The sequence below is a fragment of the Tursiops truncatus genome, chromosome 21, assembly GCF_011762595.2.
Source record: "Tursiops truncatus isolate mTurTru1 chromosome 21, mTurTru1.mat.Y, whole genome shotgun sequence".
NCBI lineage: Eukaryota > Metazoa > Chordata > Mammalia > Artiodactyla > Delphinidae > Tursiops > Tursiops truncatus.
In genome coordinates, this window is record NC_047054.1 from 6,275,812 (window position 1) to 6,326,607 (window position 50,796).

General features: G+C 49.3%; 1 protein-coding gene and 1 long non-coding RNA gene across 3 annotated transcripts; both read left to right on the forward strand.

Annotated features, from left to right (window-relative positions):
- Nucleotides 1–10,778: 10,778 nt before the first annotated feature.
- LOC117310057 (uncharacterized) lies at nt 10,779–12,909 on the forward strand. The gene is made up of 3 exons (XR_012329000.1): nt 10,779–10,850; nt 11,966–12,092; nt 12,814–12,909. It is a non-coding gene; the product is annotated as an uncharacterized lncRNA (long non-coding RNA).
- Nucleotides 12,910–19,075: 6,166 nt separating this feature from the next.
- XKR5 (XK related 5) lies at nt 19,076–45,244 on the forward strand. Of its 2 annotated transcripts, XM_033848852.2 has the most exons (7): nt 19,153–19,368; nt 21,230–21,413; nt 28,404–28,588; nt 29,351–29,560; nt 31,980–32,149; nt 36,363–36,474; nt 40,023–45,244. In XM_033848852.2, exons 1-7 carry the CDS (start codon nt 19,311–19,313, stop codon nt 41,150–41,152), a joined length of 2,049 nt encoding a protein of 682 aa, XP_033704743.1. In that variant the 5' UTR covers nt 19,153–19,310; the 3' UTR covers nt 41,153–45,244. The 2 variants fall into 2 exon arrangements, with proteins under 2 accessions (XP_073654843.1, XP_033704743.1); XM_073798742.1 differs by lacking the exon at nt 29,351–29,560 and having other exon boundaries at nt 19,076–19,368.
- The last annotated feature ends 5,552 nt before the right edge of the window (nt 45,245–50,796 follow it).

Here is a 50,796-nt window from a genome sequence, read left to right on the forward strand (position 1 = left end):
CACTGCGCAACCAGGGAAGTCCCAAAGTGTCTTTATTTTTATAATTTTATTTTTTAAATTGCATTAACAGTGGGTGTCAATATTAGATGTTTCATTTGTACAGCATTACATTTCAAATTTTGTAAACCTTAACACAGGCTCACCACCAAAATTTTCCTCTCCCACTGTCACTACACGTTTGACCACCTTTACCATTGTGCCTTGGCCCTGACATTTCCTCCCTGCTATCCACTGCTCTGTTCTGTGAATCTATATGTTTGTTTTTGTCATTTGGCTTGTTCACCAATTTGTTGGTTTATTTCCTTTTTGTTTGTTCTTACTATCCTACGCATGAGTGAAGTCCTTTGGTATTCACCTTCAGCCTCTGACTTTCTTCTTTAGCATCATAACAATAAGTTCTATCCATGTTCTGGAAAATAACAAGATTTCAACATTTTTTATGGCTGAATAGATTTCCACAGAATATACATACTATTGTATCCTTATCCCTTTTTCCATTGATTGGGAACTATGTCAAGGAGCATATATCTTTTGTGTTCTTCTAGGAGTTTTACAATTTCAGGTCTTATCTTCAAATCTTTCATCGATTTTGAGTTGAGTTTTAAGTATGGTGTCACATAATGATCTAGATCATTTAACATCAGTAGCAGTTTTGAGAACAGAGGCTGAAAAAATATATCCTTCTGAATGCTCTTATTACGTGAAGATTCCAATTCTAAGGAATTTAGCATCCTAGCATTCTGATTGATGTGGGGCACTGGATGAGCAGTTATGAAAACTTGGTGGGATTGTCTGTAGGCATTGAGCCTAAAAAGTTATTCATTCATCCTCAGTTGAAACATGTATTTCACATTTTATTAACTAGGTAAAAGTGAGACACTGAGGGTGAGGGATTCAGAAAACAGTTCAGACCCTGCGTTGTGCCCCGTCTAAGCTAGCAGAGAAAATAATTGTGTTACGTGAGTTTGTATTTGAGAACTGCCTTCTCTGATGTCAGATGGGAGAACCCAATTCTCAAGGAGTTATCAAACTTATGTTTGGTTTTCAAATGCCTGGGCGTCAATATTAAATGTGGCCTTTCCATAGCATAAGTATTTCTGTACGTGTGGGGAAATCTTTTCTCACTCTTATTTATTAGACTGTGATACATGTAACCAAAGTCTCTAACTTTAGTCTTTCAAGGATGCAAATCCAAATTCACAGTTCTGCCTAAAACTTCTAACAAGTCAGGGTCCTCATCTGTGGGTAGGTATCTGGAGAGAATGGAGAAATGTCTGGGCAGGGAAGTCAAAGTATCAGGAACCTGGATTTCCTTAGTGGTCGTGAGCTTTCATGACCCCATTTGTGTGGAGGGGGCAGGGATGACTTCTATGAAATGACAGTTTTCTCTTTCTTTATACAGAGGAAATCCAGAAAGTAAGATTGGCGAGAAGCCCCAAGGAGCGGGGAACATGGCCGGTCGCTGCAGACAGCTGGGTCCCTGCAAACTCTCTGAAGCCCAGCAAGTGAGGAAGCAAAACCTGGGTGCAGGGAGGCAGGTGGCTCCCCCGCCAAGGGACGAAGACCCCAGGGTAAGTGGAGGCATGGACTCCGGAAACAGGGTTTGGGCCTGGAATACCTGGGTCCATAACTCCCTTGCCCAGCCCCAACCGAAGACAGCTGCCTTGGGACCTCATCCCCAGGGAGACCGGGCCGTTCAGAGACGGGGGCCACCTGACCCCTCCTTAGTGTGATGTCTGGCCTGCTTTTATCCAAGTCCTTCGATCGGGGTCTTGCTGTGCACACTCAGAGCACCAGCCCTTCCTCCTCTGATGCTCCCTGGCGAAGGCTTCGGGAAGCAGCACAGTATCATAAATACCCTGGCAGCTAAGGGGCCGCGTGCTTCTGTCCTTTCTCCAGAACCAGTGCTCATCCCTCTCCATCTGTCCTTGTGTTCGCTTTGCACATGCACCTGTGGGTTCCGCTGACTCACTGACCTTGTTCCCCTCCACCCACAGGTGAAGTGTAGGGACTGCGGAGCCTTTGGGCACAAAGCGAGGAGCCTCAGGTGCCCCATGAAGCGCTGGCATGGGGCCCTGGCCCCCCAGCCCTTGGGCTCCAAACTTGGCAAGGAGAACCTGGAACCACAGAAGCTGCAGGACCTGCAGACCCCTGGGACCCCTAACATGGCCGAGAGAGAGAAGGGTGAAAGGCAAAGGTGAGCAGTGGGGTGGGTGGTACCCGAGTTTCGGGCTGAAATCGCTGGAGACGGTTCGTCTCCTTCTCTACCCTGGGTGCCGAGCCATCTCTAGAAATGACAGGGAAAATGTGGGGACAGGAGCCATGTCCCGAGGGGGCCACACTCAGGAGCTCAGAATATGCCTTGCAGTCACTGAGGGGTGCGGAGAACACAGGCAGTTTTGCACCTGACAGGCCCCAAGGCCATAGAGACAAATAGACAGGACTTCCTGGGAAACCCAGGAGGGAACCCTGGAGTCGGGGGAAGGATATGAGCGGGGGAGGAGTCTTCACAGAGCACAGGGATTCAGGTCCGGTGTCACCCCCAGACTTGGAAAGGGGCTGGGCCACAGCACCGTTGGTCCTAATTGTGACAAGGAAATTGGGTTTCTGCCCCTTAACGTGGTTTGTTTTGCAGGAAAGAAGAGCAGCAGAGGAAGCTACTCCAGAGATTTCCCAGGAAACCCCAAGGGTGGCGACAGCAGTACTGGAAGGAGGGGACAGAATCCTGCCACTACCTGAGGGTCAGTCTCCTGGTTCACGCTCTTTCTTCTTCTGGGGTAACACAATTGGCCTCAATCCCCTTCTGTGGGAGGGAGCGGGTCCCATTCTTTTCCAACCAATGTGATCACTTAGAGTACTTTTCAGATGCCATTTTCCTCGGTTTCTTTGATTTTGCATCCTTACTTGCATGGCTGGCAAGAATATGCTGTTTGGTAAATGGAAGTGATTTTATCAGCAGCATTCTGTAAGCAGAATCCTTTAAGTTAGAACACGAATCTGTAAATTGTGATTCATCCTCCCAAACTGGCCATCAACACTTATTTTGCCATCAAAGTGTCTGCAAAACACCAAGCTGTGCGCAGCCCTCGGAAGGGGGTACACAAAAAGCTTGTTCCCACTTACTTAACAAGAGACATTGTTAAACTCTTTCTATTTGCCTATCTGATGTATAAATGTCTCAAGGTGATATTGTAACTTTCTTTTTCATGAGCACCACTGAGGTTGAGTATCTCATCACATACAATTAATTCCTATGAGATGGTTTTTGGTTAATTTTCATTTTTCCTGGATGGAGAGAAGATGCTCATGTCTGGCCTTTCTGTTTGGTCTACTCCTACAGCATCCAAACATGCCCACGCTCACCCAGGCATCCAAGAGGAAACCCCTCCGGGACCCAGATCTCCCCAGTAGGTCCCCTGTCAGGAGAGATGACAGGAAATGCACCCACCCTGCAGTGTCTCTCATCAGCAGAAGTTTGGTCCAGGACTCCAAAAGCAGCACCAAGGCCCCAGGCAAGAGGTCTGTCCAGATCCCCATCCAGACATGTCTGAACCCCCCAAAGAAACCTAGACTCAGCCCCATCCAGCCTCCCCAGAAGAGCACTCTGACAGCAGACCTGGGGGCTTCCCAGAATCTCCCTCCTCCACCCAGTACAACCGGACCCACAGGGACCCCCCAAGTCAGCAGGAAGACACCTGCCCAGGGGCAAAGCCTTGCCCTCAAACCTCCACTGGACAGATCTCGCCCCAATAGTGTCCAAGCCTGCACCAGACACCATCCTCCACCCATCAGCCATGTTCCAGGCCAGCCTCTCAGGATGCTCTTCGTGAGAGTAGACGAAGGCCGGTGGAGCTGCAGGTACGTGACGCCTCCCCCCTTGCCTCGTCCTGAGCAGTCAGCCCCTCCTCCCGCTGGCAGGAAGCCTGAGCGACACTGGGCCCCTGGCCCCCGGAGTGTCCTCTACGATGACCTTCAGGTGTCTTCTTCCTCTGAAGACAGCGACTGGGAGGGACACGCCAATGGCAGCTAAGGCTTGTCCTCCAGCCCCAGGTGCCCTGGAGGTGACTGTGCACCTGACGAGGGGGAGTCACGAAGAGCAGCTGCTCCTGGAGAAGCAGCGATTCCGCACCCCTGCTGGGCGAACGGTGCTGGAAACCCAGACAAGCCCCAGCGACACACACGTGCACGCACTGCACCTTCTCCTGATGGAACTAGAGCTGTCTGTCAAATGGTGCTTATCACGCTGGAATGGCAAGTTGTTTGTCAGTCTGAGTCTATTTTAAGTACCTGAGGCAAATTCCAGGAGTAACTTTTAACTATTGTGTAAATAGGAAGCTGTGGTAGTAATCTGCATTTGGTGCAAATGTCTGAACTTTTGGAACCTGGCTAAAGGGCCCAACGCTGTGCTTTGCAGAAGGTCAGCAGTGCCCTGTCCTGAGATGAGACTCGTGGACTCTGTGGAGTCGTTCACTGTAAATCACGGTGGGGACAGTCCCCCGGCTCTGCTTCTTATGTTTCATTAAATGTTACTATAAAGCTTTGTTTTCAAATTTTCTTTCAATTTTAATAAAGTTCTACCGTATAAGACATGCTGTACGTGGTTTTTATCTCTAAGCCTTGAAGATCATCTTAACGTCTATTTTTACTCAAGATAGATTTTGTGGAGACTTCCCTGGTAAGCCAGTGGTTAAGACTCCCTGCTTCCAATGCACGGGGCGCGGGTTCGAGCCCTGGTCAGGGAAGTAAGATCCCACATGCCATGCGGCCAAAAAACAACAACAGAAAAGAAAAAGTAAGATGGATTTTGTAACTGAGGAAAAAGGGAGCTTGGGAGGACCTAAGGCTTAAAAATACAGGATCTCCGGCCCTCCCAGATCCACGGGTCTACATATGCACATTAACAATGCACCGTGTCAGTCCCCTGCGTGGACGATGTGATAACGTGTAGGCTGCCTTATTCTCACACTGGGCCACACTGGACTCAGTTGGTGAATCTTAATAGGTGCATAAGCCTGAATCCTACTTCAAAAGGTACGAGTTCATGTTGTCTGTTTTGAGGCCCGGGCATTGGGATTACAGCTGCTCTGGAGGCCCGGGCATTGGGATTACAGCTGCTCTGTTCTCTAACAGGAAGACACCTGAGCAGGTCCAAGAAAATTCACCGAGCTGTGTAGAGAGGGCTTCCCAGGAAGAGCAAACCATGTTCCACACAGAACAACTGTTTGGGGAGAGCATCTTCACTCCATAGAAGCCTGTACGTCAAGGGCAGCTGCTGGTTGAAGGCACAAGGTTGTTAAAATATCGGGAAAGCAGAGCCGGCACACTCGGGGCCGTGCCCACACCTACGGGAACTTCTGGAATGACCTTTCTCTTTGTGACCCGGGTCTGACCTTATTCCTTATATTCCCTTATCTCATGACCTCATCCTGTCCCAGCACTTCCTTACAGATTCTCACAAAACAAAACACCACTGATCCTTACTTCTGGCATTTCAAAGCGTCTGAATAGGCCCTGACACATGTTCTATTTTATGGAATCCTCTGAACATCACAGGATTAAAGAAGAGGAGTCTGTCATCGTAGCCATCTGGGATTGGAATTGTTAGGGATGGGCTCGATTTTCTTGGACCTGCAAATACAGGGGACAGGGCTTCAGGACACAGGATGGGTTTAGTGAGACAGCATTGATCTGGGGCTCAATAGAAACACGTGCTGTCACTTTTGAGGTGGTGGCGTACCTTCCATCTACCCAGGTGATGCCACACAGCTCATTAACCGTACTCGACCCCAAATATTCCGACAGAGTAAGCAAAAAGAGGTTCAACAGTCTCCTACTTTCAAAATAAAAATAGTCTTTCAAATAGTCCAGGGAAGAAAGATAATGAAAAATGTGAAATGACAATATATTTAGAAAAAGTGAAAAAGTATGAGTTACATCCAGATTTTTAAAAAGGTATTTGAATTTATAACTTATCTCAAGATCTGTGAAATAGAACACGTGACAAATAAAGAATGATAAAGAATGTATACAGGTGATATTGTATAGATATTAGATATGCACAGTAGCACGTGTTCTTTTCAAGGAATTCCTAAGCCCTCCAGTCTCACTGACCATGTCCTGGCCCCGTGAGGTCCCCGGAGCTGAGCCCTGTGTGGAGTCTCTGCCTCCTGAGGGAATGGACAAAAGACATGGAAAATACGTTCTGAAGTCTTTAGTGTGAAACAGTGCATTCCTTCCAGGCCGAGAAGGAGTTTCCCATTAGCTTCCATCTAAACAAAGGCCTCTAATTGCTGGAAGCAGCACAGTCCTGGAGCCAGAATTTCCCAGATCCAAGTATAGATGGGTTTGTTTCTCCCCAAGGCCTCCGTCCATGTCGAGCCGAGGGGAGCTGACTTGCTGTCCTCACATGGCCTTTCCTCTTGCTCAGACCCCTGGTCTCTTCTCCTATTTCTAAGAAGTCCACGCACTGCAACGAAGAGTAGCCCCCGCTCACCAGAACTAGAGGAAGCCCGCACACAGCAACAAAGACCAAATGCAGCCAAAAATAAATAAATTTAAAAGAAAAGAGGTATTGATACAAACTGCCATGTATAAAATAAGTAAGTAAGCTACAAGGATATATGGTACAACACAGGGAATCCAAATTATATTTTATAATAACTTTAAGTGGAGTATAATCTATAAAAAATACTGTATCACTATGTTGTATATCTGAAACGAATATAATATTGTACATTAACTATACTTTAAAAGTTAAATGAAAATAAAATAAAGTGTATTTGATTTAAATTATAACATACATTCTGACGTGGCAGGAAAGAATAGGAAAGAGCACAAATCTAGAAATAAATTCCTGAGCTGAGAGGAAAGGCAATTCCTTTCCTTTTTTTTTTTTTTAATGTATTTACTATTATTTTATTTTATTTTTTTAACATCTTTATTTCTTTCCTTTTATACAGGAGATGGCATGAGTAATGAATGACAGTAGAGAGTTCTTTAAATCTTATGGTGGAAAGTACCTACATCCAAAAATATCTATTTCATTTAGGAAATAGGTTATATATAATCTGAGGGATGTAGGAGAAAAGGATGAGTGCTTGGAGATTGAGGGGTAATGGAGAAGGTTTGAAATACCCTTTTTTTTTTTTTGCGGTACGCGGGCCTCTCACTGTTGCGGCCTCTCCCATTGCGGAGCACAGGCTCCGGACGCTCAGGCTCAGTGGCCATGGCTCATGGGCCCAGCCGCTCCGCGGCATGGGGGATCCCCCCGGACCGGGGCACGAACCCGTGTCCCGTGCATCGGCAGGCGGACTCTCAACCACCGCACCACCAGGGAAGCCCTGAAATACTCTTTAAAAAAAAAAAAATTGAAGTATAGTTGATTTACCTTAATATACTAGCTTCAGGTGAAATATTCTTTAATGTGTACGGGAGACGGAATTGAAATGCACGAGATAATAGGATTGCCAGGCATTGTATGAGATACAAGCAAAATGTCCTCAGATACAATGAAATACTCACCACATCCCCTGGTTTAATTTTTTCCATTTGGGAACCAGGAATTTTAAACTTAAACAGCCATCTCCACACCCGTAAGATTGCCACTCAAATGTATAAATCAATTGTGAATGACATGGAAGAAAAATTATCTACAATAGTTTACTATGTAGGAACTTTTGTATGGATTTCCCCACTAACCAAGAACTAAAGTATAAGATTGTCTTCCCATTTTCTTTGCATAGTTAATAGATTCTTAACATGTTCTTGAAAATACTACGTGGCCAGTGCTTTAAGAGTCATGTTCTGCATCCCAGCAATGTATCTTCTTTTGTCACCTCATTATTTATATTTCACGTTTTCACAGTTCCTCATCTTGCATTTCACTTTTAATTCCAGATTTCTCCCAGGGAATCCCAGCTTCATTTCCACAGAATCCCCATGTGTCTGATATCCTGTTATTCTGAAGATACATAATGGTTCCCAGTATAGAGAATGCACTCAACAGTGTTTACGGTTGAAGAAGGGAATGAATGGATCTTCTCACTATCCCTGGACATGACCTTACATCTTTGCTCTCCAACACTGTGTGAGGATTACAATTTCCGATTAGTCTGGAAAATCCAATCAAATTGAACAGGGTGTGGCTCACAGACTGAAACCTATTAGGGTCGGTAACCTTCTGAGAGGGTGGATCCTGGAATGTAGCCCAGATTGGGTTATAAACTGTTATCCAGGTTTAAAGGAAAGTCAGACAGGCAAAGGGATGCATTTTTCCAGAGAAGAAAAAGCTGGACAGTTTGGGGCTTTGGAGGAAGAGAAATTGGCTGCTTGCTCTGGTACTTGCCTCAGAACCCATTTGGCTTCACCAGCTCCTCCAGTTTGGGGTTTTGGTGAGTCCTCCAGACCGTGAGATGTGCCTTGGCTTCATTCCATGAAAATGTTGTAAGTCCTATCTGTCTTTACACTTTTGCCCTATCAAAGCAGCCTCTTATGGTCTCTGAATCGTATTGTGTCAACATGTATTTTGCCACCATCATTTCCTACTCTTGACTGTACATGTCCCTTTTTTCAACTCTAACACTGTTGTCTTGAATCTATTTAGTTATTTTATCTGCCTAACCTAAGATTGTAGCCTTGTGCTCTCCCAATACAGTGACGACCAGCTGCATGTGGCTAGAACATTCAAATTAATGAAATTAAATAGCTAAACTTCACATCCTTGGTAACGCCAGTCAGATTTCAAGTGTTCTGTTACCACGTGTGTGTGGTAGTTTCTGTATCATACATTGCATATGTAGAGCATGTTCTTCGTCTTGGAAAGTTCTATTGACTGTTGATCTACACTTTTTTTTTTTTTTTTTTGCGGCACGCGGGCCTCTCACTGTTGTGGCCTCTCCCGTTGCAGAACACAGGCTCCGGACGCACAGGCTCAGCGGCCATGCCTCACGGGCCCAGCCGCTCCGCGGCATGTGGGATCTTCCCGGACCGGGGCACGAACCCGTATCCCCTGCATCGGCAGGCGACTCTCAACCACTGCGCCACCAGGGAAGCCCCACATCTGCTGTTTCTATTAATTTGTTTCTAAATACCTCATTTTCTGCCTCTGTGAATTATTTTTCTTTTATGGGTTTCATCAAGTGATTTTCTTCATTTCTTACGTGTCTTGTGATAGATTTTTATGTTGAAATAATTATCTCAAGGTAAAATAAATCTCTTGAGATATTTATTTTAATTCTTCCCCCAAATTAATACATATTAACCCACTTTGATTCCTCTGACTTGTAATCTGGACGTAGCCAGGGTTGCCTAGGTTCCGTCTTCTTTCTACTTGTAAGGCGGCTCTCTTGCATATGCCTGGGGTTTCCCTGGATATAGGGATTTACATATTCCTATTATCAAGAGAAGAAAAATTCTAACTGTAAAAAAAGACATTTCGTTTCACCTTCAAATTTGCCTTGAAGGCAGAACCAAAGGTAATCCGTGGCCAACTCTTGATTGGTTTTCCTAGGAAGCCCCTCCCACCTTGGATTTCCCAGGTGCTCTGGAAAATCCAAACACTAAACTTTTTCTTGAGTGTGTTTTGGGCATTGAGAATTGTCCTGGACACTTGATTCCAATCCACAATAAACAGATGCCGGCATTAACCCAAGGCTTCTCTTTATTTCTGATAGAAAATGATCACTGCGCTTTCACTTTGATTGTGGCGGGAGTTCAGGAGAGAAGGAACTTGAGAGCAAATACCTTTAGAAGATACTTCTGTTTCAAGATAGACAGGATGTAATGAGGGGATTGATTGTGCATCATACAGGGAGGTTTCCCCCAAAACTGGGCGATAAAAATGAAGACATAAATAACAGGGAGCTTCTTCTGATGGTTAATGTTAGCGGTCATATTACAGGTAAAACCTAGGTGATCTTTGTTACCCTAAAGGAATTTGAACACAGGACACAGACTGAACAAAATTAAATGACAGCTGATCCTTCTAGATGTGTAACTCTGTCATATATTAAAGTTTTTGGAACCTCTGCATGTCATTGGTAAATAAACCAATTTTCTGCTAAACCTTAGCCATTCCATATTTCTGAGCATCCTTGACACAGAGGGTTGAGAGAGTCCACGACAGGAACACTGACTCGTGTACACCTGCTTCCTTCTGGAGCAGCGGATGTTAAGGACGAGACCGGAAGCGTGGGTGCCACGGTCCCTCCAAGTGGAATAAGCCCTTGGTTTAACTGCATCCTGAAATAAGTCCTCAGCTGATTAATATCCACGTAGATGGGGGACAGAACTAAAAGTCAGGGTTGAGGGAGAGCTGGAAGGCAGTGAGGTTCCAGCGGGCTGCCAGGGGTGTTGGAGGACCACTGTGGGTGCATAAGGGAAAAGAATGATCTGGGGATTTCCAGTGTTTCCTACAGGAGGAAACCAAACTGTACTCCGGCATGAGTCAGGGTTCCCGAGGGTTTGAATCAAGGAGGACACTGAATGCTTCTGGATGCCCTAGGCTGCTGAACACACAAAGTCAATGCTTAGCACATTCTTATTTGCAAGCTCTCTGAACTTTGACTTTCTGTCTTAGCAACCACAGCTCTAGCTTCTTACATGGGATCTGGGAGAGAAGAGACTGCACCATATTCTTAGGATGCACCACTGGTTTCTGTTTGCTGGGCTGGGGTCACAGCCAGGTGGAGGTGGGGGGCTCCATTTCAGGTGGGTTTGGAAGTTGTGCACAGGACTGGAGTCTCATGGCTTCTTCTCCATCCTCAGATTTGCGTGTTCAGTGCTTGGATTGGCTGTGAGTGAAATCCTGAGAAAGACTCCTGGCGACTGAGTTGTTGACAATGGAGCCTCTGGTGAGTAGCGACGCCTTCTCTTGAAGCTACACCCCAAGTGCCATTAGCAATCGTTCCCTCATTCACACCTTCCACCTCTTAGTAATTCAACTTTTATTCATATCCGATAACTGGGAGGAATGCGTAGGGAGGAGTATTTTCTTAACTGTGCTGCACAGAAAGGAGAAACAGTACAGTAGGTAGAATAAAATTAGGTTGTCTCATAGATTTTTGAAAAATTGGAGAAAACAAAACCAATCACTAGGCTTCTTTCATCCCTCAGCATGGAGATGAGATTAGATTACAAGAGAAACAGTGATAACTAAGGTCAAGGTCCCTGAAAATCTTGAGTGGGAGTCCTCATGCCACAGCGATGGTCAGGCTAGGTCTGTCCTTCACTCCAGCCACCCGAGTCCCCGGCTTATTCTGCTGAACCATCCGACCTCAAAGTTTGTTATGAACACCTGCGTCCTGTAGTGTTAAGAGAGAGAACACCTCCTGGTACCAAGTTCTGTATGAACCTTGCTCAGTTCTGAGGAATGTTAGGCATTTCTTCATGATCCTCTGACAATTGCATGATTAGTAGAATAGTGTTTTGTGTTTAGCATAGGTTTGCTAGAATGGAAACACTTCATACAATTATATATTTGATGATTTCAACACTCATAACAAGTAATGAAAGAATCAAAGATTCCTCTAGAGACATAATTTAAACCAATAGTCATGTTTTCAAAGTAGCCCATCATGGTTATTGTTTGTCTTGTCATGAATCTGTAGAATTCCTTGAAATTAATAAGGAAGAGAGATTGAGTTATGAATATGCAAGTGAATATTTTATTATCAACTGTCTGGAAGTCCTAATTTCCAGGTTATTGAAAAACTTCTACAATGTATTATAACACACTTCAAGTGATATTTCTGTGAAATAAAGCTTCATGATGTCACAGTGTTTAGGTGTCCGTGAATGTACCTGAAAGGCAGACACCAGCTCAGCGCTGGCAGAGAACCGAGGGGAACCCCACACAGAGCGTGATCCTTTATCCACCCAGATCCCATCACCTCCTCATCTCAACCCTCCCACCCTGGACAGTGGTAGGGACCGCTCTGTCTAAACCAGAACATCCCCGATGTTATAGGAATCAGTGACGTTTGAAGATGTAGCGATCAACTTCACCCAGGAAGAGTGGGCCCTGCTGGACACATCCCAGAAAACCCTGTTCAGAAACGTGATGCTGGAAAATATCACCCACCTGGTCTCCGTAGGTGAGTCTGTCAACACGGATGTACGTGCACGTGTGTTCACTGCATTCATTCACTCACCGAACAAGCATTTAGATCAGCTTCCCCGTGTCCCACTCCAAGTCCTTCTTGCTTCTTTGATAGTCCTCATAACTACTTAAAACGAAGACGTTTCTTTTCACGGCACTTTTCATTACTACACTGGAAAGTAATCTTGGCCACATTTCATATCTCTGTGGCTACTCAGTGTTTACACTCAGAACAGAACTGGGGATTCAATGGATATTTTAATGCATAAGTAAATGGATCAAATATTTTAAAAATGATTCTTCTGTTCTAGTCATTCCATGAAAGCTTGAGACCAGAGTCGTGTATATGACATAATTTTGATGATTCCTGTAAGGCGTATCCTTACTGGCTCCTGTTTGAAAGTAATATTCAGCCCACTGTAGAGTCTTTTAATCTTTCCCATTTGGAAAACACTGAGGATTCTGTAATCTCTCTTTGAACTTGTGCACAGGCATCAGCCGCTAGAGGGCCTCACTGTGTTTGCTGCTGCTCTGGATTTCCTCCTGGTCTGCTGAAGGACCTTCACTGTTCTGTCTGTTGAAGATGTTGTTGCCTGCACTGACCTTCAATTATCTCTTTATTTTCCTCTTTCCCTTACCCTGGACTTGAGCACAGCAAAGGGTAATTAGCCCAGACTCAAAATCCAACGCTTTTTTTTCTTTTTCAAATCAAACAGGGTATCAGATCAGCAAATCAGATGTGATTTCCCAGCTCGAACAAGGAAAAGAGCTGTGGAGTGAAGCAACAGGATGCCTCCAAGGCCAGAGTCCAGGTAAGAATCAGGGGCCTGTGCTTCACTGAAAAAGAGTTTCAGTCAGTTTGTTAAGTCCTTGGAAACACCAAATGAAAGTTTTATGATGTGAGCGATACATTCTAAACTGGAAATGAGGACACTGGGCTGAAATTCTTCATGTTGTTATCACTCTTTGCATCTAGCAATGAAAATTCACATTACTTCCTGCCATTTCTATTCTTTAAGGGAAAGGGTGCTTGTGGACTCACTGCAGTTAAACTTTCACATAGTGATTCTTGTCCTGATCGCCCCATTTAATGTGTTTTCCATCATTTGCTGACCCAATGTCTCTCCACAACATTACATTTTTATATTTTAATCCTGTTTTTCTCTAATAGACAATGACTTTTAAAGTATTTCTACTACCTTGAGTATTTCTTTATTATACATTGTTTCTCCAACTAAGTGCCAACTTTTGAAAGATACTCACATGGACCTTGGTGTTTGTTTACATTTTTATTTCCCTAATTGCATTTTAAAATTTATATTTTTTCCATTTCTTTAGGCAGTGAAAGTCCGCTTATACAACAAGAAATTATATTCATGCAACAAGTGTACAGGAAGCACATCTCTCACACCATGTCAGTGGTAAGTTTCATGGGTGGAACACCAGTCATCCAAATGAAGGACCTGGCAGTGAGATAAGTTGGCAATTGAGCAAAATTGCCTGTATGTAATTAAGTGGAGATTGAGCTCTTTCTGGGAATATTTTTGGATAGGCTGAAGTCAGTTGAAAAATTAATATGAGCACAAAACCACACATGAGACCTAAGAAAAAGTCAGTTGCACAAATATTGCTCATCTCCTAGTCTTTAGAACAAACTGAAGTCTTCAAAATTAATCTGATATCTGGGTTGGGAAACTGTAAAAGAGAATGTTTGTGCCTGAAGAGGAGTAACACAACATGTGTATGCAACTGACACAGGAAACATTTTAACAAGAGACTATAACTGACTGATCCTATAGGGTGTAAATGTAGAAGAATGAGTGTCTGCGTAGACGTGGGCAACCAGAAACAGCCTCCTATCTTTTTCCCAAAGCAGGTTTCTCACACACAAGGGGATCCTGTTGGATGGACTGATTTGAGTGATGAATTTACTCCTAGATCTTCACCTCAACTTTCACCAATTCCCTTAAGAAGGAAAAGTAATGTCAGCAAACAGCATGGAAAATCACTTAGTCAAGGGTCATTCCTTGACAAACAGGATCACATTCACACTAGAGCTAAATCGTATGAATGTCCTCTATGTGGGAAAGTCTTTAGTAGATGCTCTACACTCATAAGACACAAGATGATTCACACTGGAGAGAAACCATTCAAATGCAATCTGTGTGGGAAAGTCTTCAATCAAAGTTCCTCCTTGAAACAACATGAGAAAACTCATACAGGAGAGAAGTGCTATGAATGTCATCAGTGTGGTAAAGCCTTTCTTCAAAGCTCTGGCCTTAGTTCGCACAAGAAAATCCACACTGGAGAGAAACCACACGTATGTCTTGAGTGTGGGAAGGCCTTCAGTCACAGTTCAGGGCTTAGTTCGCACAAGAGAATCCACACTGGAGAGAAACCACATGTATGCCTTCTGTGTGGGAAGGCCTTCAGTGAACATGCTAAACTGAGAGAACATGAGAGAACCCACACTGGAGAGAGGCCCTATGAATGTCAGTGGTGTGGGAAATGCTTCAGTCGAGGCTCTTCCCTGAGACGACATGAGGGAACTCAGCACTGGAGAGAAAGTCAGGAGGGCCCTCAGTAGACGTCCTGACCTGAGACGACATGGCGTCATACATGTGAGGAATGTGGATGGAACACCAGCATAGTTTTAGCATTTAACCACACCAAAGTTCACACCCAGTAAAGACACTCTGTCTGTAATCAATATGGACACTCGTTCAGGCACCACACTCCTTAGTCCAGACAGGCATCACCTGTGGACGTGGATCCATATGTGCCCTGTCTCTGTGGCAAAGCCTTTAGTCATTGGCCTGACCTCAGGTAACTTAGCAGAACTCACTCTGTAAATACAATATGGGTATTTTTAGCAACAGCTCCCAACTCTAAAGACCCTAGAGGACTTGAGCAGGGGATAACCAACCCCTAGTTCTTTTTTGGTAATTATTCTTCAACACGAGCCAACTCCAGGTGGAGAACCACTAAGACTGTAATGACTGTTAATAAACATTCAGCTGATCACCAGGCTTGATGTGCACGAGAAACTCAGTGAAAAAAATAAACACTAAAACAAGAACAAAGATGTGAACTCTTGAGAAATACCCAATTATGTTGAGCAACACCAAAGCATACTTATAAATAATTCATCCTGGAGAAGTGAATCAATGTAAAGTCATGAGAAATTCTTCATAGAGCAACCTCTCTGGACCACGTGTGCTCAGACTGTACAACACACCCTCAGTGTCGTGAAGGAAGGGAAGTCTTCAGTGATCACTTATTTCTTAGTCAACATTAAATTCTCACACTGAGGATGTAGCAATCCTAAAAATCAAAGTGGAGCTACAGCTAGATTTCGTATCAGAAAAAACTGACTCTCTGAGTGGGAGGGGGAGCCTCTAACAGAATCCTTTAACACACATTCAGGCAAATTGTGATTTGCGGAAATACCTCTTCATGAAAATGTGGCATAAAATGGAGAGTGAAGTGATCTAGCAATATAGAATGTAGAGTTTGGAAGAAATTAAAATTTGTGTATAGAATAATAGTTGCAAATATTCAAACAATGAAGTCTGTGGCTAAAGGAGCTAAGTGTTGGTGTCTGGTTTTCTATATGCCCCTGTAAACACAGGGATTCAGGTCTGCACCCTCGGAAAGTGGGCGGAGACTAAGCCCCACTCTCTGAGTGTCCCCTTTCTCCATAGCTCTTTCCACACAACTCAGCTCCACTCATTCCAGCATCCTCCTAACCCCATCTACCCTTTCAGGCCCTGGTGGTGACACAGCTCTGATCATCAGCTCCACTGGTCATGTTTCCCAGAATGTCACGACCCTGGTCAGGCAAGGTTATGGGAGAGTCTCAAAGACACCTAGTCCTACACTTTTTGAGTTCCCTCAACATATTTCTGCAGATGGAAACCACCGGGGGCTAAAGAGACAGGCAACTCTGCCCTCCCAGACCTTAAAAATCTCTTGTTATTTTGTCCCAAAACCTCTGAATTGAGCTAAGTGGCTGAAGAGTTCCTTCCATAATCATACTATCTTTTTCAGCTGATTCCTGAATTACGCACCCAGCAGTCTCACTAAAGAGGAACACATACCCCTGCATAAGCTCATGGAATAAATCTCCAGGAATGAAACTATCAGCGACAACACATTCCAGTTTTTAAAATAATTAGTGCAATATACTTTTCGCTAAGAAAAAATGAATGTTCTCACAAAGCGGATCTCCCTACTTTGTCTGCAGGACTTGGAGTGTTATCCTTTGACACACATCAATATCGAACCTAAATCTCGAGGGAAATTCTTCCAGGATATCCACTGGGATGACTGTGTTCTCGTAGCACAAAGTAGCACAATTCCCAAACCACAGGCCTGAGGGTGAGGATGTTAAGGGGTGAGGCCTGTGCAGGTGCTGGGACCCCCAGGAGTGATGATGTGCACACTCCCTTCCCAGAGGAGTGCACGTCCCACTGGGATTTAGCTACGCTGACCTATACCTGTGCCTGTGCTCGGCATTCCTAGCTAGACAAGGGATTTCAGAGCTGTTCCCCTACAATGGTGACCACAGGGGGGCAGCATCTCACAAGGAGGTGTGTTTGGGGGCACCTTGGCAGCTTGTCTGAGTGGCAGAGGGGCATGGAGTCGGGAAGAAACCTCTCTGAAGCTTAGTCACTGGGGGGAACTCAGGGCTCTCTTGGTCGGGCTGACCCAGGCTTCTTCACAGGCTCGGGTGCTGAGAGTGACAGGCCCACGGAGACAAAGTGAGAGGCAGAGGCAGAGAAACTCCTGCAACTGCAGGGCCACTGGGCTCGGCTTAGAACTCTTACCACATAAGTTCTCCCACATTCTGTTGCTCAGAGCAAATGGCAGGCTGGCCACATTCTGGGGGTGAAGAGAAAGGTCCAGCCCTTAATGAGAGAAGTGGCAAAGTCACACGGCAGAGCCGTGGGCCCGAGAAGGTGGAAGGAATCTGTGGGGATTTGTTTCAATTGAGCTCAGAAGGCTTAGCTATGGGGTCAGGTATTTACACTTTAGTGATACATGATTCTCTAGTTTCCAAGATTTCTGCAGATTCCTCCCCCTCACACCACATCAGGATCTCTTTCATCCCATGGCTCTGATGCAGAGTGGGAACCACTATTTTCTGAGCTGAGGCTATTCTCCTGGGACAGTATAAACCCCTTTCTCCATGAAGTTTTCTATTTTCTACCTTTCCTTCCAAAAACCCTCCCATAGGTTCGAGGCAGAAGACATCGACTGTAGCTCCTATTCAAACTGCTGCTGTCCCAGGAGAAAGACCCTCCTCCTAAACTTTAAATCACTGGGTTCTTTTTTAACATATGAAAATGGGATACATGTTTATTCTTCAAAGATACCTAGGGGGCTTCCCTGGTGGCACAGTGGTTGAGAGTCCACCTGCCGATCCAGGGGACATGGGTTCGTGCCCCGGTCCGGGAAGATCCCACATGCCGCGGAGCGGCTAGGCCCGTGAGCCATGGCCGCTGAGCCTGCGCGTCCGGAGCCTGTGCTCCGCAACGAGAGAGGCCACAACAGTGAGAGGCCTGCGTACCAAAAAAAAAAAAAAAAAACCCCAAAACCTAAGAATTCAGGAAACATTTTTTTCTAAAACTTGAAACTTTGAGCAAAGTATGGAATACCACAACGATTCCCCCTTTACTCTCAATCGCAATTTCTGTACGTGACTTCAATTTTCTATTCCTTTACTAGTGGAGGAGGGTCCTTCTCCCAGTGGGTCCACATTATGACGTACTCCCTTTGCAGGACAACCAGGAGAAGAGGGTCTGGGGACTGGAAGTCAGTAAAAATGGAGGCTGTAGTACACCCGAGGGAGTGGGCCTCTTAACAATGAGGTATGAACCTGAAGGTATGGAAACCCAGAACTTAAACCTGCTCCATTGTATTGATGTAGAGGGAAGAGACTCAAAAGGTTTACAGGGGGTTTGATCATCTGTATCACAGAACTGAGACTCTGAAATGGGGAGAGACATAGAAGATCAGAATTCAAAGTTCTGACCAGAAAACCAGAAATGCGTTGAAAAGTGAGTGGAAAATTGGTCGTGGGGAGGGAGGGAAGGAAGCCTCTTAGGATAAATCAACATTACCTTCAATGAAATAAAGCATTTTGTAAGAATCACATCGAAAATGCAGGGAAGAGCCAAAGATGTCTGACTTTGAGGTTTTACTTTGGTAAATGGAAAATAATCATGAGTTTTGTAGCTTCACTTGATTTATAGGGTCACCCAACTCTATATATTTTCCTTCAAGATGTAAGTTCTTCAACTGTGGCTCTTTCTCCTGCAGGGCTTTTGTAGGGAAGGAGGGGGTACTCCATCTCATTAAACTAGTGGGATCAGCGCAGCAAGATGGTTTGGACGTGGCAAATCCTTGATGGAGGTGGAAAACTCCCCCCAAATCAAAAGGAGGAATAGTTTGGATAACTGTCTGCTTTAAAAGTTAAAGATCCCAACTTCATCTCAGCATCACCATGACTAAATACCACTTCTCCTTTACACCACAGTTAGATAGATGGATGGATGGATGGATAGATAGATAGATGTATGTTCTGGAAGAAGGTTTTCCAGTGGGCAGGTTTACTTCTTGTGCATGGGAATCTTGATTAACCCTGAAGCCCAGGTGGAAAAAAAACCTTTTGTGAGGACAGAGATTGGGATGGAGTTGAGAGTGAGATACAGGAGAAGATATCAGTTTACATGCTCTCTAAGATTTTGAAAAGACTAATGAACGGCTCTAACTCAACTCCTTCCATAGACCTACATGTGCTCTCTGCCTAGTGGTTGACCAGACTGCCTTTCAGCGGCTCCGGAGGCGGTGGCCAATTTAACTTCCTGCTGACCACCGACCTGCGGTCCTAAGGTTCACATAGTACTTTTCCAGGGCCCGTTATAAGGTTGGGGGACAGCAGAGGAACTGCTTTTGCGCACATCTAGAGGCCGGGTGTAATCGGTACTTTCCCTGCTTAGGAAGCAGACAACTCTGCCCCCCTCCCTGCCTCCCTCCGACCCGTCTAGCTACTCGGGAAAACCCAGGACGAGACACTCTGCTCCTAAAGGCTCAGCCGAAATGCATCCTGTAGTCGGGTCTCCGGCCGGAACCCTCCCCGATTCGGGGCGGCCGGAGGGGAAGGGGCGGGGGCCCGGGACGCAGGCCAGCGGCGCGGCGGGCGCAGAGGATGCACGCGGGGGTCCTGGGCCTCTCCGCCCTGCTGCTGGCGGCCGAGCAGAGCGCGCGTGAGTGCCGGGCAGGCCACGCTCACCCCTCCGACCCATCCTGACGCCCGGGGACCCACACGCCACCCCGGCCACGGCGGCGGCCTCTCCCCGCCTGCGCCCAGCACTGCGCGCCGGTGCACGCACGGTGGCACCCCACCCGCCCCGTCCCTGGTAGATCCCTGCGAATGCACGACCCTCCCGGGGATGCGTGATTGCCCCCGAGGATGAATGCCGCACCCCCTCCGCCCCCTCCCCCTTGCATGCGTGGTCCCCGTGTATCTGAGGCCCCTCCGCGGCGGGTGCACGATCCTCCCCCCTCCCCCTCCAGCGGGTGCATGATCCTCTGCAGGAGTCGCGGCACACGTGGCCCCCCCTTCCCTCCAGAAAGGCCTCCAGGACTCGGCAAAGTGCCGCAGGTGCCCGAGGCGCTGCACGCGGGCCTGGGGGCGCCCTGCTCTCCCCACTATCCGGCCGGCCTGGGGGTCTGGGCGGCGGGGGAAACCGCTTGGGGCCAGGTTGTGGTGGGACTGGGCTCGGCTTCCGCGGAGCTCTGGAGGGAGGACCGTCTACAGCTGGACCGGAGGCGGCGGGCGCGGGACGCGGTGGTCGCGTCGGGAGCGCGGTCCGCCGGGCGAGGCGGGGCCGGAGGGCGGGGCGGTTCAGCGCCTTTCCAGTTTGAACTTGTAACTCCTTCGGTGCCGGAGCGGAGGCCTCCGCCCGCTGCCGCCCGGCTCCCTGCAGCCGCTTCTTCCTCGCGGGGCCCCCGCAGATGGGGGGAGGGGTGGGGGGAGTGGAATTAACGGCGCTTCAGCATCCAGATCCCCCAGCGTTCCTCGCCACTCCCCAGCTCGCAGGCACTTGGGGACCCCGGCGGGCTCTGGCTCTGCACTTTTTCCTGGGAGGGAGTTGCCCCCGCGCCGCGTCGGCGGGTCCCTTGTTTGAACCGCGGTCCACGAAGGCCCCCGGGGTCGTCCCCGCCATGAGGTTTCAGAGGCGCCCAGAGGAGGTCCCACGTTGAGATCGGCTCCAGAGCTCCGGGTTCCAGCGCCGCCACTGAGCAGGGCTAAGATGAGACAGGACCCCGGGTCTCAGCACCCACCCCAGGTGGCCCCGCGGACGTGGGGTCCTCCTTCCCTCCCAGCTAGGAACGCCTGGGCCTCAGCGTTCCTCAGACTGGGCAGGGCGGTGACTCCCCCAGAGGCTTCTGGCGCCTGGGGCTCCTGGTTTGCCTTGTGTGCCGGGTGGTTAGCGCAAGAGACAGAGCCTGGGCACCAAGGAATGGCTTCTCGGGGAACCTGCAGGGTTCCCGTCTGTACCTGGGCAGCGCTCTCTTACCGCTGCAGTTCACAGCTTTACGTGCCCATAAATCCATGTTAAACTCTAACACTGGGGAACCCAAGCAATAGTCCTGTGAAACAATAACTGTGAGTCCCGAGCGCCTGCTAGTACGGGACAGAGGTAAGCACCCGCGTCTATTGTCATTCGTCAGGGAGGGCGGATCCTAACCTAGATTTATCAAGCTCTTTCCATTCCCTGACCCTATCCTACAACCCTCGAAACTAAAATAAATGAAGCCGCCCCCAGAAAGGACGTTTTACATTTTTGAGCCCTTACTAAGTACCAGGTGTTTGTGGGGTTTTTTGCACGCTGTCCTATGCGATCCAACAGTTCCTTTGTACAGCTATGGTGTCTGGCCTTTGGGATCCTCTGGGAAGCTCTGGCGCTTTCATTCGACCTCATTCCGGTCTAGACTGCCCGCGGGCTCTGCCCACTCCAGGCTAGGTGTAGCAGGCAGCACTGCTGGCTGTAGGGACACAGCGTTTGCTGGTCCCTCCCTCCTGCCTTCCACTAACCCTCTGGTCCTTCCTCTGGTCCCCAGGCCTCTGCACCGTGGTTTACTACTTCACCACAGGCCGGCTCCTCTGGGGGTGGCTGGGCCTCTCTGTGCTACTACCTGGCTTCCTGGTCCAGGGCCTGAGCTACCTCTGGTTCCGAGAAGATGGACATCAAAGTCGCTGCTCGTTGGTGGTGCTACACCTCCTCCAGCTTGGCGTGTGGAAGCGGTAAGGCAGCCCCTTTCAACCCTGAAGCGTGATTTCACACGTGCGATAGGAGGGTTCTGCGCGTACGTATTCCATCCTTAGGGTCACAAAAGTGCAGGCTTGGGAGAACGTTGGAAGCCACCTCTTTGAACGTTTGCTCTGATATTGGTCCCCTCACCGAGCCTGAACTTCCTTGAGCATCCTCAAGGGGCTCCTACCAGAAGGAGCCGTGACCCTTCAAAAGCTTTTTCTTGACTTGGGCCAAATCCTATGTGCTCGTGTTTAATTCAGTTGGTCTCGCCTTTAGAGCCATGGAAAGTGACTCAGTTAGGGCCGGTCCATGTAAACACCTACTCCCTCACTCCAGGAGGGTGACACAGATTTAAGCAGACTCTGCAGTGGGGTCGGCCTGGTAACATTTGCATTAAGCTTTTATTGCGAGAAGAAGCCATCTGGGTGCCAGGGCCACATTTTTCCGTAAAAAGGCATCCTGGGCAGGCCTAGCGCTCAGCAGGCTCGGCTGTGGCCCACAAGTGCAGCAGGTAAGGTGTTGTTTTCCCTGGGATACCTGGATTCCTGGAGGGTCAGGGGAGATGCGGCAGTGAGCTTACACTGGGGCAAATTTCAGCTCTCAGCAGCCTCGTAATCCCAGAGTTGCCAGGAATTTTAAAAGGGAGAAAATTGGGAGATCAGATCGGTGACGGCCTCCGGCTCAAGAGCACATGAACTTGTAGACGCTGAGGATAGAAAGGCTATCAGGAGTCACGGCCAAGTCTCAGATCTCGGGCTGCGCTGCTGGCTGTCCTGGGTGGTTTATGCCTTCAAGCCATGCCCAAGGCTTTCTTTGGAGGCGCTGAAGTGAGTTTTCTGATTTCCCAGCTGCGTCTGAGGAGGGAATGAATCTCAGCTTGGAGGCAGAGGGTACTTCTGATAAAGACATCACCCAACCACCCGAATTTCTCTGGGCCCCTCGGAGCTGGAACCCTACATCTCTAAAGGCAGCAGAAGCATTCTCAGCTACAGCAGTTTTGCCTAAAGCTGAGCCTTTGTGTTCAAGCCATGTGGTTCCTCTGAAACGATAGGACTCTGACCAGTGGGAAGAGAGCAGAGCTGGCTTTCCTGTTGGACTCAGGGAGGATCGGAGCCTGTACTGGGCGCTACCCACATGTGCTGACCCTTCTGTCTGCCCAACTTGGTATGAAAACCATTAAGGGCTCCGGTCCTTCCAGGGACCACGTGGTACGTTATAGTCATCAAGTTTGCGACCTCAAGGACAGAGCACCTATTGAAAAAAAATGAATCAACTCTCCCCTAAGCAAACATGTCATAGCTCAAAAGAAGATTGAAGTCAGGGCCAGTCACTTGAGAGAAGCCTCCTGAATAACTGTCAGATAGATCTGTCTTCTGGGGCTCCGGGGGGACCCTTGGTCCCATTTGATCCAGTGCCTTCTTCAGAGATGGGGCAGCGTCAGGCTCACATGTATCCACTTCCATGCTGGTGTCCAATACTGACCCCCGCTCATCTTCCCCAAGTTTCTCAGATGATGCCATGAATACTAAATATATTTTTTTAAAAAACTAAAATGGGTAAATGAAGAGAGACAGGAAAATTAGAAATTAGGAAAAACAACTAGTCATCTATATCTCTTCTTATTTAAAAAAAAGAAGTTAGTGGGACTTCCCTGGCAGTCCAGTGTTTCACACTGCGCTCCCACTGCAGGGGACACAGGTTCGATCCCTGGTCAGGGAACTAAGATTCCGTATGCTGCTCTGTGCGGCCAAAAAAAAAAAAAAAGTTAAGGTGACTAAAAATATATATGTATAATTTAAAAGGACAAAAAAAAGGCATGAAAAAAGAAAAGAAGTGAGAAGAGTCAGGAAACGGAAGGGGATGTTGGAAATGAAGGTAACGCCAGAAAATGCACAATTACCCTTGCTCACGGTGAACCGCAGATTTGTCTCTCAGTTTTGTAACAAGCGCAAGAAGCTACGTGGTTTTGCAATGCTTCTGCGATAGAAAATAAACCAAACAAATGGAAATCTACTTCCTTAGAAGAAAACTTCGAAAGTTAAAGTAGAAGACAAGAAATCTATTCCCTATCCTGCAACCAGCTCATTGGGCTTTCGCAAAGGAGACACTGGGTAATGCAGTGTCTTTCAGCACATCCACACGGAACTTCGCAAGACCGATTCCCAGTCAGGGCCAGCAAAGAAGCCGCTCAGAAAACTGCAGTTCAGCGAAAGCACCTGTAGGAGGAGCCAAAACAGTTCTGTTTGCACAGCCCTATACAAACAGCATTTAGAAAGGGGTCGTAACGCAATGCAGAAGAATCTACTGACAACAAAAAACCAATTAAACGCAAACCTCATGAAGTGGCTTGTAAAAAAGGCAAGGACTTAAAACATAAACGTAGGGCTTCCCGGGTGGCGCAGTGGTTGAGAATCCGCCTGCCAATGCAGGGGACAGGGGTTTGAGCCCTGGTCCGGGAAGATCCCACATGCTGTGGTGCAACTAAGCCCGTGCGCCACAACTACTGAGCCTGCGCTCTCAAGCCCGCGAGCTACAACTACTGAGCCCACATGCCTAGAGCCCGTGCTCCGCAACAAGAGAAGCCACTGCAATGAGAAGCCCGTGCACCGCAAGGAAGAGCAGCCCCCGCTTGCAGCAACTAGAGAAAGCCCCTGGGCAGCAACAAAGACCCAACACAGCCAGAAATAAATAAATTTAAAAACAAAAAAACAAAAAAAACACAGGGCTTCCCTGGTGGCGCAGTGGTTGAGAATCTGCCTGCTAATGCAGGGGACACGGGTTCAAGCCCTGGTCTGGGAGGATCCCACGTGCCGCGGAGCAACTAGGCCCGTGAGCCACAACTGCTGAGCCTGCGCGTCTGGAGCCTGTGCTCCGCAACGGGAGAGGCCGCGATGGTGAGAGGCCCGCGCACCGCGATTAGGAGTGGCCCCCCGCTTGCCACAACTGGAGAAAGACCTCGCGCAGAAACGAAGACCCAACACAGCAAAAATAAATTAATTAATTAAATGGGTACTGGAATGATTGCATAATCTAAGTTCCAGATAACAAAAACAAACAAAAAAAGTTCTATTCAACATCAATCTGTTTAAAAAAAAACCCCAGTAAACAAGTGTTGGCAAGGATGTGGAGAAACTGGAGCTTTTGCACACTGACGGTGGAAATGTAAAATGGTGCAGCCACTGTGGAAAACAGAATGGTAGTTCCTCACAAAATTAAACATAGAAGTACCAGATAATCCTGCGATTCCACTTCTGGGTATATATCCAAACAAGTTGAAAGCAGGGTCTGGAAGAGATCTTTGTACACCCATGTTCCTGGCAGCATTATTCCCAGTAGCCAAAACATGAAACAAACCACATGTCTATTAACAGATGATGGATAAGCAAAATGTGGTCTGTACATACAATGGAAAAAAGGAATGAAATTCTGTAATATGCTACAACGTGGATGACTCTGGAGGACATGATGCAGTAAGCCACGCAAAAGACAAATACATAATTCCACTTACATGCGGCACCTAGAGTAGTCAGGTTCATAGAGACAGAAAGTAGGGTGGGGGTGCCAGGGGCCGGGGGAGGAGGGAACGGGGACTTATTGTTTAATGGGGACAGAGGTTCAGTTTTACAAGATGAAAAGAGTTACAGAGGACGATGGTGGTGACGGTTGCACACCATTATGAATTATTGCAAATTGTCAATAATCTATTCAATTATGAAATTTAAATTATTAACGTCACTGAACTGTACTCATGAAACGGTAAAGATGGTACGTTTTATGTTATGTGCATTTTACCGCAATTTTAAAAAGTTGAAAAAAATGTCCAGTCCTAGCGGAAACCTCCACCGTTCACTGCCTCAGCTTTCACGTCCCCATAAAGTGTTAAGATGGAGAGGAGCATCACTAATTCTTCACCTTGTGGGGCTACGATAGACTATGCCGGGAGAAGCGGATACGTTTGGTTTTTTATTTAAGCTGTTCAGTGGAGCTTGCTGAGAGACATCATTCCAAAGACCAAGTTAGTTTAATTAAACGTGTTAACAAACGTCAATTTTTAGTGCATGTTGTCCTTAGTGCAACGAGAAATCTTAGACCATCATCAACACAGCTCAGTATGCTCGGTATTTATTCGTTCATGTTTACTAACCTTGTGTGACCCAAGGGACTGGACACACGTGATTAAGGCACAGTCTGAGGCCAAATTGTGAACAAAGCTGGAACAGTGAATTAGAAGAAGAGAGAGATGTTCACAGGATGCTGGGAGCCCCACGGTTTGCCACGGTGCATCTCTGGACCAGAGACGTCTTCATCACCCGAAACTCGTTAAAAACGCAAATTCTCGAGCTTCACCGGGACCCACATGGCATCACGGCAAACGCCTCATAATTCTCCAAACGCGTCTGTTTAATCAGAAATTCTAGGCCTGGGGCCGGGCAACCTGTCTTTCAACAGCCCACCTGGTGACTCTGATGGTGCTCACGTCTGGAACCGCTGTCCGGACACAGGAGCCGTTGTGGGAGGGCTGAAGAATGAGGTGGACTTGGAAGCACGTGGGAAGGGGAGGCACTTCGGACCCAGGCAACAGCAAAGCTGCTGCAGAAGGAAGTGCTGGAAGTGGTGGTTTTGGAAAACTAGAAGTCTGTTGTGCTGTGAGTGCGGGGTAAGGATTTTCTGGACGAGAGCAATGTGGACGGAGACAGACTGGGCTGGACCATGAAGGAGCTTGTCCACCAGGTAAGGGGTTTGAGAGCCACTGGAAGGGTTTAAGTAAAGGAGTAACCTGGTCAGATAAGGCCCTTAGAGACTGCACAGGAAAGGAACTGAGAAGGGAGAGTCCAAGGGCCAGGCAGGCAGCCAGAAATCCGGGCAGGAGCTGGTGAGTACCTGGAAGGAGGGCATCCATTCCCACCTCCGCCCTCCTCCTCCCACTCACCGCCCCATACCTCCGCTTTCACCTGGGCCCCCCGAAGCCCCCTAACCAGTGATCTCAGCCTGAGTCCCTCCCCCTGCAGCAGGTTCCAGAAACGCGATTCCGAAAACCAGGTGAATCACATTCCCACCGGTTCTCCATTTCCCACTGGTCCAGGAGGGACACCCAACTCCTCAGCTGGGCCAGAAGAGGTCTCTGCTGCCCCAGGATGGACCGCCGTTTCAGTGGCCCTTCTCCTGCCCCCCCCCCCCCACGGCGCCACCGTGCTCCCTCAGGCTTTGTCCCTGTCCTGAGTATGCCCGTCCCTCCTTTCCCTGAATATGTTTTCCTTTCTCCCCGGGACCCCTTCCGTCCCTCTCGTTTTCACACATCTTTCTTCCTGCTTAAAACTTTTCGCGTGTGTATGGCTTGCTTTCCACAACTGAATCGTGGGCTTCCGGAGAAGGTCTTCAATTTCGTTTGCACCCTCTGCAGTCTCCAGCAGGTGGGAGCAGCCCAATAAGGATGGACATGGAATGAATGGAGGCGGCTGGGAGGGTAGGAAGGGAGATTGGCACGTCCCCAGAATGGAGGATTCAGGACTGAAAGGGAAGCTACCGTATTCAGCTTCATATGCTTTTTTTTTTTTTAAATAAATTTATTTATTTTTGGTTGCGTTGGGTCTTCGTTGGTGCGCGCAGGCTTTCTCTAGTTGCAGCGAGCGGGGGCTGCTCTTCGTTGCGGTGCACGGGCTTCTCACTGCGGCGGCTTCTCTTGTTGCAGAGCACGGGCTCTAGGCGCACGGGCTTCAGTAGTTGTGGCTCGCGGGCTCAGTAGTTGTGGCTTGTGGGATCTAGAGCTCAGGCTCAGTAGTTGTGACACACGGGCTTAGCTGCTCCGCGGCATATGGGATCCTCCAGGACCAGGGCTCGCACCCGTGTCCCCTGCCTTGGCAGGCGGATTCTTGACCACTGCGCCACCAGGGAAGCCCCATATGCTTTTTCTTAACATTATATCTGGGTCAGAGATCACGGCTTCAAAGACTCAGTAAGAAATCAGTTCACTCCAGGATCCAAATCATGAAAGAGGAAAGCTGTCTTTCTTAAGTGTCTTTCCTGGGCCCTGTGTACCCTGAACAAAGCCATTTCAAAGAGGACCCCCTTCTGCTCTGGCCGTAGAAATGTTGGCCGGAGATCAGAGGTGGGGGCGTTCGGGATAACTTGAAAGGCGCACTCAGCTCTCTTTCAGGAGTCGGTAAATTAAAACGATTCCCAGTTTTTCTGAACTTGGACAGGACAGAAGTTCGCAATTGCACGTGGACTTGGCAGGCACGCCAGCCCCTGCTGCAGGCAGGTGTAGGGATCACCGTGTTCCTGCTTCTGGGCGCGTGAGTGGGAAACTGCTGTGAAAACCCGAAGTCCCCAGAGCCCACACGTGCCTGGGGAACGGTGTCGTTTTTATACGTGCGCGACCCTCCTGGGGGCGCGGGACAGCGACCCATGGTACCTCCAGACGGCTTTCGTAAGATGGAAGCATCAGAAAGGTTTCTAGGGTGGGTTTGGGGGAAGTAGAATGAAACAGGCGCACTTCCTCCTTTTTCTTCTCTTGCACTGACTCCCTTTCCTGGACGTGTGTCCCTGCAGCCAGGGCAGCCCGTCCTTGCACACCCCACGATGGTGCCCTGCCCTTCCCGCTGTCCAGCGGAGGTGGATTAATTCCCATCCCGAGAGGCCCTGGGGCCGGGGAGGTAGTTCAGGGTTAGCGCTAAACTTTGCGGGGCTCAGAGAGAGCCCGCAGCAAACCTGTGTGGTCCAGGCTCCCGGCCTAGCACCCCTTCCACGTGTGGCCAGAGTGTGTTCCGCTGGCCGGGCCTTGCTGGGCAAGGTCACCTGCTGCAGCACTTGGGTCAGACGTGCTACCTTCACTCTGGAGTCAGAGCTCAGGGACTTGGGGTGTAGATGTGATCAGTTAACCCCTGGAAAGCTATCGGTCTCTACGCGATAAACCAGAGAAGGGGGTTCCTGTTTAAGCTATCACGGTGTGGTTCTGAGTCCTGGGCTCTCCTCTTCCTCAGGCACTGGGACGCCGTGGCCCCTGTTCTCCGAAACGAAGGGGAGGCCCCCGCCTCGGACCAGCTGCGGATGCAGGAGGCCGACCTGTCGGCCCTGCGCCTCCTGGAAGCCCTGCTGCAGGTCGGGCCCCACCTGCTGCTTCAAACATACGTCTTTCTCGCCTCGGACTTCACTGGTATCGTGCCGGGTGAGTGTCTCCTGCCACTGACCTCAGACTGTCCGACTTCTCAAGGCGGACAGAAGGAAACCCCTTATTTAGCAAAACCTGGCAACCTAAGATCTCCTGTTTGGGAGAATTAGGGCAGCCCAAGGGAATGGTTAATACTGGTTTTTGTTTGGGGCGATGAGTTCCCGGGGGTCAGCTTCCTTCACGGGGCTCAGTCCATGGGACAGAAATAGTCAGATGACCCTGAAAGCACCTTGGGAAGGTGCAGCGTGCTGCCTCTTGTGAAATCAGGGTGTCTGTTTCCCCCGGGACTAACTCTGCAGTCTGAGCCTCACACCTCGAGAGCCATGGAATCAGAGCAACTCGGGCCCCAGCAAACGTGCATCCTCTGCTGGCTCTCACTCCAGGGTGCAGGCTGGAACCATTGGATGTCCTGGTCTCATTTCTCTGATTAAACCTCCTTTATATGGATTGAATGGCAAAGTGCGTTTGGGATGAAATAGCACGTTCAGAGCCGTTAGGATCTGCTTCGTCATAAACCAGAGGTGCTTGAGGAGCAGTGACTGGGATGCTTTTCTTAAAGGGTGAACACGGAGAGCCCAGCCCACCTGAGGGGACAAGCGCCCATGTGTTAAGCAGAGGAAAGCTCTCCCGCACGCCCTCATTTCTTCAGAGAAAGACGTGCGTGTTCGCACGGAGGGGACGATGCCCTCTGAGAAGTCAGATTTTGTTAAGGGTTAACGTCCTGTAAATACTAGGCTGTCCTGTGCGCTTCGCTTCCAGGGATGAGTGCGCTGTGCTCCTGGTCTGTGCTGTCCTGGGCCCTGGTGTGCTATGCTCGTGCCATGGGCGCCATGAAGCCGGGTCACCTCTCCATGCCGTGGACGGCCCTCGGCTGCCAGCTGCTCTGGAGGATGGGCATGGTGGGAGCCCGCGTTCTGAGTCTGGTTCTGTTCTTCCAAGTTTACCGCGTCTGGGTTCTGGTTGTTGCAGGTGAGCTGAGCATACGTTCCGACTATCTATTGGGGCCTGACAAACCACCCCGAACTTAATGCCTTACAAGAACCATTCATGGGGCTTCCCTGGTGGCGCAGTGGTTGGGAGTCCGCCTGCCGATGCAGGGGACGCGGGTTCGTGCCCCGGTCCGGGAAGATCCCGCATGCCGCGGAGCGGCTGGGCCCGTGAGCTGTGGCCGCTGAGCCTGCGCGTCCGGAGCCTGTGCTCAGCAATGGGAGAGGCCACAACAGTGAGAGGCCCGCGTACCGCAAAAAAAAAAAAAAAAAAAAAAAAAAATATATATATATATAACCATCACGTTTGTTTTAGAAATTGTTGTGCATTTTTTGTTACCAGTCTAAAGATGGGTTTTCTAACATAAGAATGTGATAGTTCCTTGTATTTATTGAGCACTTATATTGAGCACAATATAACTCATTTATTATAATTATTAAATGTTTTTAAATTATAAAATATTTGCTAAAATTACAGATGATAATGTAGCAGACCACCATGTAGTTTTCACCTAAAACCAAAGTAGACTTGACTTTCTTATTCAACCTTTTACTTAATCGTACTTTGCACGTGTCTATAAAAACAAATCAATAGGGCTTCCCTGGTGGCGCAGTGGTTGAGAGTCCACCTGCCGATGCAGGGGACACGGGTTCGTGCCCCGGTCCGGGAAGATCCCGCATGCCGCGGAGCGGCTGGGCCCGTGAGCCATGGCCGCTGAGCCTGCGTGTCCGGAGCCTGTGCTCCGCAATGGAAGAGGCCACAACAGTGAGAGGCCCGCGTACCACAAAAAAAAAAAGAACCATTCATGATCAACAGCCCCGGTTCTGAGGGCTGACTGGGCTCCGCCGGGGGTTCTTGCCCGGGGCCACTGGGCTGGCTGTACAGACGTCTGGCATCCAGGGCTCCTCCACCCTTTCTCTTCGGCAAAGTCATCTGGATTCGGACATGTCAGCTGAGCATTCCAAGAGAAAGGGGGTGGAATGGCCCAGAACTGGATCAGCATGGCTTCTGCTGTATTCTGCCTGGCAAAGCGGTCTCGGCCAGCCCAAGTTCAAGAATGTGGAGGAATAGATTCAGCCCACGAGTGTCCAGGGAGAGGAGGAATGCATGCAGGGTCTCTTTGGAGAAACGCGCCCGCAGCTCAGAGAGCCCAGCGCTCACAGGACCAGCCAGCCCCAGAGCGCAGCTCTAGCTGCTGTGAGGGCTCCACATTCTGTATCATGGGCTGAAAATCCTCAGTAAAACTGACACTTAAACAGGAGGGAGGCACAGGGTCCCACGTGCCCTGACGCAATACAGAAACGTGCAGTACATACTGTGCTGTTACTCATAGCCTCCCAAAGCCCTCCATGTTATTCAAATGCTGAGTTTTAGCCGTCTTCTCTGTTTCAAACAGGACATCTCCACTGAATTCAAAGCCCCCCTCAGCCCTCAGTCTAGCCGCACCTGGTTTGACCAGTGATGACAGGGAGTCTGCCTGATGATGCAGGATGCCTGCAGGGGGCCTGTGTGTCCCTGCCCAGAGAGGAATCTCTTCCGGTCATCAGGGAACACCCTCTACAAGAAGGAACAAGAAGCACTGAGAGATATTTAGACTTGAGCCTAGAACAAGCACGGATACATTTATTGGCAGAAAGCAGAAATCTATGAAAGAAATTGTGTTCCTAAAGAGACATTAGCTTTTTTTTTTTTTTTTTTGCATTACGCGGGCCTCTCACTCTTGCAGCCTCTCCCGTTGTGGAGCACAGGCTCCGGACGCGCAGGCTCAGCGGCCATGGCTCACGGGCCCAGCCGCTCCACGGCATGTGGGATCTTCCCGGAGCGGGGCACAAACCCATGTCCCCTGCATCAGCAGGCGGACTCTCAACCACTGCGCCACCAGGGAAGCCCGACATTAGCTTTTTTTAATTCGTTTTTTAAAAAATGTTCAGTTCAAACTCCAGTATGACATTATTCCTCCTAAACTATAGGAACAAAAAGCACGGCTGGACCGCATAGAGATCTTTCCTTTGGATGTGGAGGGTTTTAGCCCTTCGAGCAGGGATTAAAAAACAGTGAGCAATCAGTTTTGTCACTGGCTCTTTAAACACTTTCTGGAACTAAAAAGGCCTAAGTACGCAATATTTAGTGAGTGTTACCGAAGCTAGTTTTTGTTTGCTCATCCCCAAATTAGGTCAGCTACCCCTTATGAGGATCAAAATAAAAAGTGTGGGTTTTCTGTGGCCCTTGAATCTCTTCTGGGTTTTCATTTGTTTTCTTGGGTGCCGAGTCAGATGCAGTCAGAACAGAGAGGAGGGCTACAGGCCCTGGTTTCCGAGTTCCTGCCCTACCCCCGCCCCGTCTCCTCCCTCAGCCCCACCCCCACCCCCAGGACCCTGACTTCCGAGGCCGCTCTCTGCAGGTGCCCACTGGCTGGTGATGACGTTCTGGCTCGTGGCTCAGCAGAGTGACATCGTGGACAGCACCTGCCGCTGGAGGCTGTTCAACCTGCTCACGGGTGCCGTGTACATCCTCTGCTACCTCAACTTCTGGGACAGCCCTTCCCGAAGCCGGATGGCCACGTTCTACACGGCAAGTGGTGATGACGATTTTGTTTAATCCCAGCGTTTACTGTATACGCAGAACGTGTGCGTGCATGCGTGTGTGTGTGTGCGCTTGAGCACACGTATCTATTAAGAAGGCATAGCTTAATTTTAGGAAAAAATCTAAAGGGCATTATAGTCTTGAACAGAGATGATGGGCTCTGAAAATAGCAACCTGACGTCCAGTCGTTTCCACGTAGTTACCGCGGCAAGGATTGTGGCGCCTTTGGCGATGTTTTTCAGCCGCTCTCTACGTCAGCCCATCTGATAAATACAATCACAGTTCTATTCTGTGTCATATACGCGATGCCCTTGTTAATCAGCTCAATCACTGAGTTACAGCTGTGGTCCTAGATAGTGTGAAAAGCACAAAGATGACGTAATGCCTGTCTGCAGGCCGCTTCTGGTCCCATGGAGGAGATAAGCTTCTACCCAAACAAGTTTTAAAAAGAGGCAGAATGTGGACAAATGCTGGCAGAGAAAGCAGCGTCTGAATCTCACAGGAGTGTCACTTCCCACTGGGATGACCGGGGACACTTTTGATGAGAAGGGGGAAGTTGAACTGCATTGCAAATGGCAAAGGAGAGAGGACCAGCCAGGGCTTCGGAGCACAGGCTCTGGAATCAGACGGGCTTACGTGGGACCCTGGCTGTACCATTAATTGTCACCAAATGACATGGCCAAGAATTTAAACTCTCTGGACCTATTTTTTCATCAGCACATCAGGACATAGCCACCCACCTCTCGGTGTCCCTGTGACAGTGATGTAAGACCTACCTGCTTTTCAGGGTCCCTGGGAAGATTAAATAATAAACAACTTGGGCTGAAATAACCAGCAAATAGTGGCTGTTACTAATACAAAAAGTTGAAGAGACTTTCAGGGGTGCAGGCGCTCCAGGATGGAGGGGGGAACAAAGAGAAGAGCCTGGAGGCGCAGCTCCTGTCTAGCAGCAGGTGGGCGGCGTTGGTCACCTCCTGGTTTTAGGAGAGCGCCGTAGAGCTTGGTGACCCCATAGACCACGGGGCCCACAGACCAAAGGGGACCTGTGATGTTGAACGAGTCACAGAGCCCCACCAAGCCTCAGTTTCCACATCTGGAAACCGGGAGTAACAAGGCCCATCTCACTGCGGGGGGTGAGGGCTGAGTGTGTGGCAGGGCCCCGCCCCCATGCACCGTGAATAAACCTGAGGGTCACTTTTCCATCGTCCGTTCACCGGAGTAGCGTGTTCACGTGCCGATGCCCATGGGCGCCCTGAGAAGCAGTACTACGTAAGGAGACGTTTCACAGTTGCTGCTTTTCTTTCTTTGTTTTTGTCACGTTCACACCCTTGTGCCAGGAGTTCTGGGGGCTGTTACATAAGGAAGGGAAACAAATGCTTAATTCTTTGCAGCTGTCCTAGTCACCGGACCACTGAGTTCAGAGTGATTGAATAGGAAAAGACAGAACTTAGACGCTACAGAAGTTTCAAGTGTGGAGTGGCAAAGACGCAGAAGCAAAATGAAGGCCACGGGGTGCGGGGAGGCCATAGGAAAGCCAGTGTGGACGGTACCGAGTTAAACACACCCGGACGCCAGTTGACGGCGATGAAAACAGATTCTATTAAGTCAGTCGCAACAAGGAAAGGGGTCCAGCGTGGACTGACGCTGACCTCAATTTGTGCAGAGGTGACTGCATATTTTAAAGGGAGAATGGCGTGGGACAGCGTGGGCTCCAGCAGAGTCGGGGAGTGAAGGGGTGTGGTCAGTGCGACCTCACCATCTGGGGTGTTAGTTGGCACTTTCGGGATGAGAAACACACTTCCCGTCTCTGTCGTGAAGAGTGTTCACACACCTTAGAGCAGGGAGCTCACAGGCTGGGAGAGTCGTCTCCTGGGATGTGTGGGTTTCAGAGAGATGGTCCTCAGGTCCTGGAGAAGACAGCTCTGGGTGGTAAAAGACGTACATTTCAAAGGGACAGAGAAAGGATTTATAATCGCAGACTTTCTGAGGTAACGCCCCCTAAGAGGAGGTTCAGGGCCCATCTGCCTGTGACCAGATGTTGGCTGGAATGAACGGTAAGTTCTCCTGGCAGCCCTGAGCTTTCTTAAGCAGGGACTTAACTGCAGCTGGGGTCATCATGCTAGGGGGGCAGCCTTGAGCTGTTAGAAACTATGGTAGTGTTGCTTCGGGTCTCTTAATGTGCAGAGGTGGGCAAAATCCTTTCCGCTACGAGTCTGCAATTTTTATAGGCCAAGGCTGAGGCCTCGTCCAGAAGAGGGCTTAGCGGAGCCTGTCTGAGTCGTTTGGTCAAGAAGAGGGTCTTTGTCAGTGGAAAGTCATTGCATTTGTCAGCGTCCTCCAGACAAACAGGACCAATGGGATGTGTATGGATGGGTAAGAGCAGATTTGTCATAGGAATTCGCTCATGCAGTTATGGAAGCTGAGAAGTCCCACGGTCTGCCATCCACAAGCTGGAGAACCAGGGAAGCCCGTGGTAATTTAGTCCAAGTCCAGAAGACCAAGAACCAGGAGGTCGGTGTCCAAGGACAGGAGAAGATGGATGTCTCAGCTCAAGAAGAGAAGGAGAATTCCCTCTTCCTCTCTTTTGTTCTATTCGGACCCTCAACAGATTGGACGGAGCCCACCTGCATGGGTGAAGGTGATGTTTACTCAGACTACTGATTCAAATGCTAATCTTTTCCCATCCTCACGGACACACCCAGAAGTAATGTGTTACCAGCATCTGAGCATCCCTTGACCCCGTCAAGTAGACACATAACATCAACAGTCACAGTCCTTTAGGGGCAGCCTGTAGGGAGGTGACCCCGGACCGGAGAGTCAGGACACACTGTCAAGAGGACGGCTGCGTCGTCAAGGAGTGGACACTCGACGCTGGTGGAGGTGGGGCTGTTTCCAGGTGTGTTAGGGAGGATGACAAGGCCTGATGTGCAGGTGAAACGGGTCACCCCGACAATGGTGGGGAAGAGAGACTGCAGTAGAACCCTGACAGGAAGTAGCAAGTTAAGAACTGTGAAATGGCAGTAAGGACGGGAAAAAGGAGATGGATTTTTTTTTCCACAGTCTGCACTACCAGTTTTTTTGTTTTGTTTTGTTTTGACATATACAAACTTAAGAGGGCCAGACAGCTGATGAGATGTGGTTGATTTGAGGAGAGAGAGTACCTCCAAGTTCTGCAGGCTGGGCTGCTGGGCAGTGCCGTTTAGAACCGAAATAACACCTGCTGGACCCTTGAAACACAGCTGCCCAGAGCCTAAGGCACGGGGAGGTGGGTATTCTTAGGATTTTTAAGCAGCCCCTAATATCATTTTTTATTCTCTCCTTATCTGACCTTTCTAGAGTTAAAATGATGCCAGTGAATGGCTATGCCGAACCTTGGAAGACTTTTAGCATAATAGTATGACAATTCAGGGTTTTAAAAAAATGTCTCCTACACAGTGTTTAAATACATCATCTTTGAATTACATCCCGTTTATTTACTTATTTTAAGAACTATACTTTGTATTATATTGATATATTTTATATTAAAATATTTTTATATTAATTTATATTTAAAATCATTAGCTTTGGAAACCTTAGCTAATAAGCCCGCCTGGACGGGAGGTACGGAGAGCCTTCTGTAAGAGCTGCCCTTATTTCAGTTCCAGGAGGAAGGTTCCCTGTTCAGCCAGCAAGAGTACCTCCCCTGCTGCCACCTGGTGGCCAGGGGCCAGATTTACCTTTAAAGAGGTAAATATTCGAAAAAAAAATTCTGAAGTTGTTACGAAAGTGTGTTGAGTATGGCTTACTGGAATTCAGTGTCACTGTGAGCTCTGCAGATACTTTTAATTATTGCATGGTAAAGCCAACAGGTGCATACAGTTAATTTAACATGAGAATGTGGAGCATATAACGTAGGAAATAAAAGTCGCTCTCAGCCCCACCTGACCCACCGGAGGGACTCCCCCGAGCCTCGTGAGCTGTGCCCTTACATTTCCTGTGCGTTTATGATTCTGCAGACATTTTAATGAGCTGCACTGAGAACAGGGAGAACACCCCGTTGCTAGAGAGGCTCACTCGACCCTGACCCTGCTTCCAGGAGGGCCCCGTGGGCACGAGGACAGAGCCCCCAACCCTGAAGGGAGCTGCGGCGGATCGCAGGACGGGAGCGTCCCGAGGCCGCCTGCACCGACCAAGCGTGCTGACTCCCCTTCTGGTGCCCTAGGTCATGCTGCTTGAGAACACCATCCTCGTGCTGCTGGCCACGGATTTTCTCCAGGGAGCGTCGCGGACCAGCCTGTGGACGGTAGCCGGAGTCTTGTCTGGATTTCTGATCGGTAAGACCCCACGTCTCCTTCCTAGCCCCTCCCTCCCTACCCCAACTTGCTTCTTTACAATAAGCTCCCTCCAAGGGTAGGAAACGGTGCTCAGAAGCAGCTGGATGGAGACCAGGGAAGCTCCCTGCCCTGCGGGCGGCAAGGCCGCTCCCATAGGAGCACGAGAAAGAGGATCGGCCTCCGTCTGCCTTGCTTGGCTGTGCTCAGAGGAACTGCTGGTGAGGCAGGGGCTGCCTCGGGGGTGGGACCCTCTCTGGCGCGCTGGCAGGGGTCAAGGACGTAAGCTCCCGCTCTTTTCCCAGCATCGAGGCACTGGGTGCGCAGGGGGCAGAGCAGGGGCCTTCCTGGCTCCACACACATGCGGTGTCTCGACGAGAACCCTAGGAGAGGGGCTGAGCTCCCCCCAGCCTGGGGTGAGGCAAAGGCGAGGTTAAGCGATGCCGCGAGGTCAGGCGGTCTGGGAGTGGCAGAGCCACAGGGCCTGGCGGTTTAAGGTGATCGGCTACGTCTCGTGATGAGGGAACGGCTCCAAGGTCCACGCTGTGCCCACCACGCTAACCCGGCTTAGCAGATCGGGTGTGAGCTCCTCTCCTGCACTTGGAAAATAACAGAAGACGCACCCCTGCTGTCGGCCTCCTCCCCGCACTCCTGCCCCAGCACGCGCTGGCCCGGCGATGGCGGCGCCCTCATTCTGCAGCCTTTGCCAGAGCTTCCAGGACAACACCCGAATGTCCCACGCGGGTCCTTGCGCGTCTGAAACACGGTCCAGGGCAGAGGCTTCTCCTGCTGTTCGCAACAACTCGGGGCCTGAGCTCCCGCGCACCCCATGGCCTTGCCTCTGGCCACCCACGTCCCGGGGGGAGCGCGTGGGAGTCGGGGCACCGCCGGGCAGCCCTGACCTCTGACGCAGGAGGATGGGTGGCGGGGAGTAGGGTCCTTTTACCTGGCCAGCAGCCGGGGCTTGGACTGGCCCGTCGGGGTAGCACTGACCAGGGAGAGGAAACGCCCCGGAGCTTCCAGCGTTTGGAGACATGAAGATGACTCTTCCAGGGACGGAGCAGATTCATAAACGTGGCCATAAAACAGGTATTCGAGGGCCACGAACCAGCGGTGGCCTTTAAGCTCGACCCCCTCCGTTGTCAGGAACCAAGGCTCGTTAGAGATGCCGGTGGCCAAGTCAGCCCTTCTTTTTCAAATTAAACTTTTACCTTTGAGATGATTGAAGTTTTCAGAAATAATACAGAGATCTCCACATCAATAAATGTTTTTTAAAAAACATTTTAAAGAGTGTAAAGTGAGAAATGACGCAAGGACGGCTAATGTGGCTGGAGATGCATGAAAGTAATTCACCGAGAAGATAACTTGAGAGTCGGATCTAGGAGGATGGATGGAAGGTATTATGGTAAGGAACAGGGAAAATTTTCAAAATTGTGCATGAAAGAGAGAGTTTGAAAGAGAGAGTAAAGAATAGAAGGAAGGAAGGAAAGAAGGAAAAAGGAAGGGTAGCAGGGAGGGAGGGAGGGAGGGGAAAGAGAACGCAGAGAGATCCCTGCATCCCTCCCCCGTACCCCAGTGGTGGCTTCCCGCAAAACTACAGCAGAACATCAGAACCAGGATGTTGACGTGACACATTCAAGATGCAGAGAGAACTCTTCTGTGGCCATAAGGACCCTTCTGTTACTCTTTTAAAACCATATCCACTTCCTCTTATCTCCACCTCCTCTGTAACCCCCGGCGACCGCTAACTTATCCTCCATTTCTATGATTTGGTCACTGCAACGATGTTATGCAGCTGGAATTGTACAATGTGTGGCTTTGGGCATTGGTTTGGTTCACGGAGCGCCATTCCCCGGCAGTTCTTCTGAGCCCTCGTGTGTATCAATATCCCTTCCTTTGTTGCTGAGGACTGGTCCGTGGTTTGGATGAAGCTCAGTGTGCCAACCACCTGCCTATCGTAGGACAGCTGGTTGGTCCTTTTTAAAATAATAATATCTATGCCAGGCGCCAGGGTGCAGGGAAGTGCCCGGGGTGCCCAGGCATGAAGCGGCCGGGCTCTCTCACACGGCAGCTCCCAGCACTGCTCGAGCCATCCTTCCTGGGGGCGTGGGCACCGTGACACTTGGGATGAAGGGACGGTGAAGCTGGGCAACCCAACCACTCATTCGGATTTTCCAGTTCTCACTGAGTCCTGTGAGCACAGCGGGGGCGGACGTAAAAAGGTCCCCCCCGCCCGCCCAATCTGCTTCACGCTCCAGTTGGAAAAGAGATGTCAGACACCATTCCTAAAATGTGTGGGGCTCCTGGGGCAGCCTGAACTGACTCCCCTGTGGTGCTGGAGGGAGTCCTTAGTGGGAACATGGGGCATGAATTATAGTCAGCGGAGCACAGGCTATAAAGAAGCAACTCTGGCTGCCATCTTGAGCTCCCTTGATAAGCATTTATTGAGTACCTACTGCATGCCAGCCTGGGGCTGCAACCAGGAACCCGGTGAAACACGCTGCCTCAGGGAGAGTCTACCTTCGCTGAACACATGTACCTGGGACTTGCAGGATGGGGGGGAAGGGGGTCAGCTCCCATTTCTTGGCCTCGGGTGGCTCACTGTAGAAGGAGAGTGACAATACCTCCCTCACGCTGGCTGTGAGAACTTGGAACAACGTATAGAAACGGCCGGAGCCGTGCCCCCTGCAGAAACAACACTCGGTCACATCCCATAGGAATTCTGTCTCCATTCCCCCAAAGGTACCCTGAGAGGATGCAAGGGGGCGTCTCTTAGGCTCCTTCTAGCTCCATCCTTGCTGCGATTTCCTGGCCCCTCCGATGCTCTCCCCCCTCCTTCCCCGCCTATGTCAGGTTTCACGCTGTTTATACCGAGCGCCCTGAAACCAGGCGCCTGGTCCAGTACAACAGGAAGCTGGAAATAACGTGGGAGGATTACTGGAAAGCTCTGTTAAATGAATTATTGCCGTAGCCAACACTTCTGATCAAAATAAATGAACCTGACAACAATGTGATTAAGATGTTTATGCACAAAGGAAGTATTGTTGCTGTTCATGGAAATTCCTTGATACGAGGTTTTTGATGCGTATGTTTAACCTCTGCTTGGGTCTTGTTTTTGACATGATTCCTTACCTCCCCCTCCCCTCGCTTTGGAATCCATCAACCGGTGAGTAGGTGGTTGAATTCTGAGTATCTGACCCAGTTTTCTGAGAGTAAAATGATCATTTCTACCAAACCTCTCTCTGTCTCTCTCTCTCACACACACGTCTAGAGGACTCGGTTGGAGTATCCCTCAAGGACGAAGCCATAGAATCCACAGGACGTAGACTTTGTTCTTAGATTTTCAGGTGTAGACACAGTTGCAGCTTATGGGAGCTGGAGAAGACTTAAATTCCCCCCAAATATCCAGTTCTGGTGCTCCAACGAGTCCTGTTTTGGATCCCAAGTTGTATGACTCCACTCAAAATTGCAGAACCTGGAATTCTACAAACCACAGCGAGGACGCAGGACTTCAAAGAAGATAACCTTGTGCTCTTTTTCTTCTTTTTCAGGCAGCGTCTCGCTGGTCATTTATTACAGCCTGCTCCATCCTAAATCCACAGACATCTGGCAGGGCTTTGTAAGGAAGTCCTGTGGCGTTGCAGGGGGTGATAAAGCAGAGGGAAACTCTCCTCCCCGGGCCTCGGGGCCAGCTGGGGAGGGGCCGGAGAGCCTGGGGACCTGCCAAGAGGAAAGTGATGTGCTAACAAGCCTGGGGAAGCCCCCCAGCCCACAGTGGGGTCCCCCACAGGCTGGGATGGAAAGCCAGATGGCTGGGGAGGCCTCTTTCCTCAGCCATCACCACTGGCTATTGGTGAAACTTGCCCTGAAAACGGGAAATGTGTCAAAGATCAACGCACTCTTTGGAGAAGACAATCCTGGCTTCTTTTGTTCCCCTCCATGGGGGTTGAGCCAACACTGCAACCAGGAGAGGAAGCCCCCATCCTCCCAGCAAGAGCCCCCATTGTCACCCCACAAACCCCTAACCTCAGAGGAAGGCTCTGAGCTTCGAGTTGTCCTCAGAGCAGAGGCTGACGAAACTTCAAATTACGTCTCTTTTGCCAGCGATGATCGTGACAAAACTCCTGCCCAGAAGCCGTCAGCTGTGCAGCAGGAGGGCAGCCCGAAGGAGGGAGACGGGGCTGCTTCTGGGGTGCAGGGGAGGGGTGCAGGGGGGTGGCTGGGTGGAGGGGAAGGACAGGAGAGCTCCACACTCTACTTCAGTGCCACCACTGAAGGGGCCATGTCCTCACACCAAGACGGTGGGAGGGCAACTCTGACGATGTCCGTCTCTGGGAGGAGATTGGGGGAGGGCAGCCCTGCCCGGCCTGCCTCACCTCTGCCGGCCACCAAGCCCTTTCCCGCCACCATGGCCAACATCAGCCCGATCTTAGGCACCGGCCCAGGTAGAAGCTTCCATCCTAGTGGCAGAGCCCTGGGTGGCTCAGGGCACGGGGGTCAGCAGGAATCCACGAGGGACCAGAACCATCCTGCCACTGCTGGCACACAGATGCCATGGCCGAAGGTGAGCCCGAGGCCCGCTGTGGAGCCCTGCCTCACGTCCACCCCCAAGTCTGAGTCCACCCACAGGGACAGCCCCTGGAGGGAAAGGCTGAAGACTGAGACAAGTTTCTTCATCTGACAACAGTCACCGTGAGATAAAGCAACAGACCAGCTAATCAAGCTGGTCATTGGCGTCGGGATAGGTGGAATCCCACTTCTGACACCTACACCCTTGCGTACATCACATCCCCTCTGGACTTCTGTCCACACAGCTAGAGAATGAGAGAACCAGATTAGATTAGATAAGATCCCCTGCAAACACCACATGCCACACATATACACAGGAGTCATTCTCTAACACAGTGTAGAAGGTGGTAGAGATAAAGCTTCCAATCAAAATTGACTGCTGGGCTTCCCTGGTGGCGCAGTGGTTGAGAGTCCGCCTGCTGATGCAGGGGATACGGGTTCGTGCCCCGGTCTGGGAAGATCCCACATGCCGTGGAGCGGCTGGGTCTGTGAGCCATGGCCGCTGGGCCTGCGCATCTGGAGCCTGTTGCTCCACAGCGGGAGAGGCCACAGCAGTGAGAGGCCCGCGTACCGCAAAAAAAAAAAAACGGGAAAAAAAAATTTTGACTGCTTCCATTTACAAACTCTATGGTCCTTTTGTGTCTCCCACTGTGGTTCCTAGGAAACTCAAAGGTAAAACCCAGAGTCCTATTTTGTTCTGGGTTTTCATGATACACCAAGCTCCTGACACTGGTTATTAATCCAGTTTTTTAAAATGTATTTTAACTGCATTATTTTATGAAATTCCTTGGTAAACTTCAGGACATCTCAGGCCTCTGCCCAGTGGAAGGAGAGCCAGAGAAAAACCAGAGCTGGACAGAGTTAGAGTGGTGAAAACAGATTTTCTTCAGGAGCTACTGCAATAGAGAAAGAGACCTCAGTATAAAACCGGCACAACTCTGAACTCATCGTGGACAAGTGGGGGTTTATAGCCAAGGAGCAGGTGGAGCTCAGTGGATGGAAATTACTAAGAAGAAGCATCGGGGTAAAGGGGGAGTCTGGCTAAACTGACCTAACAGATTCTCTCTGAAGGCAGGCCAGGGAGGTCAGACATCACCTGCGGGCTGGAAAGGGGTGAGGAACCTAATCAGATAGGGAAGGTAATCAGATGTGGAGGGTGAGGGTTTCTGGTTAAAACTGACTTAACAGGATTCCTGCTAAAGTTGGACAATGCAGGGAAGAACGTGGAAGTAGACTTGGTTGAAAAGTTCAAAGGAGCCTGAGCAGGGTTTGGTCAAGGAGAGACTCTGTCAGGAGGAATGGAGAACGGCATCGGTGGCTCTGACCAGGGCAGGAGAAGAGCCTTGTCTGACCAGGACGTCTGGCCTTTCCCCTCCACGCCAAAGGCTCACCAGGAACTGCATGCTCACTGCAACCTTGAGAAAATGCTTATGGGATGAAGCATGTACATTACTCCTTGTCTGAATCTCCATGGCCGGGACCCTCGGAGCACAAGGGTGACATTTGGAGATGACAGTGCCAGTGACCACTGGGAACCCACTGAACTTGAACCAGTTGGGTTTATGACATCACAGCGAGGGAGAATGCACCCACGGGGCATCTCAGGACGAGGCTGTGAGGAAGGACCGAGGACGGGGACAGTGGGGGGTGAAGTTGGAGAGGACCTCGGGCAGCCGGGGCTCGCTGTGGATTGGGTGCAATTCTGTGCTGAGCCTCACAATCGTTCTCACCTGCAGAGAGGGCGGCCCAGAGCGAGAAGGAAGCCCTATTTGCTAACAGCAGCCATTGCCCCTTTGGGTAAAGCGGGTGTGGGATGCGAGGTGACCTTGCTTTTGTCTCTATCACCATCTCCATGTGGCCTCTTCTGAGGATATTCTGCGAGAGCCTCTGTGTCCAACAGAACACACGGCCTGGCTGGGAGCATCGGATGAGTTCCCAGATGTCAGGGGCTGCTCTCTTCTCCCTCAATATTAGTAGTAGCTGAATAGCTGTCTGTTAGGCTAAGTGTCATTATGTCAGATCCATCCTATTGATGTTACTGCTTCAGTAAGTGGCCTTCACCCAGAACTTCAAAAGTGTCTGCTACCCCCATGGTACTTACTCTAAGGGCGTTTATCTTATATTTGCTGTCACACCTGCTTTTCTTAATTTTTTTTTACGGCTACCTCACTCCCTTCTTCTCCCATGAAGCTACATAGGAGGCAACGAAAGGACTCTAGTATCCTTCAGTGCTACAGACTGTCTGCACGTCACCTGCAGGCCATTGACACAAAAGAGGGAAAGCCGGCTGGCCAGCACGTGCAGGACATTAGGGTCGGTTTCCATGAACGTTTCTATCATGATTTTTCGCCCCTTGCGGCAGCCCATTTTCTTCAGCCGTTTGCCTGGCGAGGCCCGGCTGACGGACAGCTCACAGCAAACTCTCAGTGAAGACGCGTAAGTGGAATTGCAATTCTAGATGTTTCTGAATGACTAGGGGTTTTACCCCTCATAAGCAGAGCATCTTAATAACCGTTTGGGGAGTGGGTCTTTGTGAGACAATTGCACGTGCCTCCCTTTTTAGCAGAGGTCTCTGAGATCTCAGCACCTGCGCGCCTCTGTGTCCCGCTCACAGGGTGATTGACAGTGACAAGGAGACTGTTGGCAGCATCGTGGGTGGAGTTCCAGGAACCAAGGAGGGGTTGCAGGGCACCTCAGCTTGCTGTCGCTGCCCCTCAGGGCAAGAGAGGGGGGCTGCCACCAGATCCAGGGGGGACCTGTAGCCGCAGTGGGGTCCTGGGTCTGCTGTGCTGTGGGTGAGGACCGACGCCAACCCGCAGTGACCGGGCAGGAGGAGGCCCAAGGGACGAAGGCCCCGTCCCCACTCTCCACTGGCACTGCCAGAGCCGGCCCCACCGGGCAGGCAGCGGACTCGGACTCTCCGTGTAGTCTCTAAAAGTGGGCGCCCCTAGCCCGGCGGCGAGGGAGGCCAGCCTTGGGGGGGACCGACCATAACCGCCCGGTTGTCCACAGCAATGCCCTCGGCTTCTTTCACCAGCTGTAGAGCACCTGCCTTTAAACCCAGCACCCCCGAGCTGTGACGTGGCCATTTTAAATGTGCGTCTGCTTTTCGCCGTTTTCCTCACTCCTCATGCAAAAGAAAATAAAACAATTTATTTTTCTATGTCTAGTTTACTTAGACTCTGGATCGCTGGTTCATATCTTTCTGTGGCCTTTGCAGGCACAGTGACAAAGTTCATTGCAAGTTCTTCTGTTAATAAGTAGGGAAAGCAAGAGAAAAATGTGGAACTGTGTGTGGTGACGGGGGGTATGACTGTGGTGGCCAGCTGGCACTATGTACAAATAGCGAATCGTGATGTTGTGCACCTGAAGCGAATATAACGTTATAGGTCAGTTATACCTCAATAAAAAAAACAGAAGCAGGTAAATAAGAATGGAAGCTTTACATCTCCTGCCACCTCTGACATTAGAAGAGACCCTAGAGTGAAGACAGCTTTGAAGACCTGACACACACGGGCTGGTCCGAGGGGAAGAGAATCAGATGTGATGTAATGAGGCAACACCTTCTTTAAAAGCAGGTGTATTCGTCAGCTTCGGATGCAAAGCAAACAGCATAACATCTCAGTGGCATAAAACAACAAGCACTTATCTGTCACTGAGGTCTGTGGGTCATCTATGGGTCCCCCCTTCAGGCTGCAGGTCAAGGTCACGTGTGCTCCACATCCTGGGGTTGAGGGGCAGTGGGCACTCCAGCCAGGAACTCCCAGAGGGGCAGGGCCTCCACAGGCCACACGGCCAAACCCAAGTTCTGTGGGGCGAGGGTTGAGTAGCCATCTCCCCAGTAGGTCAAAATCCTCCCTACACTCCTGTCCCGTTTCTCCATCTCACGGTCCTGGACCTCATAGCTACAGAATCTGTAACAGCAGAAAGAGTTAACACACACCTACCAAAGGCTCTGAAATGATAAATCCAGAAACAGCTTCTATTCATAGAAGTCTTGGCACTTATAACTCCAAAGATGGATTTAATATTCGTGCCCTGAGACATCTGTTTTTACAAGTCCAAAAAGAGCTTTGACGCACACTTCCCCTCACCCCTGTGCAGAAGTGTCTAAAGTTTGGGGGTTTTGTGTTGGCCATTTTTGCCTTAGTTTTGATTCCATACTCATTCCTTTCTTCCTACCGCAGTCAGCCTACCAGTTCCTGAAAGTCGGAGGTTTCCACTCTGATGGCCATCAGAGTGACCAAAGAGAAGATCTTGAAAGCCACCCTCTGGGGCAGGGCACTGTCACCCCAGCTCACATCTTGGCCCCTGCGCTCCTCTCTTGCATCCTTTTTGTCTTCCGGCAGAGAGAAGGGTGTTTGCCAAGCAGTTGAGGGCCTGCAGTCGAGGGCCACCAAGAACTGCCTTGTTCTGTTCACGCCTCAAGAGACCTGAGGATAGACTAGTGTAAGAAATTGCTAGACAGAGCAGCAGTGTCTTTGGTTTTTCATATTATATTCTGCTACGCCAAGCGTGAGATTTCTACATTCCTTCTGAGACTGCCCTGAATCAGTTCTCAAGCTAAAGGCTGATGACACTGAAGTTTTTTCTTTTTTTTATGGTTTATACTTTTGTTTTTTAAAACATCTTTATTGGAGTCTAATTGCTTTGCAAGGGTGTGTTAGTTTCTGCTGTATAACAAAGTGAATCAGCTATACGTATACATATATCCCCATATCCCCTCCCTCTTGCATCTCCCTCCCACCCTCCCAATCCCACCCCTCTAGGTGGTTAAGTTCTTTTAAGCACCAAGAAAGGACTTTACTTTAAAACTCAGTCTGGTTGTTCTCTTTAAAATAGACTATAGGGACTTCCCTGGTTGTCCAGTAGTTAAAACTCCACCCTTCTGCTGCAGGGGGTGCGGGCTCGTTCCTTGGTTGGAGGACGAAGGTCCCACATGCTGCGCGGCGCGGCTAAAGAATAAAAAAGTTAAAAAATAAAATAGGCTGTTAACTTTTCTGTCCTCCAGAGTTTGATTCAATTTTCCATACTTTTTAAGATGACCAACCATCCTTGTTTCCCTAAGACAGGGAGTTTCCTGGGATATGAGATTTTAGGGCTAAAACCCGATAGTCCCAGGCTGATCAGGATGTCTGGTCACCCTGATACCTGTTCACCCTAGTCACTTTTTCTATTTTATGTAGCCACTCAGAGAGCAGAGAAAACATTCCCTGGTTAAAAATCTGGGCAACAATGCAAGTTTGCCGAAATAAGGTCCTCCAGCACTAAACCCCTAACCCACACCCCCATCAATCTTGCAAAAATCAATTTGACTACTGTCCCCCTTGCTCATCATGACTACCAAAGCCAACATAATGGTCAACTTTAATCTCTACCAATGCCAGGAGACGTCCTGCTCTGAGGTCAAAGCTCTAATCCAGATTTTAATTTAACATCTCTCAAGAAGGAAATCTCCAGTGGAAAAATACTATGGAAAAATCCATTGACTTTGACCACTTCATTATGGCAAGACTATACTTACAACACTGCCCATCGGGGTTTCCATCATAAATGGGGTCTAAATCTTGGTGGAACGCAAAGCATTCTAGCTGGAGCAAACCGTGGACAGGTTTCCAGCCCATTGGGGATTTTTCTGATTTGTTTACAAATTGGCTGGGGATGGGGGAAGGGAGAGAGAGGAAGAGAATAAGCAACATGGATTTGTGTTTTTAGTGTGTCCTTTCAGCTGAAACTAGGCGAACAGAGACCAACAAGGAAATAACCACCCAGTGTCAACTGAGGAGGTCATCCAGATCTGAAAATTCTGGATTTCAAGGTGACATTTTGTCTTTAGTTCACCTTAAAAGATGGAGCATTCAATAAGAGAATAGAGATTTGCTTTTTTTTTTTCTTATACCTGAAGTTTGGTCAGTCACTGAAGAGACGGGCTTTGGCTGACTGTGCCTTTGAGGGAAGCATTGAGCTGGGGAGATGGCGGTGGGGGCATGAGACCTGGCTCTCTTTCCAGCTAACTCTCTGACTGTACGGAAATCAATTCATCATTCTGAGGCTTAGGTTCCTCTTCTGTAAATCGGGGATACTGTCTGTTGGTCTGGCTAACTTACAGAGTTCTTGTGTATGGCCTCAAAGCCAATGGGAGATGAACTCTCTTACCCAAGGGACAGGGTCCTTCTGTTTGCTTGTCCCATTTCCCAAGCCGAGTGTCCCAGCCACCCTCCAGAGAGAGTGGAGCCTGAGTCACCCTGTGAGGGTGGAGGTCCTCTGTCCCTCAGACCGTGGAAGAAGGGAGACACCATCACCCCTGGGATACTGTGTTACCCCAGAGCCAATGCATCCCGGATCCTGATGGAGGCTTAAACTTGTTTTTACTAAAAAGTTTTGCAGTACTTGCTCCAAAGCCATAAACTCATCTCGGGGCATCTTGCCACGGTTTTGTGACCTTGCAAGGCACAAGGGGCAAAACTTTCCTCCACAGAGTCCTGCTGGTTGGGGGCCGAGACCCTTCTCAGGCCTTGTAGGCTCATAGGGTTATCGTCAGGACCAATGATAAAATGGCCCTTAGGAAACGACTAACAAACAAAACAGGAATTCCCAAAATGTTAGGTCCCAGCCTTCCCCTCTTATAACCCCAGAACTTCTAGGAATACTGGAGGGAAAGAGATTGATTCTGGCTTCCAATCCTCTGTTTGCTTTAAATCACAGCCATGGCAAAGTGAATGATAAAGTTTTCCTTAGATATTCAGACCCTACCTTCCTTTCTCAAACGTCTGAAGAATTTGGAGGTCAATATTTTTTTTCCCAGCAGTCAGGAAGCAATGTGATTAATCTGAGTAACGGAGTGAGGTGGACAGAGGTCCAAGTTGCATTTTGTAAGGTTATAAAAACTTTCAGGATTTGGGTCATTTATTTTACATAACTATCAGCTAAAAGGCTTAATTTGGCTTAGTTTTGACTTGGGTTTGAAATAAATGGCCAACTGCCTTCTTCTCTCACTTAATTCATGACAAGGCTTAGCCATAATTCTAAGTTGCAAGCAGCCCGTTCTATGCAGAGATCAACATCCCATGACATGTTAATGCATTAAGCGGCCATAGATCTTACTGACTTTTGCAACGAACGCGTGCTGTGCCGGGCTGTTTCAATAGGTGTATGTTATGAATTTAAGCATACTGTACCTCCATGTTCTGTTTTAAGAGTGAACGCTCTTGTAATCTCACATGATCCTCAACGCTGGGTAGAAGGGGCAGCGGACAGAGGACATGTTAACTGCAGCTGCAGGCTGGCTCCCCGCACCTGCAGGGCAGCGTGGGCTCAGTAGGTGGCGCCCTTGCCCCTCCATCAGCCCGCATCCTGGCCTGGAGACCCTGTTCTGTTTAATGCTCCATCTTTCATCCCTTAAGGATAAGTTTAGTTGGTTGATTTTATAATCCATTGCTTTCAGTCAGGCACACAAACGCCCCGCCTGGATGGTACCAGCAGCTCTGAAAGGCTATGCGGGACCTTTGCATTTCCCAGCCGGCTGAGGCCCTGCCCTTGTAAGTTGTAGGCCTGAGGGTTTATTGAGATAATTGAGTGTTAAGGGCAGAGCCATTCCCCATAGAAGGAGTACAATAAATGTGCATTGTCAATAGCAAGTGGTCTTAACTTAGAAGTCAGCACTTACGAAATGACTTATTCACGGAGTTCATTCATGGGACAGACGTACACAATTCCCCACCCGCATTTCATATAACAGGGCCAAAGGGGTGGTTTTTTTATCATGGGGACCCATGAGTCAGGCTCCCATTGCTACGGTCATTAAGGAAAAAGAAGTCATTTCTGTGTCTCTTCAGGGACAGTGAGTTCTGTGGCGTGCCATCGGTTCTGTGGTGTCCCCAGCTCCCAGGTTCAGGCTGAATCCCATGGACCTAGAAAGGACCTTTCATTTCTATGCAGTGAAAAGTATGCTTTTCTCAGGCAATGGAATACTGTTCAGCACTAAAAAGAAATGAGCTATCAAGTCATGAAAAGACACGGAGGAACCTTAAATGCGGATGACTAAGTGAGAGAAGCCAGCCTGAAAAGGGTACCTACTGTGTGATTCCAGCTACGTGACATTCTCGAAAAGGCAAAACTACGGAGACAGTAAAACCATGGAGATCAGTGGTTGCCAAGGGAGGGGGGCAGAGGGAGGGGTGGATAGGTGGAGCGCAGAGGATTTTTAGGGCAATGAAACTATTCTGCGTGATATCATGATGTTGGATACACGTCACTATACATTTGTCCAAACCCATAGAATGTACGAGACCAAGAGTGAACCTAATGGAAACTATAGACTTTGACTGATTATAATGTGCCCGCGTAGTTGTAACAAACGTATCATCTGGTGGGGATGTTGATAACACAGGGGGCTGTACATGGGTGGGGGCCGGAGTTAAATAGAAACTCTCTATACCTTCTTCTCAGTTTTGTTGTGAATCTAAAACTGCTCTTTAAAAGAAGTCTATCTTTTTCAGTTTTAATACTTTTTATCTACAAAAGTTGATTTACAATGTTGCAGTAATTTATACTGCACAGCAAAGTGATTCAGTTATACGTACATAGACATTCTTTCTTTACATTCTTTTCCATGATGGTTCATCACAGGATATTGAATATAGTGCCCTGTGCTCTACAGTAGGACCTTGTCGTTTATCCATTCCGTATATAAAAGCTCACATCTGCTGACCCCAAACTCCCAGTCCATCTCTCCAAGTCTATATTTTAAAAATTCTTAATTATTCTCTCTTCTCAGCCATGAAGCAGAACCTATTTTTATCTCTCCAAACGTTTCCTCAAGTACCTGTATGTGCCAGGCCCTCCACCAAGTGCTCGAGTACTGGAGTCGGGCGAAGAGGGTCACCAAAAAGGCAGAGGGCTTGTCTCCTTTGCAGGCTGTGAGCATCACACGCAGCCCACCCGTGGATAGGTCAGCAACATTTTTAACCGATTACAGATGCTTTGCAACTGTTAGATCTGAAAACCTGCCAGTTCGTTTAAAGAGGACCTTGGGGCAAGTAGGATAAAACCTGGAAAGTGTCCCAGGAGTCATGCCATCTCCTTGGTGGGCATCCCCCCCAAGTCCAGTCTGGTGGTTAGCGGTCAGCGTTGCAGTCAGCCTAGCTGGGTTCTAGTCTCTGCTCCATCCCAGAGAGCGTGTGATCCCTGCAACGTAACCTTTCTGTGTGACATTCCCTTGCTCTGAAACAAGGGTGATAGTAACAGCCCGTGTTAAAGGATCGTGTGTAGAATCGGGTGGGGTAAGACCCGTCAAGCTTCTGGCCAAGTATTTGGCACAGATGAAAAACACAAGGTTATTAAAGATTACTTTCCCAGGTGGTAGGCATCTGGGGAGAGCTGAGTAAGCTACGAACTCATTATTTTCTTGCCTACGTTTAAAACTACATCTTTTCTCTGAGACGTTTGAAATCCCTAGAAATGTGCTATATCCACTTGGCAGACTTTGTCTGCCGTGTGCTCCCAGGAGGGGTGCCCTGGAGGGATGCCCCAGGAAGGAAGCCCCAGGAGAGGTGACCCAGGAGGGAGGCCCCAGGATGGGTGGCCCACGAGGGATGCCCCATGGTAGGGAAAGGACACCAAGACTCCACCCTGTGCCTTGCGGGCTCCCTGTCAACCATTCAGACTCCCATAAGGCCAAGGTGAAACTCCTACAAGGTCTCTTGGGCCAAAGATAAAGGCCAGGAGTAGCTCACATAGAACTTTCTTTAGGGGGAA

Bases quoted from the DNA above. Each gene is read 5' to 3' on its own strand.
- XKR5 (XM_033848852.2), top strand. From the start codon at position 19,311: ATGCACGCGGGGGTCCTGGGCCTCTCCGCCCTGCTGCTGGCGGCCGAG. The intron at 28,589-29,350 runs GTGAGTGTCTCC...CTTCGCTTCCAG, and splicing joins CTTCACTGGTATCGTGCCGG to GGATGAGTGCGCTGTGCTCC. The intron at 32,150-36,362 runs GCAAGTGGTGAT...CTGGTGCCCTAG, and splicing joins GGATGGCCACGTTCTACACG to GTCATGCTGCTTGAGAACAC.